Source organism: Homarus americanus, unplaced genomic scaffold (genome assembly GCF_018991925.1).
Source record: "Homarus americanus isolate GMGI-L3 unplaced genomic scaffold, GMGI_Hamer_2.0 scaffold15487, whole genome shotgun sequence".
NCBI classification, from domain to species: Eukaryota; Metazoa; Arthropoda; class Malacostraca; order Decapoda; family Nephropidae; genus Homarus; species Homarus americanus.
Window position 1 is genome coordinate 5,962 of NW_024715902.1, and position 72,089 is coordinate 78,050.

Consider the following 72,089-nt stretch of genomic DNA (forward strand, 5'->3'; position numbering starts at 1 on the left):
AGGGGGAAGAGAGCCAAAAAAACTATCACCCCTAACAAAACTATCTCTTAGTTTAGTCGACGTGAGCCAAGAGTTAAGACATGACTCGTGTGGTTCTTGTGACGCGGTGAGGACCCATATAGAGCAGTGGGTCAGAAATATTCCGTTTGCTCACACAACACTCGGGCTCCGCTGCATTCTTTTTTAATTTGTCTGTAACATATCACGTGTTTTCTTAAAAGACTACTTTTTTTATACTCCTTTTTTCCGTGGTCCATATAAGTAACTTTACAACATCTGCTTTCCAGACTACTCATTTAGTTCGGTATCAAAAGAGTTCGTATTATCATGTCTCTGTTCACGACCCATAATATATGCGACTAAGTTGAGGAAGGTAAAAAATATAAAACAGCTACGGCGTGTTTGGTATAGACGAGTTACATCCAGTGAGGTCGTGAATTATGCAAATGAGCGGCGTGTTAATGTTGTACCATCACACTCGGGCGTCACAACGACCTCCGCCGTGTGTCTGGGTCGTCTTCCTCTCCTGTGTTCACTGGTTCACCCTACCTGCTTGTGCATGGCCAATGTGACCTGAGATTTTAATGTGGTCATGTAACTGAATTGAATTATTATTATTATTATCATTATTATTATTATTATTATTATTATTATTATTATTATTAATCCCCATTGTATTAAGTCATTATATTTTCTCAATTACTATATACTGTAGTGACCATCGACAACATTACCACGTCTTTACCTGCTACAGTAACAAGAGTCCAACATCATCATAATACATAAACTCACAACAGCAGCTGATACACATACCTTATCCCTACCTGGCTTAACACCTTTTGTATACCCCTAAAAAAAAAAGAAGAGAGAAACATTTCGATCAAAGTGAACACATCATAACTCCTTCAACATTCTCCTTCTGAGATATGTAATGAGCCACCTTTCAGCTATCGTCCTAAACTTAAAATGAAGGCAGGAATCTAGCGACGAGCGTAAAGTAATTAAAAGTCTGAATCGACGTCATGAGAAAAAAATGGAAGTGGAGGGAGGCGAGAGTCTAGACACCCTTAGTAGGAGACTAGAAAAACCTGACCTTCGGGGAGACTGGAGGAAAAAGTAAAAAAATATCGCGTCTCGCCCAAAGATTATGACAACTTGGTGTTCAGCAGTGTGTCAAGTGGAAGGAGGGGGCAGCACCAGCAGCAGCAGCACAGTGAGGGGCAGCCAGCAGTGGCAGCCAGCACAGTGAGGGGGGCCAGCACAATGGGGGCAGCCAGCACAGTGAGGGGCAGCCAGCATAGTGAGGGGGCAGCCAGCATAGTGGGCAGCACAATGGGGGCAGCCAGGGCAGCAGCACAGTGCACAGTGAGGGGGGGCCAGCATAGTGAAGGGCAGCAGCACAGTGAGGGAGCCAGCACAGCCAGCCACGAGGGGAGCAGCCAGCACAGTGAGAGGGCAGCCAGCCAGTGAGGGGCAGCCAGCACAGTGGCACAGTGGGGGCAGCCAGAGGGGGGCAGCCAGCACAGCCAGCACAGTGAAGGGGCAGCCAGCACAATGCAGAGAACAGCCAGCACAGTGAAGGGGACAGGCAGTACAGTGAAGGGACAGCCAGCAAAGTGAGGGAAGCCAGCACATGAGGGGGACAGCCTGCACAGTGAAGGCACAGTGGGGGGACAACCAGCACTGACAGAAGACACAGCACAGTGAAGGGGACAGCCCAGCGAGCACAGCTGCACAGTGAAGGGGCAGCCAGCACTGCAATGAGGAACAGCCAGCACAGTGAAGGGGACAGCCTGGGACGGACAGCCTGCACAGTGAAGGACGTGGCGCAATGAAGGGACAGCCAGCACAGTGAGAGGACAGCCTGCACAAGGGGACAGCCAGCACAGTGAGGGGACAGCCAGTGCAGAGAGCCAGAGGAGTGAGGGGACAGACCAGCACAGTGAAGGGACAGCCAGCACAGTGAGAGGGGACAGCCAAGCAATGAAGGGGACAACAGCACAGTGGAGGGACAACCAGGGTGACAGGGGGGACAGCCTGCACAGTGAAGGGACAGCACAGCAGAAGGACAGCCTGCACAGCAGAAGGGACAGCCAGCACAGTGAGGGGACAACCAGCACAGTGAACAGGGACAGCCAGCGCAATGAAGGGACAGCCAGCACAGTGGAGGACAGCCTGCACAGCAGAAGGGGACAGCCTGAAGGGGGGGGGCAGCCAGCACAGTGAAGGGGACAGCCAGCACAGTGCAGAGACACAGCCAAGCAGCCAGCACAGTGAAGGGGACAGCCAGCACAGTGAAGGGGACAGCCAGTGCAGTGCAAGGGACAGGCCTGCACAGTAAGGGAAGACAGGCATCATAACACAATGTGGGGGGAGCAGGTAGCACAATGTGGAGGGGACAGGCAGCACAGTGTGGGGGGGGGGGAGACGCTCGCTAAGTTCCGTGCTGTTTTATCATGTAAGAGACATAAACACATATACCGACACAAAACTCAAGAGACGAGCACAAACAAAGCCAGCAAGATAAACAAGGTGCCTGACAGTCAAGGGAATCAAACAAGTGCGTTCGTGGTGACGGGCAGAGACAAGCAAGCCTGTAAACAGACTACTGAGCAGACAAATACTCGTCAGTCAGCGAGGTAGATAGAAAGATAAATAAACAGAGATGGAGAAATACCACAAGTGATGCGAAAGAGACAGAGAGATATATCTTAATCCTGTAAAGAGCACTCAGTTAGTCATTAGAGCTGCCTTTGTCAACACACACACCACCAACTACCAGGAGACGCTGGACACAAACACCCATAGCGCCATTAACTCCCAAGAAGGTGAAAATTACACCAAGATTAAGAAGAGATAAAACCATAATATCCCAAACACACAAAAATTAAACTTGTCCAACTGTGGCGGTGAGACAGGACTCCACCCACTTACAATAAATACAGGAACGTGCTTTATATGTGTTGACTCTCAGGGTCAAGTGTTTACAGGCAATATGTGCTCACGTCAGCAGGACCAAACACTGAGTTGCGTGCGTCTGGCTTGAAGAGGATGAGGACGACCACCACGGCGGGAGGACTGGACCAACACACACCCCGGACAGACGAGTGTTGTTCAGGGGGCGGGGGAGGGGAGATGTATTCAAGCACATCCGAGTATTGGCTCTGTGAAAATACTTATCAGCACTGAGTTGTGAGTTTCTATAAAGGACAGTGTATAGGAGACGCATGCTGGGGGACTGGGTGGGGGGGGCTTAACTAACTGGCTCCTCAGTACTTAAAGACAGTTTCTAAATAATCTGATCTTGTCCTGATTGATACATATTCATGGAGGCTTAAAAAAGAATTGAAAAAGTAGAAGTTTATATTTCAACACCGTGCTCTCTCTCTCTCTCTCTCTCTCTCTCTCTCTCTCTCTCTCTCAAAACAACAAACATAGTATCCTGGTACTTACTGTGTCCGGCAGCCCCTCTGACCATCTCTCCATCACCACGTACCTGGAGATACAACAAAATATTACTATGTTGACGTAAAATAAAATATCACCATAAAAATTACATAGAAGGAAACATTTTTAAGACTTCCCACAACAGACAATATTTTTAAAACGTTTACATCAAAGATAACATACAGCAAAGTTTACATCAAAGATAACATACAGCAACGTTTACATCAAAGATAACATACAGCAACGTTTACATCAAAGATAACATACAGCAACGTTTACATCAAAGATAACATACAGCAACGTTTACATCAAAGATAACATACAGCAACGTTTACATCAAAGATAACATACAGCAACGTTTACATCAAAGATAACATACAGCAACGTTTACATCAAAGATAACATACAGCAACGTTTACATCAAGATAACATACAGCAACGTTTACATCAAAGATAACATACAGCAACGTTTACATCAGAGATAACATACAGCAACGTTGACATCAAAGATAACATACAGCAACGTTTACATCAAAGATAACATACAGCAACGTTTACATCAAGATAACACACCACAACGTTTACCGAGACATAAACACCAACAGACGATACACCGTCGGTTTTAAGAGCACGACGACGTTTGTATTAAAAGAAAGTATCCCAACGTCTGTGTTAGTGACGACAAGAATTACAGTACTAGACAACCCAGAGTGTCACGCTACCTTACACTTAAGACTGACTACAGGCCTTCAGTCTGGTGTTCTTTGACCCTTAGCCCTCAGCAGTAACTGTGACCTTCCGCAGTAACTGTGACCTTCAGCAGTAACTGTGACCTTTAGCAGTAACTGTGACCTTCAGCAGTAACTGTGACCTTCAGCTGTAACTGTGACCTTCCGCAGTAACTGTGACCTTCAGCATTAACTGTGACCTTCCGCAGTAACTGTGACCTTCAGCATTAACTGTGACCTTCCGCAGTAACTGTGACCTTCAGCATTAACTGTGACCTTCCGCAGTAACTGTGACCTTCAGCAGTAACTTCACCTTCAGCAGTAACTGTGATCTTCAGCAGTAACTGTGACCTTCCGCAGTAACTGTGACCTTTAGCAGTAACTGTGACCTTCAGCAGTAACTGTGACCTTCAGCAGTACCTATGACCTTCAGCAGTAACTGTGACCTTTAGCAGTAACTTCGACCTTTAGCAGTAACTGTGACCTTTAGCAGTAACTGTGACCTTCCGCAGTAACTGTGACCTTTAGCAGTAACTGTGACCTTCAGCAGTAACTGTGACCTTCAGCAGTAACTGTGACCTTCAGCAGTACCTATGACCTTCAGCAGTAACTGTGACCTTTAGCAGTAACTTCGACCTTTAGCAGTAACTTCGACCTTTAGCAGTAACTGTGACCTTTAGCAGTAACTGTCACCTTCAGCAGTAACTGACACCTTCAGCAGTAACTGTCACCTTCAGCAGTCACTGTCACCTTCAGCAGTAACTGTCACCTTCAGCTGAGTCTTTGACCTCCGGCACAGACTTGCACTATATCTGGTAATGATAAAATATTCTTCTCAAGTTTCATCAACACGTCTGTACCGACACAAAAGTTAGGTTCCCCAGACGACGAAAAGTTTATAGACACTCAGAGAGACAGACACTCAGAGAGACAGACACTCAGAGACACACTCAGACAGTCAGAAACACGGACACATACTCAGACACGCAGACATCCAGTAAGACGGCTATACACCCAGACAGATAAAACAGACATCCAGGTTCAGATACCCAGATAAACACAGGCATTCAGACAAAAAACATATCCCCAATAAATCAATTTTCAACGAGTATACATAAGAGTACTGAAAAGTCTACAAAATAACAACACACACACACACACACACACACACACACACACACACACACACACACACACACACACACACACACACACACACACACACACACACACACACACACACACACACACACACACACACACACACACACACACACACACACACACACACACACACACACACACACACACACACACACACACACACACACACACACACACACACACACACACACACACACACACACACACACACACACACACACACACACACACACACACACACACACACACACACACACACACACACACACACACACACACACACACACACACACACACACACACACACACACACACACACACACACACACACACACACACACACACACACACACACACACACACACACACACACACACACACACACACACACACACACACACACACACACACACACACACACACACACACACACACACACACACACACACACACACACACACACACACACACACACACACACACACACACACACACACACACACACACACACACACACACACACACACACACACACACACACACACACACACACACACACACACACACACACACACACACACACACACACAGATCAGACGAGGCACCCGATACCATCCTACAGCACAACCATTTGGCCTTAACCTTAGAAGACGAGGCGCTATTCTGGGCCGTCTCCCCCATGACCGAGGAAAACGCGTCAATTACCGTACAAAGGAAGAGCCTGAAATACGGTGCCCTCCTCCTCCCTCCACGCCATAAGTCATACTCCCTCCCTCCCTCCCCACCCACCCACAATTATCTTCCCCTTGTTGCTATGTCCTGTTTGTAAGATGGCTTGGGGTTGGGAAGATCCTCTTTCAGTCAGAGAGAGAGAGAGAGAGAGAGAGAGAGAGAGAGATTATCCACGTGGAAAAAGAATCACTTGAAGCTTTTAATTAGACGGTGGTAGGATCATCCCCACGCCCTTGACTGTACCAGCACCAGCACCAGCAGCCACCACCAGGAGCACCACCAGCAGGACGGGCTATGGTGTCATTACCATCAGCGTAAAGGTTATAGTCTACCATTAGGCTGACAAATAACACAGAGGTTCTCTCGCCCGTCCCGACCTCCTTCAAGCTGGTGGTCTGCCCATCACTCACCCTCCTCGCTTTCACACGACTTGTCAGTCCTGGCTCCTGTATGCACTTCATAAGTGCTTGTTGACCAGACTGACCTGACCACTTGAGTACTAGAACTGACTGTACACACAAGACACTGAATACTAGTTGTTCATATTCACCTGACAGCTATAACTCGCGTATCGCTCATTAATATGTCAAGGGTTCGATCCTCGGCCAGGACACACGTAAGAAGCGTGGTATCCAGTGTGACCCTACCAAACACTACTTGTTTCTCAGACTCTGGTTTCCTCCTGTACTGACACTGGATAGACCAACCGCCCGAACGGCTAGTAAGCTGATAAGTAGTGAAAAAAAACACTCACTTGAACAATGAGTACAATCTCTTAGTACTCACGTAACACTAAATTAGTGAGTACGAATGTTTACACTCCTTAACGCCTAACAAACACGCGATCGACTTGTGCCTTAACTGATCAAGTGCTTCAAAAGTACAGGGACGAAGCATAACGAAAAGTTTCTTACTTTCACCTCAGGTAATTGTAAGAGGGAAGTAACTAATACGATCTTATTGACTGGTGGTTTAAAACATTGAGAGAGATAGAGAGCATCCACCTTGCTCAGGGACCATACTGGTATCCCTCCGCCTCTCAAGTAACTGCACAATACCTCGTCTTATACACTCTATACAATCTAAGTTAACATCATGGGGCATTGTTGGGCTCGAGACATTCACTCGTCATATTTACAGAGACGAATGTCTTAGGGTAAGTGACTCCCCCGTGGCTACTCCTTCGCCTGGACTACGGCAAGTATAATCGTGTTGGACACATTACGTCAGAAGTGAATACTTATTACTGTATTTCGGAGAGTTTGTTCTTCACGTTATATTCTCACATTTCATTACAATATCTGCACAATTTGTCCTGTATGACGACCTAGACAAGTAATAAAATATAATATGCATAAATAAAAAAAAAATATATCAAAATACACGAACTCTGCCATGGTAATTCTCTTTGGACGATAGTTTGTGATCCGTAAGAGGAATCCACAGACTATTTCACGAGACGCAAAAATATTAGTGTTATGACGAACTACACCACAACAGCAGACATGCCTCACGTACAGCATATCCTCCCTCAACAACCCTCACATCTATCCCCGGAACAGAGTCTATTCTTAGCATATCTTCCTGGCGTCTATCTCAGCGTCTCCAGCCAGCACCGGCCTACCATCCCTCCACCACCATCACCATTCATCAATCAGGTCTTATTAACTAACTAGTAACTCTGACAGCCATCGTCGAGTCCTCCGCCTCCCCCTCCGAGACGTTCCCACACACAGATACCGTCAGTGATAATTCTATCTCTCTCAAATTGTACTTGTGTTAAGGTGAGGAAGAGCGTAAATTACAATCATTAGATCACAAAGTCGTTAATATATTCATATATGAGAGAATAAAATGTGATAAAATGTAGACACAATAAAATTAATCAAAAAGAATAAAAAAATATACGCGTGAGGGCGAACACTGACAGTGCCACACGTACTTTACCGGAGATAAATATTACAGTACGATACAGTCCCAACCAACACAAGAGCACAGTGGACTACATCCAAGGCCTCCACATTACTCCTAACTAGTTAATAAATTCCATACGTGACTAAAAGTACGGGAGACTGCCAAGTTTTCGTCCCTCAACACGATCCCATCTACACAAGAACTCAGTCTCGACTTTCCCACCAGAACTCTCTTTATCTGGCTCACCAACGGCTCCTCCTCCACACTCGGTGTATTACAGACCATCAACTACACACTTTAGTCACCCTCCCCCCCCCCGCCACACAATGCCCTTTCTTCTCCCCGTCAAGATACAACCCACTAACTCCCTCCTCCCTCCCCCATACTACAGCCTACTGCCTCCTTACACTAGAGTCACCACCTCTTACACCAGTCACCACCTCCCAACACCACACTCATCACCTCCTTACACCACAGTCATCACCTCCTTACACCACAGTCATCACCTCCTTACACCACAGTTACCATCTCACACCAATCACCACCTCCTTACACTACTGTCACCACCTCCTTACACCACAGTCATCACCTCCTAGCACCACAGTCATCACCTCCTAGCACCACAGTCATCACCTCCTTACACCACAGTCACCACCTCCTAATACCACAGTCATCATGTCCTTACACCATATTCATCACCTCCTAACACCACAATCATCACCTCCTTACACCACAGTCACCACCTCCTTACTCACAGTCACCACCTCCTTACACTACAGTCATCACCTCCTAGCACCACAGTCATCACCTCCTAGCACCACAGTCATCACCTTCTTACACCACAGTCTTCCACCACAATGCCTCTCGACTCCTCCTCTCCTTATATCAGTACCCCCTCCAGGTCCTCTTCAGTAGTGAGGGCGGTAAAGGGGAGGCAGACGTCTCTTCAACTACAGGTAATTATAGCTATGGGTGCTGAAGCAGGAGTCAACATGGGCGTGGCGCTGGTGAGGACCACTACCACCAGTCAAGTCCTGACACCTGCCCACCGTACTCTGGCCACCCAGCTTGTCGGGGAGTGTGGCAAGGAAGACAGTGGTAGGTGATGTGTGAGTGGCTGGTGGTGAGGGATGTGTGAGGTAGGTGGTGGTGGTAGGTGATGTGTGAGGTAGGTGTTGGTGGTGAGGGATGTGTGAGGTAGGCGGTACGTGTGAGGTGACTGATGGAGGTTAATGAGGGACAAGGAACAACTATGGCTGACTAATGGATCCCCAAACTGAGGTATCCTAACCTCTGTCTCCCCCCCCCCTTTTAAGACAATACGAATAGGAACTGGGCATTATAAAGATGACGAAGAGGAAGAAATGACGAAGAAATTGGGTACGTGAGGAAAGATGAAGAGAATAAGCCACAACGAATGAGGGAAAAACGTTCAATCATAACATTAAACAAACAGGTTAATAAACAAGTAAACCAAGAAATAATACAAAACGAAATTTTGAGAATAAGTAAATTAGTTTATAAAAATGTGTGGAGATGGGGAGAGTAAAATGAAGTTTGAGAATAATTAAATAACTCTTATTGGTGGAGTAAACCTGATAAACAAAATAAGCACCATAAATATATATATATGATCGAAAGAAAATACTTAAGCCAAAAAACTGAGGAATTAAACAAGCCGAGAAGGAAACAACAGAGAGAGAGAGAGAGAGAGAGAGAGAGAGAGAGAGAGAGAGAGAGAACATAAACAGAAACAGCGACGGAAATAAAGAAAGATTTCGAGAGAAAAATTAGAGCATCAGAGTGGCCAGCCTCGTAACTCAGCCTCCACCATGACAGTCTCGTTGATTGGATGGAAGACTCCTGGTTGATGGCCACCCCAGAGAGGTCTCCTGGCCAAACTACAGCCACACATATGAAGATGTTTGGACTAGACCTTCTGTACAAAGTTCAGACCAACAGCGCTTCCTGCCACCCTGGCGGACAGTTCCCTTCGATATCACAATTCCGACGTATCTGCCTAAAAAATTAATTATACAAGGTATTTATCTCCAACACACTGCCAAAGTGAGAGCTCTTGAACACATACACACTCTACAGACTGATGATAATATCACACAGACCATCTACACTGATGGATCTCTTAACACCGCCTGTGGGAGGGCTGGAAGTGCTATTGTTGTGACTCAACCTGACGGTAATATAATTGAGAAAGGAGTTAGAATTAACAATTGGGCATCCACTCTACAAACTGAACTAGTTGCCATACTCACAGCTATTAAATTCATTGAAACCACTGTCAATGACAGTCTCATCATCAGTGACTCTCTATACTCACTACTTGCCCTTAACACCCTCAACTCAAGTTGTCACGCGCTTGTCTCTGAAGCCAGACACAAATATGCGTGCCTTGTTGACCCGGGTGTCAAGGTCAAACTGTTGTTGATCCCCTCTCACATAGGCCTCATAAATCATGACACAGTTGATGCCCTCGCCAAACTCGCGTCTAACAAAGGCACCGTTGAATACAATTTGGGTCTGTCAAAAAGAGCCCTTAGAACTGTAATTAGGAAAGAACTTATTGATGAATTTGACGCAAGTAGACAAGTGCAAACAGGCACTAGTCGATCCATAGTTAACCATGATGAGATGTATCAAGTGAAACATGTATATGGAGCAAGTAACAAGATCACTAGATTACAAGATGTTGTAACCGCTAGATTAAGGTTAGGATATAAGTACCTCTGGCAGTACGTTCCTCAAGCAGATGTGAAGAAGACTAAATGTAAAGTGTGTGGCCAGACATATGGCCACACACTTGAACACTACGTCCTCGACTGTGTGAAGATAGAACCTTTTAGGGACAGGTCCAAGCACACTGTGTGTGAAATGGCACAACACTTCATCTCTAATGGTAAGATAGCCGACATATTAAGATTGTATCCTGACCACGGGGGTTAATTATTGTGACCCGTTGTAAACTCTATTCTGTAATCCTTTTGCGCTACCGCTCACAGGATGAGTATGGGGTGCACAATAAAGTAAACGCTGTAAGCGGCAAAAAAAAAAAAAATCATTGGTTGATGGCCGCCCCAGAGAGGTCTCCTGGATGGTGGCCACCCAAGAGAGGTCTCCTGGTTGATGGCCACTCCAGAGAGGTCTCCTGGTTGATGGCCACCCCAGAGAGGTCTCCTGATAGATGGCTGCCCCAGAGAGATCTCCTGGTAGATGGTTGTCCCAGAGAGGTCTCCTGGGAGATGGCTGTTCCAGAGAGGTCTCCTGGTTGATGGCTGCCCCCGGAGAGGTCTTCTGGTTAATGGCTGCCCCAGAGAGATCTCCTGGTAGATGGCCGCTCCAGAGAGGTCTCCTGGTAGATGGCCGCCCCAGAGAGGTCTCCTGGTAGATGGCTGCCCCAGAGAGGTCTCCTGGTAGATGGCTGCCCCAGAGAGTCTCCTGGTAGATGGCTGCCCCAGAGAGTCTCCTGGTAGATGGCTACCTACCAACCTTCCTCACCCACCGTCTTCATCATCTGTATACAATATCATTTTGGCTCCTGTCTGACGATACTACAGCACTATGTTTAATAGCATGTTTAAACACATACAGATATATTAATGAGAGTGTCTTAAAGTAAAGGTTTTTATTACTAGGTTCATCATATTATGTAGTCAGGTATCTATAGGTGTTTGCAATACCTAGAATGATAAAAATAAGTGAGATTTACCTTAATAACTATTTCCATGTATTTAGATGACATTTATCGCTCTAAATGCACAGCTAGTGGAGTATAAAACACCAGCTACACCCATACCAGTATACACCACGAAATACACTCATACAAGGCTACAACACCAGCTACACCCATACCAGTATACTCGTACAACACCAGCTACACTCATACCAGTATACAACACCAGCTACACCCATACCAGTATACAACACCAGCTACACCCATACCAGTATACAGTTTCCACTCTTGATACAACACAAGTCACACTCTCAGCTGAATGCAGGTGGATGACGTTCCATTATCAAGGACGTCTGGTTACTGACGGCCAATAATGTTCACTGTACTGTACTGCAACACTGAACACTTGGTATATTCCGCCTTGGGTGACGCCAGAGATGTGCTGTAGGTGGAGGGTGAGGCAGGAGGTGACCAGCGGTGGAGGGTGAGACGGGGCGGGTGACCAGTGGTGGAGGGTGAGACGGGGCGGGTGACCAGTGGTGGAGGGTGAGACGGGGCGGGTGACCAGTGGTGGAGGGTGAGACGGGGCGGGTGACCAGTGGTGGAGGGTGAGACGGGGCGGGTGACCAGTGGTGGAGGGGTGAGACAGGAGGTGACCAGTGGTGGGGTGTGAGACGGGCAAGGGACCAGTGGGGAAGGTGAGACGGGGCGGGGACCAGTTGTGGAGGTGAGACAGGGAGGTGACCAGTGGTGGAAGGTGACGGGCGGTGACCGTGGTGGGAAGGGGTGAGACGGGGGTGGTGACCAGTGGAGGGGTGAGATGTAAGGGGTGACCAGTGGTGGAGGGGGTGAGACGGGGCGGTGACCAGTGGTGGAGGGGTGAGACGGGCGGGTGACCAGTGGTGGAGGGGGAGACAGGAGGCACCAGTGGTGCATGTGAGATGCAAGGGTGACCAGTGGTGGAGGGGTGAGACGGGAGGGTGGGACCAGTGGGGAGGGTGAGACGGGCGGGTGACCAGTGGTGGAGGGTGAGACAGGAGGGTGACCAGGTGGTGAAGGTGAGATAAGGGTGACCAGTGGTGGAGGGTGAGACGGGCGGTGACCCGTGGTGGAGGGGGTGAGATTAAGGGGTGACCAGTGGTGAAGATGAGGCAAGGGTGACTAGCAGAAGATGAGGCGGGGCGGGGTGACCTGTGGTGGAGGGGTGAGATGGGGCGGGTAACCAGTGGTGAGGGGTGAGACGGGCAAGGTCCAGGGTGAAGATGAGGCAGTGAAGGAAGAGGAGGTATCCGGCTGGTGGAGGAAGATGAAGCCAGAGGAGTACTGCCAAAAGGAGGAAGATGAGGCCAGAGGAGTACTGCTGGGGTGTTGAGGAAGATGAGGCCAGAGGAGTACTGGGCTGTCAAAAGTGGAGGAAGAGGCCAGAGGAGCAGCTGGGCTGGGGCAAGGAGGAAGACGAGGCCAGAGGAGTACTTCACATTGTTGAGGAAGATGAGGCCAGAGGAGTACTAAGCCAGTGTTGGGAGGAAGACAGAGGCCAGAGAAAATACTGTTAATGTTGGAGGAAGACAGAGGCCAGAGAGCATTGTCAAAAGTGGAGGAAGATGAGGCCAGAGGAGTACTGTTAGTGTTGGAGGAAGATGAGGCCAGAGGAGTACTGTTAGTGTTGGAGGAAGATGAGGCCAGAGGAGTACTGTTAGTGTTGGAGGAAGATGAGGCCAGAGGAGTACTGTTAGTGTTGGAGGAAGATGAGGCCAGAGGAGTACTGTTAGTGTTGGAGGAAGATGAGGCCAGAGGAGTACTGTTAGTGTTGGAGGAAGATGAGGCCAGAGGAGTACTGTTAGTGTTGGAGGAAGATGAGGCCGAGGAGTACTGAGTAGGAAGATGAGGCCAGAGGAGTACTGTAGCCAGAGGAGTGTTGGAGGAAGATGAGGCCAGAGGAGTACTGTTAATGTTGGAGGAAGATGAGGCCAGAGGAGTACTGTCAGTGTTGGAGGAAGATGAGGCCAGAGGAGTACTGTCAGTGTTGGAGGAAGATGAGGCCAGAGGAGTACTGTTAGTGTTGGAGGAAGATGAGGCCAGAGGAGTACTGTTAGTGTTGGAGGAAGATGAGGCCAGAGGAGTACTGTTAGTGTTGGAGGAAGACAATCAGAGGTAAAGGAGTACAGCCAGTGACAGAGGAAGACACCCAGAGGGGAGTAAGACAACCAGTGGTGGGAGAAGAGGAGACTAGGGGTAAAGTGGAGGAAGACAGAAGAGGTGGTGGAGGAAGACAGAAGAGGTGGTGGAGGAAGACAGAAGAGGTGGTGGACCAAGAAAACCAGAGGTGGAAGCAGGACATGGAGGCAGGTATACGTTCAGTAAACAGGAGTGACTCAGCTGAACACCAAGACCCTGGTGTTGTGTGTGTGTGTGTGAGAGAACAAGACCATCCTCTACCACCAAGCACAGGGCGCCTTTACCTATAATTAACCACATTACCTGGCCATAACCATTACTCTTGAGTTGTAATGAATAATAAAACAGTTATCCGTTTATGGAGTGATATTATAAACTAGTGATGGTAACGTATTATTAATATAGCCCGGACTGTCACTATTATTATTTATCATATTAATTCTATTGCTTTAAATTATTAGTCTGATATTCAGTTGTTGAGTTTATTATTTTATATTAGCTTCACTATTAATATTGCTATTATTATTATTATTATTATTATTATAATTATTATTATTATTATTATTATTATTATTGAGCTCGACATTGCCTCACTAAGTTAGGGTATTCCCCATCACTTTAAAAACAGCACCAAACTCTGGGGCCAACTAGGCGTGGGGGGTCAGTATCCATCATGTAAATCAGAGCAACACTATGATTACCCTAGATGACGCAGATAAGATTATGTATCGTAGGATCCCGTGAAATCAAGAGGTTCGTTGTATCAGTGAACAGGATCATGAATCACACAATCAAGAGATACAGTGTTTCATAATACTGCATTCCTTTGAGCACCAAGAACGAATCAGAGGTTTATATTCTTAATAATATTCATGTTCGAAGCAATGAACAAATGCCGGGACTCCTATATTCGTGTTCGTAACAGTTACCAAATCATGAATCATAAAAAAAGGTTTAAGGTGTTCTTCATGCTCGTGAACATATGCAAGAACAGAACCATGAACCATACTCATGTCAGATCATTGATGAACCAAATTGTAAGTCTCTAAACAAGAGAGGTTCGTACTGCATCGAATTTAATTAAAGCTGGTGAAATGAAGCTACGAATCACAGAGTTGAAGGTTCATAGTCTTTTTTTTAAGGTTAAGGTGGGAAAAGGATGGAAGGCATGCTGGGGCTCAAGGCACAGCCAGAAATGAGGGATAGAGAAGTCACAACATATAGTCGTGGGGGGAAAGGTTGGAAAAGAAGTTTAATGAGTTAAACAGAGGGGGACGACACCCCTTGTTTTACATATTACAGAGTTTGTTGGCTAACTAAGCTAACCTAGGATTTAGGATGAGGTTACACAATGGTTACTTTGGTTGGCAATGACTAGTTTGATTTTACAATTTCATGTTTATTAAAATCTTATTACAGTATTACGTTATGGACTCACTAGATTGTGACTTGTTAACTGTGATCTTATATCATCTAAGTTTTAATCGAAGGTGGATCGTTGTGGAGGACATACTGTAGATGGGTCGCGGGTTGGGTTGTTGTAGTGCGGGCAGACTCCGGGGCCACCAGGCGTGGGGTCTCCCTCCGTTGATGTCTTCCCAGCGTAGGTGGTCTGGGCTGTGAGGGTCGTCCAGGAGCTTGTCCCAAACCTTCTTCCCTAGGCCATGGAACCTGACGTTGAGGGCCTCTGTTTTATTTCTCAGATGGATGGTTTCCACTGTCTCCTGGCAGGGTGACACTTGGCCACTGGCTGACCTCAGACACTTGTTTTGGAAGCTCTGTAGTTGTTGTAGTCTGGTCTTCCCGAGTGTGACGAGTAGTATATGTGGGTACTCCAACACAGGCCTCACCAGCGCCTTGCACAAATGGACTTGTATCTTCTCAGGCATCAGTTTAAAACGTTTTAATTTGGCGGCGGCAACTTTGGCTTTCTTTAGTCTGCCCTCCACGCCCGCCCGAGAGATGATGAGGCCTACCAACCTGCCTTGTTTAGAGTACACACTCTCTTCGTCGTCGATCATCAATGGCGCCGGCTTGAATTTGGCTATGGATATGACCTCGAATTTCGTTTTGTTTGATTTTATCTTCCATTTACTTTCATACTCCGAGATATCCTATGTAGCCCGAGCAGTAAGTCGCGCCATCCTCGCGTCTCATATAATACTACGTGAACCAGAGTGTTGCCAAGTCCTCCCCACTCCACTGCCAGCCACACACACGCGCGCGCACGCGCGCACGCACAATCTTTATCTCCAACACACTGTCAAAGTGAGAGCTCTTGACCACATACATAACCTGCAGACTGAAAATAACATCACACAGACCATCTATACTGACGGCTCTTTTAACACTGTCTGTGTAATAGAGAAAGGAGCTACAATTAATGACTGGGCATCCACTCTACAAACAGAACTATTTGCCATGCTCACAGCCCTGAAACTTGTTGAAGACACTGCCACTGACAGTCTCATCAACACTGACTCCTTATCCTCACTACTTGCTCTTGATACCCTAAACTCAGATTGTCACCCGCTTGTCTCTGAAGCCAGACACAATCATATGTGCCATGTTGACGAGGGTATCAGGATCAAGCTGCATTAGTGAACATGATAGAGTTGATGCCTTAGCTAATTCGCGTCCAACAATGACAATGTGGAGTACAATCTGGGACTGTCAAACAGAACCTTTAAAACTGTAATCAGAAAAGAGCTTGTTGCCAGTAGACAAGTGCAACAGCCACGAGTCAATTTATTGTTTACCATGATGAGATGGATCAAGTAAAACATGTATATGGAGCAAGTAACAAGATCACTAGATTACAAGATGTTGTAACAGCTAGACTAAGGATATGCCCCTCAGGCAGATGTGAAAAAAACTAAATGTAAAGTGTTCGGCCAGACTTATGGCCACACATTCCAACACTACGTCTTAGACTGTGAAATAATAGAACCTCATAGGTATGCAATAGCACAGCACTTTATCTCTTATGACAAGATAGCTGATATACTAAGGTTGTATCAACACTTCGCATCTAGTGCCTAATCATAATTCTATGTACTGACTTAAACAATGAACTGGAAATACTCTGTAACACTCGCTGCCATAATATCAAACTCACTGGGGTCTGGTGAACACCTTCTGTGGCCTATACTCTGTAATCCTTTTTGCGCTACCGCTAACAGGATGAGTATGGGGTGCACAATACACTAGCTGTTGTCTGCGGCAAAATTACAAAAATTAAATTAAATTCACACACTTCCCTTGCCAGTAACAGTCACTAAACAGCTTTTTAGCCAGATGACAAGAAGAATTTACTCTGCTCACTGCTTTGTCTGTACAGTACATGATTCTTCTTCTTCTTCTTGAGAGAGAGAGAGAGAGAGAGAGAGAGAGAGAGAGAGAGAGAGAGAGAGCTGAGCTGAAGGAATTTGGACCAGAGGAAAATAATTTGGCGAGATTTTGTTTCTGGAAAAATTATTTGGTTGGATTTTGTCCACTGAGAAATTATCTGGTGAAAATTTTGCTCGGGAATGTCTGTCTGTCTTTAGCTCGTCGGTGAGGTAGGGAGAGGTCTTAGGTCTCTTGAGCGGTTAGGACCCTCCCGTCAAACACAGGGAGTGAGAGGGGCCACTGTCTGCTGCCTCACTCCCCTTATCTCACACACTCCACCTCATTGTTAGCAACCTCTTCTCCTTCAACCTCCCTCCCTCCCTCCCTCCCTCACATCAACGTCCTTGTACCTCCCAAGGAATTTGATTCATTCCTGCGTTCATATTTTTTGCAATAAGCCGCAAAACATCATCCTTGGAAATCGTCGTCGTCATGTCTCCGGTACACATAAACCGTCTTCTCATCCCCCCCCCCCCTGTTCCTCGCTACCTTCCAACCTGAATGTTATGTCCTGGTGAGTAAACTCAGACAGGTACTATACATTATAACAAGTGACTGTGGTCACCACCTCATACAGGTCTACAGGGCAGGTGACTTACTCAAACTCTACCTGTAAAGAGAGTCAACTTTAAAAACCTCTTGACACTCAGAGGTATGCATAAATGGATCTACAGTCCGTCATAATGTAATGTATCGGGGACACTATGTAAACACCGTGGGTTGACCAGCAGACATAGACTCAACAAGGCTACAAGTACAGTAGAGAGTTCCGTGCTCCACGGGAACAGAGAACAAAACATTCATCACAGCATGTTTAGTATTGTCTACCTATTCCCTTCCCAATAACTCTTACTTAGGAGTCCTCAACAGTCTTCCATTATAAATAATGAGCACAACTTGTACTGTATAACTATTATATACCTACCCATCAAAGGGCCCTTCGTCCTTGACCTTTTGTATACTTGTAGTTTTACGTTGACATCCACAGAATGGAATGACATGGGTGACAGTCAACTAGCAGCTGCTCCGTGATAAGACTAAACTAAACGGTGAGAATCCATCAATAGCATATAACCCCCGAGGAGCCACAAACCTCCCAACACCACCAGTATACTGTACCTCGCCTTCAGGTATTCCAAGTCCACGGTCGTGCCTCCAAACCCACTTCCGCATATTTGTCTTTTTTCTGTCGCCACTTGTTCTCCAGCATGTCCTTGAGGGCGGCTCTGTGTGTGTGTGTGAGAGGTGGAGAAAACCCGGGGTTTGTGTGAGCGTGCGTGTGCGACACCCAGCAGGCAAGTGGTCTTTCCAACACTCACCCCCCCCACACACACACACGTACGTACGCATGCATGCACGCAAACACACACAGACACGCACGCGCACCTTCCCACTACCAACTTTCCCTACAACCTTTCGTCTCCTGACTTTCCCCAGTCATCTCCTCTCTCAATATCCTTCTCACCTTCCCCAACCTTCTCTTTCCTCCTCTGTTCCCCCTAGCTTCAGCAACCCCCCTCCGTCCTCTCCCATCATCTATTTCATTCCAATACTAACCTCATTCCTCCACCTCCACATACCTTCCTAGGAGCTAAACCCCCCCCAACCCCCATGCGCTCCTCTCAGCCCCAGGCCTCCATAAAATATCATGGTGTGAAGGTGTGGAACAACTTACCCCCACCCATCAGAGCAAAGACTACGCTCCCTTCCTTTAAATCATCTCTTAAAAAATATCTATTGTCTAAGTATTATTATTTTTATAGCACTTAATTAATACTCCTACTTTTATTGTACCAACAAAACCATTATATCATAATTTGAATGTCATATAGATAGATAGAAATTACCATTGGAATAAATATATTTGCCATCAAGACATGACCCGGACTGTTTCCGTCCCCTTGTTTTACCTTAATACAACCCATGTTGTATTACTTCCCTCCCTTACCAGATCAATGTATAATAATCAACTCCACTGTAAAGTATGTATATGCTTATAATATAATTGTACAAAAAGTAAATAATGAAGTGATAATTGTGGTAACATTCTCTTATGTTCTTACCACCACCATGCTATTATACTATTCCAGATGATACTAAATGTTACATAATACTTCCTTGAGATAAATGTATAGTATATATGAGGTGCCTTCAGGAGAGCTCAGGTTCTCAACTGGCTCAGCCATGTTAATATTGTTATTATTATCCACTCTGTATCTGTGTTTTTCTGGCTAAATAAACTGTTTCAATATCAATATTTCTCACCCAATTCAACCACTCCCTCCCACACCTGTTAACCCCTCCTCCTCCTTCTCCCCACCTGTTAAGCCCTCCTCCTCCCTACCTGTTAACTCCTCCTCCTCCCTACCTGTTAACTCCTCCTCCTCCCCACCTGTTACCCCTCCTCCTCCCCTGTCACCCCCTCCTCCTCCTCCCCACCTGTTACCCCCTCCTCCTCCCCCACCTGTTACCTCCTCCTCCCTCCCACCTGTTAACCTCCTCCCACACCTGTTAACCACTTCTCCCCCCCCCACCACTCACTCCCCCCTGCTACCCCTCTTTCTCCCCACCCTGTTACCCCTTCCTCCCCACCTGTTACCCCCCTCCTCCCCCACACCTGTTACCTCCTCCTCCTCCTCCTCCTCCTCCCCCACGCTAATATTTACTATCAAACAACTGTGAGCGTCCACTACACCTGGCCTTTACCCCACATACCTCTGTGCCTCCACCTTCTCTCTCTCTTGCACTTATTGAATTGTCAGTTATAGAACTATAAAGAAATTGGGACAATACCTGACAATTTTACAGATCATTTGATTACACGGAGGGACGGACGCACGCACGCACACACACACGCACACACACACAATGGTTATGCACATCAACCTCTCCTCCGACATTGTCCCACCTCCTTCCATTACCCTAGGTCCGAACACACCCAGGTTGTAGATTCCACGAAGCTCCTCGCCGTCACCATAGACAACAAACTAATTGGAAACCACACGTCAGTGAAGTTGTCAACCTCCAGTTCCGTCTCCACCTCCTCCGCCGACTCAAGTCCCTCGGGTTCCTGCACCTGAGCTCCTCAGTGTTTACACAACATTCATACCCAAGCTCACCTATGCCTCCCCACCTGGTCTCTCCCTAAATGCCACACAACGTAAACACCTAGAAATAGTAAAGAGGGCATATTATTCTCCTTCCTACTCCACATATCAAGAAGCGCTCAACACACTGACCTTTCGACTCTCACTGACCATCAACACGACCTCATCTGCAAATTGTAAAGCTTTCACACCATCCCCGACACCGGCCCCTACTACCACCTGAGATCCCCTGTCCGAGAATTGCTGTTCGACACCACAACCGCATCCAGCCCATACGTGCAGAACTGATCGCTATAAGAACAGCCCAGTCCCAACCATTAAAATTATCAATAACATGTAATAAATCAGTGTATTCACTCCAGTAAACACTGCTCCCTACACTGTCACTATGTTGAAATGAACTATTTTGAGCTGATCCCCATCTAAGTTACAATATGTCTTATTTGTGTCACTTATGTCATTGTATATTATTTGAATTCGTAACCCATTCCAAATATGTAACTGTATATTTTCAGCCTTTGCCGTCGCTTTCTAATAAACCGTTAATTATTATTATTATATATATATACACACACACACACACACACACAGTGTTCATCATTACAGGTTAGTAAACAGTTAATGTCCTCCCCGTGAATGTAGAGCACGTCTGTGTACAGTACCTAAAGCTACCTGGAGGAGGAGGTGGAGCTGCTCACGACTTCTTTACCTCACCTTGTCCTTGTAACCGTGTGTTGTTGTGTACACCCCAGGTCAAACACCCTTCCAAACTGAAACAGTATTGACCTCAAATGAGATAAAACAGCACACCCGCACCAGACGACAGTCAGGGTAAGTCAGTTCGGAGACTCATTCACGCGTCTCATTTTCACTACAGGGAGCGAACTTTTGTCCATGACTGTACCTTGCTCGTGTCCTTCCCTCCCATCACCTTACCCCTCCACCTTCTTTCCACCAGTTGTCCTTAAACACGAGAAAATAATTCAACAAAGAGAGAGAACTAACAGCATAAAGTCATCAACAGAAGCCCCCCCAACGAATATGACTCCGAACTGATGAAACAAAACTCCGAACTGCTGGAATGAGTCTCTGAACTGTGAAATGTGGCGCCACTGTTTGTTTGTATTAAAACTCGCAGAAAGGGTAGAACTATCTTCGCTATAGTAACCAGACGAAGGATGCTAAATAAGGAGCCCCCATATATATCTGTGAATGACGTATATCCTGCATGGTTATGGTTTTAATATAGTTTACAAAGTAGAACGTCATTGGCTCCTATGTGTTGTCTGGTGGGCTGTGGTGCCACGTCTAACATAACACGTTAGCCACTACCCGTTATAAATGGAGACAACTGAACAAATATTAGTCAGAACAACGTTGTTCATTGTGGCTGCAGCTCTGTTCCCAGGGTTTATTGGTCACAACCTAACCTAACATAACCTAACCAATTATGTCATAACCTAACCTAACCTAAAATAATATAAAGTAACCAAAGCTTGCCCAGCCTAACCTAACTTCTTACATGAAGTTGGTTTGAGAGAGAGAGAGAGAGAGAGAGAGAGAGAGAGAGAGAGAGAGAGAGAGAGAGGTCAATATCTCGCCCTACCAGACCTCCCCTGCAGTTGTATACTTGATCAGGTAATAATACAAGCAGGGCCTCGTGATGGTAGGTGGCTGGCGGCTTCTTCATCTCCAAATGTTATACAACACTGTTGCTGTAACACGCCGGCAGGAGGAGGTTGTCTGGCCTGCATCAACTCGAGCGGCAGTGAGGTGGGTGGAGTGGCTGCTGTGGCAATTTGGAGGTGGTACTCGAGAATACAGTAAGTCCAGTGTTTTGTAATGTAGTAAGTTGGAGGTGGTACTCGACTCTTCCACAGTAACTCTAGCTTTGTAGTACGTTGGAGGAGGAACACAGACACTCCCAACCTTTCTCCAGTATATGTCAGTAATGTGTTAGCTAGTGAGACAGAACTTGAATGGGTAATGATGACAAAACAAGTAAGGTTCACATCGTGTGTGTGTGTGTGTGTGTGTGTAATGAGTTATAGGTTGAAATACCATTTTTTTTATTCCAAGATGATTATTTTTTGTGAATAGATACAGATTTATCAGTATGTCAGATAAAAACAGCTAGGAGAGAGAGAGAGAGAGAGAGAGAGAGAGAGAGAGAGAGAGAGAGAGAGAGAGAGAGAGAGAGAGAGAGAGAGAGGCACACCAGACTACAGTGATGAGTCTGATGAATGTACGTGAACGATCAACCACACTGCTTGCTGCCTTCAACCCTCTCCCAACACACGCACACACACACACACATACACGTAGAACACACGCACACACTCACGCACACACAATCACACAAACGCACACACACTCTCTCCTCCAATAACAGAATCGAAAACTTCACTCTAAAATAAAAAGCACAGATACTGATGCAGGTAGTAGTAGAGTAGAGTAGAGTAGAGTAGAGTAGAGTAGAGTAGAGTAGAGGTTAATTTCTTCTATACGGGGACGTCAGGTGATTTTCTTCAGCAGAGAGAAGACCCCGAACACAAGTGGTTAAAAATCAGGTGATATAGGCGTCCGACTCTTCACATCCACACTTCGAAAGCCTGGATGTAAACACAGAGGGAACCAAACGCACGCCGTGAGGTACGAACCGAAACATAAGAAAACGAAGTCAAAAGATTTAGCCTGACAGGGGTGACTCGCATAATAAGTAGGTGAGTTTATTTATTGGACTGTGTTATATTAGTCGACCGAGTGTTGGACTGCATCTACCATCTGGTTGTGAGGCAGGAGAGGAATCTGAATGAACGGGGCTCTTCACCGTCAGGTCCAGAGGAGTTGCGTGAGGTCAGTTCTCTCTCTCAATAACAGGTTAGTGAGTAAGACACGTCGACGGCAACAATTTGTTTTTTGTATGCTACAATAGTAAAAAAAATCAGGCGAAAGGAGGAGGAGGCAGACGTAGCAATATATAGGACGGTACACTGACCCGCCATCAATGTAGAGAGGTTGTGAAGCAAGTTACACTAGACACCTCCTCTTACACACACTCAACGACCATCCCACTCACCCCATGCACACTCAACGATCATCCCACTACCCTTACACACTTACGACTATCCCACTCACCCTTACATACTTAACGACCATCCCACTCACCCTTACGCACACTCAACGATCATCCCACCACCCTACACACACTCAACGACCATCCCACTCCACCCTTACACACACTCAACGATCTTCCAACCCATCACCTTTATACACACTCAACGACCATCCCACACTCTTACACACACTTAACGACCATCTCACTCACTTTTACACACTTAACGACCATCCTACTCATCCTACACACACTCAACGACCATCCCACTCACCCCTACACATAACGACCATCCCACTCACTTTACACACTCGACGACCTATCTCGCCATTACACTTAACGATCAACACTCACACTTACACACACTCGAAGATCATCCCACTCTCACCCTTATACACTCGACGACCATCCCATTCACCCTTACACACACCTCTAACGTCCATCCCACTCACTGTTACACACACTTAACGACCATCCCACTCACCATTACGCATAACGACCATCCCACTCACCCTTGCACACTTAACGACCATCCCTTTACACACACACCAACGACCATCCCACTTTCTTACACACTTAACGACTATCCCACTCACTCTTACACACTTAACGACTATCCACTCACACTTACACACTTAACGACCATCACTCACCCTTACACATAACGACCATCCCTCACCATTAACGCACTTAACGACCATCACACTCAACGACCATCCCACTCCAACTTTACACATTCAACGACCATCCTCCAACCTTACACACATTCAACGACCATCACTCACCCTTAAACACTTAACGACCATCACTCACTCTTACACACACTCAACGACCATGCCATTCACCCTTACACACTTAACGACCATACTCACCCCTTACACACACTCAACGACCATCTCACTCACCCTTACTCACACTCGACGACCATCCTCACCCTTACACACATAACGGCCATCCCACTTACCCTTACACACACTTAACGACCATCCCACTCACCCTTACACACACTTAACGACCATCCCACTCACCCTTACACACACTCAACGACCATCCCACTCACCCTTACACACACTTAACGACCATCCCACTCACCCTTACACACTTAACGACCATCCCACTCACCCTTACACACACTCAACGACCATCCCACTCACCCTTACACACACTCAATGATCATCCCACTCACCCTTGCACACACTCGACGACCACCCCACTCACCCTTAACACCTTCTCTCCATCATAAATCTAACAGTGCTTTAGCTAAATACTATAAGCTACACATTTCTTAAGCAGTGTGATAAGATCTGTGTACCTGCCATGTGTTGCACCGTCTTGTACGATACAATAATTTACAGATAATGTAACGGTGCTCAAACCTGTCTCACTTGATTGTATATACTATAAAACTATATTAAGTGAATGTTGTGTTATGTACATGTTTTTATAAATCATATTAGTTTATTACTCTTATGAACGATATGAGTTCAGTAGCTGAGGTAGTTGTTGTTTATGATACTTGTTGCAGCTTAACCTGTCATGTGCACGTGTTATGGCTGGTGTATACTGTAATACGGTTTCTTCACTCACCTCAGTCATGGTGATCCCGTGCCTGGTGAGGCCAGCTGAGCCTCACCACTCACTCTTAACTGTGTTCATAGATTCCAGGAATTTTTCTGGCTGGTCCCTGGAACACCCGTTGATGTTAATGTTCTGTCAATAATAATGTTTTCTGTCACGTTTATTTCGACACTGGTGGACAGTTTCTGTCATACAGGTTGACAGTTCAACCACTGTCAACTAACTCATTCCTGGCACTTCCGCGTCTACTAATATGTCAGTGTCATACTTGAGAGCCACAACTTTAAGTGTGTATTCTTGAGTCATCATCGCTGAGGGCCTTCACAAGGATAATTACTACTCCTTAACAGGCTGGTGATCCCCCAACATGTAGTAACACCTAACAGTAATACTCAAGGTTAATTCACCTTTACACTACCGATATAAAAACTCGTCACAATTATCACAATAATAACTGCATCATTTCTCTTGCCTGAGTACAGAGGAAAGGCACTTATGAACATATTCCAGGCCTCCCCAGCTCGCTCCAGCGGTGGTAGTCGATACACTAAGGTGTTTCCCCAGCGTGGGCTGCAGTGCACTCCGGGTCGGCCACTGCACCTTGCCATGCCCCCTCTGGCCACTTCACCTTGCCCGAGTAGACGACTGGGAGAGTTAGATAGCTATCTCGGTCCCATATTTAGCGCACTCCTCTATCTTAGCATGAGAAATTAAGGAAGGCAGGCACGCCACGGGTCTAATTGTAGTGTTGTGCACGGGCGTCGGCAGTACCCCAACGCACAGTTTCATGCTGGTGGTACTGGCAACTGTGGTAAGAACAATGTTGTCAGTGATGGTGTCTGGTAGGGAACCAACGTTGGCAGTGGTGCCTGGCAGGAAGCCTACCATGCCGTTGGCAGGTGTGGTATGAATTTCTGTTGTCAGTGGTGGTGTCTGGCAAGAAGCCAACTGCAACGTTGGCAGCTGGGGTGTCTGGAAAGGAGCCAACCGAACCGTTGTCAGTGGCGGAATCTGGCATGGACCAACCGTACCGTTGCCAGCTGTGGTATGGGCAGCTGTTGTCATTGGTGGAATCCATCAGGTAAACATAGGGGGTTTGGGGAACATGTGTTGGCAATAGAAATACACACGACGCACCGTAATGGTGTCAAGCAGGTGTCAGGGGAGACGAGGTGGGGAAGGAAACCAGACATTGTTGGCAGGACGTGCCCGTGAGGCAGGAACTAACCCAGAATAAGCGCTTAATGACCCCACCTGCAGAAGCACATCAACACCCCCTACTGCACCCCACTCACTGTGACCTGCCCTACTGTGACCTGCCTTACTACACCCCACTCACTGTGACCTGCCCTACTACACCCCACTCACTGTGACCTGCCTTACTGCACCCCACTCAATGTGACCTGCCTACTGCACCCCACTTACTGTGACCTGCCTTACTGCACCCCACTCACTGTGACCCTGCACCTCACCTGCCTGCACCCTGTGACCTGCCTTACTGCACCCCACTCACTGTGACCAGCCTTACTGCACCCCCACTCAATGTGACCTGCCCTATTCCAACCCACTCAATGTGACCTGTCCTATTCCACCCCACTCACTGCGACCTGCTTACTCCACTCCACTCATTGTGACCTGACACTACTCCACCCCACTCACTGTGACCTGCTCCGTCAGCTGTCATGAACACGCTAGTGTCATTACCTAGAGAATGTTAAGCTCAAATATTTTTTTCATTTATGCCTCTGTCTACCCAGCAGTAATTGGGGACCTGGATGTTAATCGATTTACGGATCGTATTCCGGGGTAATGGTTAGACAGTGCAGCTGGCGAGTTGTCCGGTCTTCTCGGACTATTCCTTGACATTGGGTCTTGCAGCCTGTTAACTCAGGGTGTGGTTGTTGTGTTGGCGACAGCTTCTACACCTTAAACAAATTCACGTCTAGGTGGTCCTTGGGCCGGCCATCCTCATTACACGAGGGGCGACCATTGATATTATTATTATTAGTCGTATGTATGTATGTATGTATGTATGTATGTATGTATGTATGTATGTATGTATGTATGTATGTATGTATGTATGTATGTATGTATGTATGTGTATTTATGTGTGTGTGTATGTATGTATGTATTTATGTGTGTATGTATGTAATCTCCCTAACTATTTATTCATATATATAGAGATCTATTTGTACATTAAATAGATCTACCTATCCATCTATATTCATGAATCCACCTACCTATCTGTTTATCTATCTCTCTACTAACTTATACATCTACCTATCTGTCTACCAATTTCTCTATCTGCCCATCTACCTACCATTCTATATATTTACCTATAGGAACACACCTCAAGGTCGCCACCATAACCCGTAACTATTTATCACCAACCATGTTTATCATGACTCATAGCACTGTATTGCCCCAATATACTGCCACGACACTGGAACAGAGAAGTGGAGGGAGGTAAGGGAGGGGGAGGAGGAGGTAATGGAGGGGTAGGGGGGGTAATGGAGGGGTAGGGAGGTGGGAAGGGAGGGGGAGAGAGGGGAGGGAGGGGATGGGAGGGGAGGAGGGGATGATGAGGGGAGGAGGTGGGGGAGAGGTGAGGGGAGGTGAGGAGTAGGGAGATGAGGGGAGAGGTGGGAGGTGGGGGAGTAGGGAGGGAGGGGAGGAAGGAGGGGGTGAGAAGGAGGGAGGGAAGATAAAGGAAGGAAGAGCAGAGAAGTGATGGGGAGGGGAGAGGAGAGAGGTAAGTGATTGGGGTGAAGGAGGAGGTAGAGGAGGGAGGAAGCGGGGAGGGTAAGTGATGGGGAGGGGAGAGGGAGACAGGTGAGGATGAATGGAGATGGGAGGAAGAGGAGAAAGAGAGGGAGAGAGAAAGGGGGAGAGAACGGAGGGGAGAAGGGTGGGGAGAGGGAGACGGGAGGGAGAGGAGGGACGGGTAGGTGGGTGAAGGGAAGGGGAGGGATGGAGGAGAAGTGAGAAGAGAGAGGAAGGGAGGGAGGAGAGGAGAGGAGGAGGGAGAGAGGGAGGGAGATGAGGGATGGTAAATGACGGGAGGGAGGTGATGGATGGGGATGGAGGAGAAAGGAGGAGAGCAAGAGGGAGGAGGAACGGAGGGGAGTGGAAGGGAGGGGGAGGAAGGAGAGGGGGAGGAGGGTGCTGGGGGACTGGGGTAATCTGATAAAGGGATGCAATTGTTAGCACATCACTTCGTCTTTATATTTGTTGATGACAGTAAGGCACTGGACTGAAAAGAGAAGACTAGGATCGCTCGTGATACAAGCGGTTGATTTAATTATAGAATGTTTGTACCACTAGATAACGCAGCAAGACACACACAACACACACCACACCACAGTAACACCACTGACACCACACCACTGACCCTCATCTCTGACCAGTCACCACGACCTCATCTGCAAATTTGGTGAGAAGTTTCTGCACCATCCTCGACACCGGTTCCTACTACCACCCGAGATCCCTCGTCCGCGAATTGCTGTTCGACACCACAACAGCATCCAGCCCATACGAGCACGTACTGATCGCTATAAGAACAGCCCAGCCCCAACCATTGTAAAAATAATCAATAACTTGTAATCAACCAGTGTATTCACTCCCAGCCAACCGTACCATTTTGCACCTTGTTATTATATATCATATTTGTATCACATATGTTACTTGTATATTATTTGTCAATCAAGAGACCCATTCCCCAATTATGTAACTGTATATTTTAGGCCTTCCGGCTGCCATGCTCTTTCAATAAACCGTTGATTATTATTATTATTATTATTATTATTATTATTATTATTATTATTATTATTATTATTATCACACACACACACACTGCAGCTGAGACCTACCCAAAGTATACATCTTAACAAACAGACACGTATCACAACATTAGACATTTAATCTATTGCTGATCTGACTTTCTGCCTCATTTACACACAATTGCAGGATTTCAATTGTTCTTCTTTCTTTGACAACACAACATACATATATTGTTTCTCACTCTTTATGTGTGTAATTGTTTCCATTCTCTATTTATATTTTGTTCAATTTATTTATTTTTCGCCACCCACCTCCCCCTCCCCTCCTGACCTTGATGTGGGTCGGTGAGCTGTGCCTGGGTGGGCTAATTCCCATATTAAAAAAACAGCTATATCGCGCGTATCACTCGCTAATATGTCAAGGGTTCGAGTCCTGCTTGGCCTGTACTGACAGTGGATAGACCAACTGCCCAAAAGGCTAGTAAGGGGAGAAGTAGTGAAGTGATAAATAAAATAGTGTGTGTGTGTGTGTGTGTGTGTGTGTTCCTTATACATTTCCACAGTTTTGTAAATAAGAGATTTAAAATTTGGTAGGGATGTGCGGCTGGCCGGGTAACTCAGTGTCATATATAAACAAATCTTTAAAATTATAAGAAACCCAAACATTACTTCAGGCAAATAATCACACACTTAACACCACAACTAAAGTTATCAATAAACCTCATAACAATTTAAGTGCCTCTAAATTGTATGTCAACAAACGAAGATATATTAAAAACCGCTTATAAATAAATGAAAAATAAAGGCATTTTAAGTAAGCTAAAGTATATATCGGCTATATCAATAAACACCAAAACCAGCGTAGCAATATGTAAATAAATCCAATGGCACTTTCTATAACCCTTTAGTATACATGTCAGCTTAATGAAATATATACATTTGAGGGTGAGTAAGGTGAAGCTGCTGCTGTGACGGGAGGAGATGCACTGGTCATACACACTTACATAATGCAGATAAGCAGAGGCGGCTGAACCATATGAGGGTTGAGTCGCCATCTGATAAAACAACACAGACATAACTCCAGGTGATTCCAGGCCTCGACAACCCGCCCCCACTCCTCCCACCACCACTCACTTCTACTGAGGAGGATGGTGGATTGAAAATAAATATATGAGAGAGAGAGAGAGAGAGAGAGAGAGAGAGAGAGAGAGAGAGAGAGAGAGAGAGAGAGAGAGAGAGAGAGAGAGAGAGAGAGAGAGAGAGAGAGAGAGAGAGAGAGAGAAAGAAAGAAAGAAAAGAGAGAGAGAGAGAGAGAGAGAGAGAGAGAGAGAGAGAGAGTAACACATAATAGTACACAAACAGTACACGTTCCTGAGTTTCCAAGACATGTACTCAACCGGCATCAGATAAGCGGGTTAAGTAGCCTGACCTTCTGGTGGTCGCGTCCTGTATCCCCAAACACAGAATTTATTACACCATTAGGATCACGTGAAAATAAGGCAGTTTAAATTATTGAAGATGATTAAACAGCATAATGCTAACCTAACCTAAACTACCCTAACCTAACCTAACCTAACCTAACCTAACCTAACCTAACCTAACCTAACCAAACCTAACCTAATATCTCCACGTAGAATCAGGTGACATAAGCTGGGGGTGCCTAATCTTCACGTCATCCGGCCATTCAGACAAAATATAATTGCAACAGAATTTACAACGAAAGATTTATCGTTCATGCAAGGTTTATGGGTAGAGAGAGAGACACGCCCTCACACACCCCATACGACGCTGGACACAAACTCAAGTCTACGAGGTCTTGGGGTCAAAGAGAGGAAGTAATGGAGTGAGTATTTGGATGTAAGTGGTGTGTGTGTGTGTGTGTGTGTGTGTGTGTGTTTTGTCCTGACCTGAGATGTCTCGTGAACGTACAGTACATACACATGGAGGTGCTCATTCTACACGTGTTGGTATTCTTACTATTTGTGTTGACTATTTTAATCTTAACTAAGTTCTTTTTAGGACTATTTCTTTTTCTTTTTGCTTCACTTACCTACCAACGTCATCAAAAATTATTAATGTTAACAATACTACTATTACTACTACTACTACTAGTACCAAAATCCCACCTTACCACCACTAACTACCACCATCCGACACCACCACTCACCAACACCATCACTCTTGCACTAGCCACTGATAACACAAGGCTCTCATACACGGCGAATGAACTGTGCATGAATGACTCCTTGACTGTATTATAAATGACCCTACAATTCTTATATAACCATTCTGTACTACATCACTGAGCCAGTTAACTATTAGTCTTAATATATTGTATAAAGTGTTTTGTTAAAGTTAATTTTATCGATGATGTTTTTGGAATTAGTGAGGATCTTATGGTGAAATTTTATTGTGTTTATTGCCTGTTTGAATAAACCAGGAGCTAACACACACTACTACTACTTTGCTATCACTCGGAACTGAGTATGACGATCATCCAGCTATGATAGAAATGAGTTATTAAGGATGTCACCTTCGTTGGTGAACCCTGAGGTGACTAGAGAGGCCGATACGGGACCGGCAGGGTCGTTCACAGATGTTGCACATGTGGAGGACTACATCTAGTGAGGGAGGGGCGGTGGCAGCATATTTCCGGCGTTGGCGCTTGTCTGCCTCGGTTTGCATTCGGGCTAACTCGAAAATATTGACACCTTCTCGTGTGGTGCTCCTCCAAACGTTACGATGTGGAGTAATCGTCTCCCAAGCGAGAGGGTCAGTTTGACACTTTTCAGGTTTGTCTTAAGACTATCCTTATATCTTTTTGGTTGTCAGCCAGCCTTATGTTTACTATTCGTAAGGTGACTGTAAAGTCTACTGTCGTCCTTGAGGGTAACAAGGCCAGTCCAGCGTAGTTGTTCATGGATAATGGTAGCCTCGATGCTCCTACAGTTTGTGTCAGCGAGAATACTGGCATTTGTTCTCTTGTCTTCCCAGCGAACTCGGAGGATGGAACGTAGACTACGTTGGTGAAAGTTTTCAAGTGCCTTGAGGTGCCTGCTGTATGTGACCCATGTCTCGCTGCCATATAGCAGGGTGGGGAGGACCATTGCTCGATATACGTGTAACTTTGTAGTGCGCACTCACGCACGTACGCACCCACCCACTCACTCACTCATTCTTCTCAATAATTCCGGGAGCCCAGTGAAGCAACAACCGGGGGTCAGCTGGAGAGAGCAAAGCATCCCTGTTCATTAATTAGGGAAGACAAGAGGGGAGACCTGGGTAGGGTGGGGACGTGGGGAGGGTGTGGACGAGGGGGAAGGTTTCTGGGAGAGCCAGGGAGGGTGAGAAGGTACTGGGAGAGCCAGGGAGGGTGAGGAAGGTACTGGGAGAGCCAGGGAGGGTCGGGAAGGTACTGGGAGAGCCAGGGCGGGTGGGGAAGGATAAAGAGAGGAGTTGAGTGATTTTCCTGGTGTGGTGTAACATCTTCTGTGTGTGCCGGGGCTGTGTAACCTCCACCAGACCCACTTAGTACACAGTGGCCGGAGTGTAATGTGATACACGAGTTATATATAGTATTGTTGTTATTGACAATTTTATGCATGTTAAATAATTACTGTCATTACTAATGCTATATCGTATATGCAAACCACAAATATATTTCTGAATTATTACTATCTAGCAAAATTATCCAGGTTTGCTCGGGTTAAGTAAACAGTGTATATTCCTGACTGCCACAGTTTGCCCTTCCTGAAGCGGGTAACCACTTCAACCTAACCTAACCTAACCTAACCTAACCTAACCTAACCTGACCTGACCTAACCTTGACCTTCAACAGTTTACCCTCCCTGACACATGTAACCACTCCAGCAATCGCCGTGATGATATCTCAGTCGGGAAAGATTTTAGGTTCTGCTGGGAGCACCCGGAGGTCCGTCGTATATATGTAGAAAGTGTCATATCTCTAACTGCTTCTGTTTTGGAGCTTTGGCTGGAACAGACGACAGACAGACAGACAGACAGACAGACAGACAGACAGACAGACAGACAAACAGACAGACACGTCCTTTTATTATTATGGATGGATATTATACACATAAATCAACAGTATATCTCTGGATTTTCAGTACTTATACATGTAAGCTCTTAATGTATTCATTCTGTCAGCCAGAAGTATTGCACCATGCTGCCAATGACACCCAGTACCATGCATCAACCAGAGACAGACACGCTGACGTTACAGTGATGGTGTGTGTGTGTAGACTTAGGGAACAAGCATGTACAAAAGAGAGGAGGAGAGAGAAAGAGAGAGAGAGAGACTGCACTAACTTGGCAGGTGTAGAGGAGTTTCCAGACAAACGCCCAGGTGAGTCTCCTTATCCAGAAAAAAAAACACACACACACACACACACACACACACACACACACACACACACACACACACACACACACACACACACACACACACACACACACACACACACACACACACACACACACACACACACACACACACACACACACACACACACACACACACACACACACACACACACACACACACACACACACACACACACACACACACACACACACACACACACACACACACACACACACACACACACACACACACACACACACACACACACACACACACACACACACACACACACACACACACACACACACACACACACACACACACACACACACACACACACACACACACACACACACACACACACACACACACACACACACACACACACACACACACACACACACACACACACACACACACAGTCGTACTCAAGCCTCCGACATGAGAACAATAATCGAAAATATAAAGCCACTTGAATTAATTATAAAATAGTTTAACTCATGACAAGAAATCCACTCATGAGAACAACAGAAAATGCTACACAATTTCCCCATAGCATTACCACGAATATCTCCGTCAAAAGAAATATACTTGGTTCATCTATCCAGCCATTACTGCCTGTATCCTCCCTGTACCCACTCGTTACAAAATTACGCGTCCCATGTATCCACCCACTAGTCAGTATCTCCTCGGTACAAAAATAGTTATAAGCAAAATAATTCATTTTTCTCGCGACTCACAATAACGAAAATGTGCTGGAAATTAAAGTTTTGGGCAGTAAAAAGATATTCTTGTTTCTCTGGTGAGTCTGTCCTTGCACTCTCTTCCTTATTCTTTCCCTTACTCTCTCTGTCTCCCGTTTCCTTCCTCCCGCCTCTCTGATCTTCACTATCCCCTGTTTTATTATGCCCTTAATTCCCTTACGCCACTCTTACCCTCCTCGTATTTTCTTTCTTCCTTTTCCTCCCCTCTTCTCTTGGCAGTCAGGGAAGGAGTGATAAACCTGTCTGCTTCCTCCTCCTCCTCCTCCTCCTGCTTGCTCCTCTAGGTTGCCTCTCACTCCCCCCTCCCCAATACTACGACTTCCTCCTCCCTCCTCCTCCCTCCCCCAAGACACCTGCTCCCTTTATCTCCTAAGATCAATTTTCCTCCTCCTACACCACACTCCAGAGTCTCCCTTCACATAATCTCCGTCCGTAACCCCACACTCCACTGCCAACCCTCCTCATGATCCCTCACCCCTAAGACCTAACTCCCTCATTGGGTCCACTCTCCTACACCATATACTCATTAAACACCCCTCATCCATAAACCACCAACTCCCTAACTCCCCACACCCTCCAACATACAAGGGTGATCCCACTGCCGCAGGAGGAACAGCACCACCCTGCACACAGATACACATCAGGTGGATGTGGTGTCGTCCTGTATAGTCTGCCCTCCCCCCCCCTTACCTGGCTCCCTCAATGTACCTCCACACCACTAAACTATAAGGCTCTACACTATCATAAGGCTCCACACTATCTGTGTGTGTGTGTGTGTGTGTGTGTCTGGTCGTGAGACTTGTGTACCATGTTAGCCTCAACACAGACACGGAAAGGTTCTCAGAGGATTTATCTTAATGCCAATACCGGAGACGCGGCGACCTCTTAAGCCTTTATCTTAACATCTACAGCGGGACTAAAGACAAAATCCATTCCTCTGGTCTTACTGCTAATACTTGACACATACAGATACACAGTCGGTTATATTTGGATTTCAAATGTATATTTTTCCACATTAAAAAAATTTATATATATATATATATATATATATATATATATATATATATATATATATATATATATATATATATATATATATATATATATATATATATATATATATACATACATACATATACATATTTTTCTTTCTTTCATTGGGAACATACATGCATATATGTTATTTACATCCTTTCCATACACTGGGTTGTTGGTAGGCTACATATTTGTATATACTTTTTGATGTAGAAATTAAGTGATACAGTAATGTTTGTATATTTTTTCAAATTATAATTTATTGTTATGCTGTACTGTACGTTGTTCTAAAACCTGTGACAACCTCGTCGGCTATCTTTGGTCTATTGCCTTACTGTTTATTGCCGATGTATACCTGCATCGTAGGTAGTGTATACCTGCTCGGTCTATGCACACTGTACAGTATACCTACGTTGTTTACACACATGTTGACCTGTATACTTGCATTGTCTATACATAAGCAACACCAAATGTAAACTTGCATGACGATTTACTGAATACACATTATTATTTACATATCTTTACTCTATTTATGTGTTTTGGTAATTAATTTGTCTGAGACAATAATAATCAATTCGTAATCAAAATTTATTATTCCTTTTATAACATCTCGCCCCAAAAATACATATAAGTGAATTTAGGTTTATTTCCGCTACATTTTGATACTGACTTCATTATGTAAATTACTGTACCTGTACTGGCGGCTTACCTGCACCATACTTACCCTCGTTGAATATTCTCTACTGAATGTATTATGGCTGACTTTATATATATATATATATATATATATATATATATATATATATATATATATATATATATATATATATATATATATATATACACAGAATACATCTATCCTGTGTGACTCATCACTCAAAATATATATATTTTCAATATTCTGGGAATTCTTCACTTGACTGAGCTTTGGCTTATGTTGCGGGCGGTGAGGATAGGTGGTGGTGGGCGGGCGGGCAGAGTGGTGGTGGGCGGGCAGGAGGATGGATAGTGGTGGGCGGAAGGTTAGTGGTGGTGTTGGCGGGCAGATTAAGGGTGGGTGGTGGTGGTGTTGGTAGGTAGATCTAGAATGGTGGGAGTGGGCGGGGTAAGCGTGGGGTGGTGCTGGTGGTGAACGTAGGTGAGTGGATGGGTGGTGATGATGAGCGGGCGGAGGGTGGGTCATGGTGGGCGAGTTAGGTAGATAGTGGGTATGGCGAAAGACGGGAAGAAAGGGTAGTTGTGGGTGAGACTGGTGGTGGTGGGCGGGAGGAAGGGTGAGGGCAGGCGGGCGGTAGTGACAGAGACGGTGTGGGCGGGCGCTGGCCTTAGAAAATGTGTGGGTGAGAGGGTGGAGACAGAAATTACATGGGCGGGAAGACGGTGAGGGGATTTATGTAGACGGGCGAGCTACAGCGAGGGAGGGAGGGAGGGAGGGATTTGGCTACGGTCAAGGGCACCCCTTCATAAAGTCCGTGCCAGCCTAGGAAGAGATTAGTGTTCGTGCCATACTTGATCGCCATGGCAGGCAGAAGGCGAGCGACGGTTAGCTTGCCATTGTCTACATTTACCTATCATTTTAGGGTGCAGGATTCAGAACGCCAAGCGCTGTGAGTGCTCGTACTGGCGCTGTTATGATACAAAACAATTTGCCATTTGAGCTGTGCAAAATTTCTGTCTCGCTTCACAACAAAATCAATAAAGTTACTAAGAAACGAAATTCCTATCATCAAGTCATATAGTTCATTTCACAAACGGGTAGAAAAATATTCCACGTCTACAACCATCAACATGTCTGGTGTACTGACTAAGGATACCACAGTGAGCGCCGGCCGCCATAATATGAACTACCGCCCTTCAGGCACCTTATTTGAATATCATATTTACTGTACAGCCTCTGACCTCTCAACATGACTTAAAGTTCACTATTTATCATCTATTACTATTATTATTATTATCTACCACTCTATTATTATCTTTCACTTGTAAAGTCCAATACATTATTATTAGTATTATTTAGCGGTCAAGTATAAAGTTTCAGTTCTCATTTGTAACAGTAAATTTGATCTTTCATTCGTAAATTTTAAACAATATTAGTTGCACTGAGTTTCTGTGACCTCTCGATTTAACCCCTCGAGTACGATGAATTACTCCTTGGGTGCACTGTCACTCCACCTAATGAAATACCCGAAAGTCATCGTTAAACACATTAAGTTCTCGTACTCAAGTGGGTTAAGTCCTCGTACCCAGTGGGTTAAGTTCTCGTACTCAAGAGGTTAAGTCCTCGTAGTCAAGGAGGTTAAGTCCTCGTACTCAAGGGATTAAGTCATTGTACACCTCGGCCTACAGCAGCAACACCTCGGCCTACCAGCAGCAACACCTCGACCTACAGCAGCAACACCTCGGCCTTCAGTAGCAACACCTCGGCCTCAGTAGCAACACCTCGATCTACCAGCAGTAACACCTCGGCCTACAGCAGCAACACCTCGGCCTACAGTAGCAACACCTCGGCCTACCAGCAGCAACACCTCGGCCTACCAGCAGCAACACCTCGGCCTACCAGCAGCAACACCTCGAAGCCTACCAGCAGCAACACCTCCGGCCTACCAGCAGCAACACCTCGGCCTACCAGCAACACCTCGATCTACAACAGTAACACCTCGATCTACAAGCAGTAACACCTCGGCCTACAGCAGCAACACCTCCGACTACAAGTAGCAACACCGCTCGACCTACAGCAGCAGCAACACCTCGACCTTCAGTAGCAACACCTCGATCTACCAGCAGCAACACCTCGACCTACAACAGCAACACCTCGACCTACAACAGCAACACTTCGACCTACCAGCAACAACACCTCGACCTACAACAGCAACACCTCACGACCTACAATAGCAACACCTCGACCTACAGCAGCAACACCTCGACCTACAGCAGCAACACCTCGACCTACCAGCAGCACCTCGACCTACAGCAGCAACACCTCGACCTACCAGCAACAACACCTCGACCTACAGCAGCAACACCTCGGCCTAGTGCAACACACCTCGGCCTACAGTAGCAACACCTCGGCCTACAGTAGCAACACCTCGGCCTACAGTAGCAACACCCGCCTGCAGCAAACACACACCTCGGCCTACCAGCAGCAACACCTCGGCCTACAGTAGCAACACCACGACCTACAACAGCAACACCTCGATCTACCAGCAGTAACACCGGCCTACAGCAGCAACACTGTCCTCATAGCAGCAACACCTCGGCCTACAGTAGCAACACATCGGCCTACAGTAGCAACACCTCGGCCTACCAGCAGCAACACCACGACCTACAACAGCAACACCTGACCTGCAGTAGCACCACCCGATCTACCAGCAGTAACAACTCGGCCTACAGCAGCAACACCTCGGCATATAGCAACACTCGGCCTACAGGCAAAACACTCGGTCTACCAGCAGCAACACCACGACCTACAACAGCAACACCGACCCACAGTAGCAACACACCTCGGCCTACCAGCAGCAACACCTCGACCTACACCAGCAACACCTCGACCTCCTGTCGCAACACTCGACCTACAGCAGCAACACCGACCACAACACAACACTCGACCTACACCAGCAACACCTCGACCTACAGCAGCAACACTCGACCTACAGCAGCAACACCTCGACCTACCAGCAGCAACACCTCGACCTACCAACAGCAACACCTCGGCCTACCAGCAGCAACACCTCGACCTACTCGCAGCAACACCTCGACCTACAGCAGCAACACCTCGACCTACAGCAGCAACACCTCGGCCTACAGCAGCAACACCACAAGCTACCAGCAGCAACACCTCGGCCTACCAGCAGCAACACCTCGGCTACCAGCAACACCTCGGCCTACCAGCAGCAACACACCTCGGCCTACCAGCAGCAACACCTCGATCTACAAGCAGTAACACCTCGACCTACAAGCAGTAACACCTCGGCCTACAGCAGCAACACCTCTCGGCCTACAGTAGCAACATCGACCTACAGCAGCAACACCTCGGCCTTCAGTAGCAACACCTCGATCTACCAGCAGCAACACCTCGACCTACAACAGCAACACCTCGACCTACAACAGCAACACTTCGACCTACCAGCAGCAACACCTCGACCTACAACAGCAACACCTCGACCTCCAGCAGCAACACCTCGACCTACAGCAACACCTCGACCTCCTGTCGCAACACCTCGACCTACCAGCAGCAACACCTCGACCTACCAGCAACACCTCGGCCTCCAGCAGCAACACCTCGACCTCTCGCAACACCTCGGCCTACAGCAGCAACACCTCGACCTACCAACAGCAACACCTCGGCCTACCAGCAGCAACACCGACCTCCTCTCCCCAACCTCGACCTACAGCAGCAAAACCTCGACCTACAAAACCTCTCGACCTACAGCGCCAACACTTCGATCTACGGCAGCAACACCTTGGCCTACCAGCAGCAACACCTCTTCCTACAGCAGTAACACCACAACCTACAGCAGCAACACCTCAACCTACAGCAGCAACATCTCGACCTGCAGCAGCAACATCTCCACCTACCAGCAGCAACACCTCGACCTACCAGCAGCAACACCTCTTCCCTACAGCAGCAAACACCTCTTCCTACAGCAGCAACACCACAACCTCACAGCAGCAACACCTCCAACCAGCAGCAACATCTCGACCTACGGCAGCAACACCTCCACCTACCAGCAGCAACACACTCGACCTACAGCAGCAACACCTCTTTACCACAGCAGCAACACCTCTTCCTACAGCAGCAACACCTCAACCTACAGCAGCAACACCTCGACCTACCAGCAGCAACACCTCGGCCTACCAGCAACACCTCGACCTACCAGCAGCAACACCTTGACCTACAGCAGCAACACCTCGACACCGCAGCAACACTTCGACCTACCAGCAGCAACACTTCGACCTACAGCAGCAACACCTCGACCTACCAGCAGCAACACCTCTTCTACAGTAGCAACACCTCGACCTACAGCAGCAACACCTCGACCTACCAGCAACACCTCGACCTACCAGCAGCAGCACACTCGACCTACCAGCAGCAACACTTGACCAGAGCACACCTCCCGCAGCAACACCTCGACCTACAGCAGCAACACCTCGACCTACAGCAGCAACACCTCGACCTACCAACAGCAGCACCTCGACCTACCAGCAACACCTCGACCTACAATAGCAAACACCTCGACCTACAGCAGCAACACAATATATTGCTACAACAGCAGGCAATTCTGGGTCATCAGTAGGACTGTGTCGGGGTTCTAACTTTACACAATATCTCATATTAACATAAACACAGACCAAGAAAACTTAAACTGTTACATATACACTTGCATAAGACACTCACACATACACACACAACATGAAGTTTGTAGTGGTTTTACTCAGCTCAGTACCCACCTTCATGACCGGACTAATGAATGGTTGTTTTGTATGAAGGAATCTTTTTTAAGAGTGGTTTAACTTAGCCAAATGTTAATTCTTGGACATCCCTGATATAGAGTCAAGTTTCTGACCAAATGTCCAGGGTCACGTGTCTGCGGCTACACTTGCTTATACTGTTCACATGTTCCTCAGCTGCCTCGTCTGATTGCACCATTTTTAAAGACTTAAGTAATTACTAAGCAATACTTTTACAAACGTCTCCACAAACACGCCCTCATCTCTCCTCTGTCAAGGTTGCTTGGAGGACGGCCCTATCCTGCCACACCCACTGGAGCCCCCCTCACCCCTCCGAAGAAGAGGTTGGCTTGGCACTGGCACTGGGCCAGTTCCCAAGGCACTAACACTGAGTAGTGATCTTCCTGCAAAGTTTTCAGCATCAGCACACAACGACCCCCTGACACAACAAGGTACAACACACGGCCAACCATCTCGGTGTCCAGGACCAGAGTTAACACTTCACACAGTCCACCCGGCCACACACGACTGAATATTCTCGCACTGGTCGTAGTCTTCCATGAGGTGTTTGAGCCTCCCGGCGACTGATTTAAATAATTTACCTTTAGACACAGTCGCTCTCGGTGCCCGTAGACAACACACCTCAGAGGGTTCATTATCTGGCTATCTCTTGTGGGAGTCTCTCTTGTGTTTCTTATCTTGTATGGGATTGCATTGTGATTTTTTTCTACTGCTGGTGTTCGCGGCTCTTGAAACGATAATACTGTGGTTCCATTGCCATCGATTATCACAGCAGAGTACCGTTGTAAATCAATAGTACTTGTACAATATGTCTTCTGTGTGTGTGTGTGTGTGTGTGTGTGTCCATATTGTTTATTTACATCTCATAAGACATAACTTTAGGATGCTGGCACGAGTATTTCTTTCGACTTCACAACATTTTCTCCACTGATAAATGCCCTTCTCTCTCCCTCCCAGGTTTGACACTCCGAGTAATTTTTCCAGTCCACCACAGCCCATCACAGTCCACCAGCCCACCACAGCCCACCACAGCCCACCACACAGCCCACCACAGTCCACCACAGCCCATCACAGTCCACCACAGCCCACCAAAGTCCACAGTCCACCACAGTCCACCACAGTCTATCACTGTCCATCACTGTCCATCACAGCCCACCACAGTCCACCAGGTCTATCACTGTCCATCACTGTCCATCACAGTCCATCATAGTCACCCACAACCCACCACAGTCCACCAGTCCATCCAGTCTATCACTATCCATCACAGTCCCCCACAACCCACACAGCCCACCACAGTCCATCACAGTCCATTGCAGCCCACCACAGCCCACCACAGTCTATCACAGCCCACCACAGCACCACAGTCCATCACAGTCCAGCACAGCCCACCACAGCCCACCACAGCCACAGCCCATCACAGTCCATCACAGTCCACCACAGTCCACCACAGCCCACCACAGCCCACAGTCCACCACAGCCCATCACAGTCCACCACAGCCCACCACAGTCCACACTGTCCATCACTGTCCATCACTGTCCATCACAGCCCACCACAGTCCACCACAGTCTATCACTGTCCATCACTGTCCATCACAGCCCACCACAGTCCACCACAGTCTATCACTGTCCATCACTGTCCATCACAGTCCATCATAGTCACCCACAACCCACCACAGTCCACCGCAGTCCATCACAGTCTCACATCCATCACATCCCCACAACCCACAGCCCACCACAGCCCACCACAGTCCATCACAGTCCATTACAGCCCACCACAGCCCACCACAGTCTATCACAGCCCACCACAGCTTACCACAGTCCATCCACAGTCTATCACAGCCCACCACAGCCCATTACACCCCATCACAGACCACCACAGTCCATCACAGCCAGCCATTATAGCCCATCACAGCACACCACAGCCCACCACAGTATACCACAGCCTACCACAGCACACCACAGCCCACCCCAGTCTATCACAACACACCACAGTCCATCACAGCACACCACAGCCCACCACAGTCTATCAGAGCCCACCACAGTCCATCACAGCCCACCACAGTCTATCACAGCCCACCACAGTCCATCACAGCCCACCACAGTCCATCACAGCCCACCACAGTCTATCACAGTCCATCACGACCTGCACAGTAGTAGGGAGACAGGCTGTCCCTCAGAGAGTGAGATTGCCACCTTCTCGCCCACAATGACACACATGTATTACTGATTCACCACGCTGGCTGGGGTAGTCTAATGTACTTTCCCCTACCCCTCACCACCTGCCATCAACATTCTTAATTTTTCTCAACTCGTGCAAGATTTTCGTGGTGATCCGGTATAAACAGATGAATTTATTAAAATCTCATCAATACGAATAAACAAAAATCTAAGAGGTTTACGGACGCTAAACTATATCTGTTAACATCTTAGAAGCGTGTTATATGATTCACAACAAACTCAAGGCAGCTTTGTGAGTGAAAAAAACAAACAAAAAATCTAATTAAATATAGTAAATTATTCATAAAACTAAAGTCGATCTAACAAGCTTGTGGAGACTGAAAGTAAAATCTTATAATGACAACAACAAAAGTCACACTTGGCAGCTTCCTGGAGGCCGGGAAATATAACCGGAAAAGAAAAATGGATACAAAACTTGACGGACAGCAAAATAAGCTTCAACAGGAGGACCACCACCAATATAAGCTTCAACAGGAGGACCACCACCATTATAAGCTTCAACAGGAGGACCACCACCATTATAAGCTTCAACAGGAGGACAACCACCATTATAATCTTCAACAGGAGGACCACCACCATTATAAGCTTCAACAGAGGACCACCACCATTATAGCTTTCAACAGGAGGACCACCACTATTATAAGAAAGCTTCAACAGAGGGACCACCACACCATTATAAAGCTGTGGGAGGACCTACCATTATAAGCTTCAACAGGAGGATACCACCACCATTATAAGCTTCAACAGGAGGACCACCATCATTAAGCTTCAACAGGAGGACCACCACCATTATAAGCTTCAACGGAGGACAACCACCAGTACAGCTTCCAACAGGAGGACCACCACACCATTATAAGCTTCAACAGGACACCATTATAAGCTTCAACAAGGACCACCACCATTATAAGCTTCAAGAGGAGGCCACCACCATTATAAAAGCTTCAACAGGAGGACACCGTGCTGGCTTCATGGAGGACCACCACCATTATAAGCTTCAACAGGAGGACCACCACCATTATAAGCTTCAACAGGACCCAACCACCATTATAAGCTTCAACAGGAGGCCACCACCATTATAAGCTTCAACAGGAGGACAACCATTATAGCTTCAACTTGGGAGGATACCACCATTATAGCTTCCCAACAGGAGAACCACCACCTTATAAGCTTCAACAGGACCACCACCAATATAAACTTCAACAGGAGGACCACCATTATAGCTTCAACAGGAGGACACACAATTATAAGCTTCAACAGGAGGACCACCACCAATATAAGCTTCAACAGGAGGATACACCAATATAGCTTCAACAGGAGGACCTACCACCATTATAAAAGCTTCAACAGGAGGACCACCACCATTATAAGCTTCAACAGGACCCACCATTATAAAGCACAACAGGAGGACCACCACCATTATAAGCTTCAACAGGAGGACAACCACCATTACAAGCTTCCAACAGGAGGATACCACCATTATAGCTTCAACAGGACACAAATACAGCTTCAACAAAGAGGACCCACCACCATTATAAGCTTCAAGGAGGCCACCACCATTATAGCTTCAACAGGAGGACTTACCATTATAAGCTTCAGCAGAGGCCACCACCATTATAAAAGCTTCAACAGGAGGACCGCCACCATTATAAAGCCAACGGAGGACCACCACCATTATAAGCTTCAATAGGAGGGCCACCACCAATATAACTTCAACAGGACCACCACCATTATAAGCTTCAACAGGAGACCTACCATTATAAGCTTCCTTGGGAGACCGCCACCATTATAGCTTCAACAGGAGGACCACCACCATTATAAGCTTCAATAGGAGGCCACCACCAATATAGCTTCAACAGGAGGACCACCACCATTATAAGCTTCAATAGGAGGCCACCACCAATATAGGCTTCAACAGGAGGACCACCACCAATATAAAGCTAACAGAGACTAACCCCCAATATAGCTTCAACAGGACCCACCACCGTATAAAGCTTCAACAGGAGGACAACCACCGTTACAAGCTTCAACAGGGAGATACTATCATTATAAGGTTCTACAAGAGACCATCATTAAAAAGCTTCAACATTAGGAGGACCACCACCATTATAGCTTCAACAACAGGACCATCATAATAACTTTCGAGGACCATGTGCAAGCTCTTTTAGGACACCACCATTATAAAGCCTTCCAACAACAGGAGGACCACCACCATTATAAAGCTTTCAACAGGAGACTACCACCAATATAACTGACAACAGGAGGACCGCCACCATTATAAAGCTTCAACAGGAGGACCACCACCATTATAAGCTTCAATAGGAGGCCTGCCACAATATAAGCTTCAACAGGAGAGACCACCACCATTATAAGCTTCAATAGGGAGGCTACCACCAGTATAGGCTTCAACAGGAGACCTACCACCAATAAGCTTCAACAGGAGGACAACCCCCCAATATAAAGAAAACTAACAGGAGCCACCACCATTATAAGCTTCAACAGGACAACCACCGTACAAGCTTCAACAGGAGGACCACCATCTCATTATAAGGTTCTACAAGAGGACCATCATTAAAAGCTTCAACATTAGGAGGACCACCACCATTATAAGCTTTAACAACAGGACCATCATAACTCCTTTCAACAGGACCATCATTATAAGCCTCAACACCAGGACCACCACCATTATAAGCTTCAACAACAGGAGGACCACCACCATTATAAGCTTTCATAAGAAGACCCAAAGCTTCAGTAAGTTTGTCCACAATTTTATCATAATTTGAGCTAAGTGTGAGCCTGTCTGGTGCCAAGTATGAGCCACTGAGCTTAGCCACCTTAATGAATGAAGAAGTGTGATCGTGTGTGACGCGTCATTACTTCTTGTGAGTGTTACTTGTTCTGGTTTACATTTATTACTGTCAAATGTTGTGAGGATTTTCGGTTAGCAACTGTTAACACTTTACGTCCCAAGTTAACTTTTGTTGTTGTTTATCAGGCATCTCAGTGGACACTTTTGTTGTCTCTGCATCTGGTGGGATATAATATACACACAGTCATGCGTTACTGGTAAAAAGCTTTTTTTTTTTTTTTTTATTGGGCACTCCCCTATATCCTTGTGTAAGATGAAGCGCAGAAGCGTTTACAGCGCCCAACAGGGAAGCATGCTAAGTTCATGCTTGCCTTTATGTCTCATGAGTTAAGAGTGTCCTGGGTGTATCCTACAACAGTGACCTTGTTGCTGACCTACAGATCCCAAATAGAGGGAACTTCCTCTCCCTACGGGTATATTAGATTATACATTATAAATACATGGGAAATATAAGTAACCATGGAGATAAAAATCTTGACAAAAAACAACAAACAAAACGACAAGTCATATGAGGGATAAAATTAAAAAGTTAATGGAATTACTGTACATGGCCCACTGTAGGAGTGTATCATCAGCTGTACTCCATCTCACGTGCTATTCTAAAATCCTTGAACAGTTCGGTGCCAAGGATTTATATTTATCGCCTGGGAGACTCTGACATACACATAAAAATATAGATCTGGTACGGCGTTCACCCACCTTATCTGGAGGACGGTTGAATAATATCCCTCTTACCCCATTGTAACTGCCGTCCCCAGACTTCCTCTTTGTCATATATCTCATCTTAGAACTTCCCATCTTCACACCTTCAACCCACTACCCTTCTACTCTTTTCCTTCTATCAGCCTCCATTTTGCCACCCACAGCTTCCATTCACCATCCCGTCACTACTTCACCACCTTTACCTCATCTCCCTCATTACCAGTCATCTCCCACCCACAGCTTCCTCACCACCCCTTTATTCCTCCACCCCTACACCAGCCTCCCCTCCACACCCTGGAGTGACCACACCGTCGCCTCCGCGTCACTTCCGGACCATTCATTACTGTAGCGGACGTGTGTGATAGCGGTACTCGCCTTAGAGGGGTGGGGGTCTCTCTTCCTGGTCTCATCTGTTTCGATCATTACACAGAAGCGTAAAGCGGTAGTTGGCGTATGGTTGACGCTATGGTGCATATAAAGAGGTGGAGGGTGGAGTGAAGTGTGGCTCGGTGTGAGGATGGATGGTGTGTGAAATGTTTGGTTCTAGAAGGTGCTCACATGAAGGACTTGACTTACACATGTCCTCGTGTGTAGGATCTGACTTACACATGTCCTCGTATGTAGGATCTGACTTACACATGTCCTCGTATGTAGGATCTGACTTACACAAGGTCTCGTATCTAGGACCTGACTTAAATAGAAACCTCTTTTGAAGGACCAAGCTGAACAGACAGACTTCGAATGAAGGACTTTGTTCACAGAGAGGCTCGTATGAAGGGCCCCCTGGCTTACAGAGGGCCTCGTGTCTATATGGTGAGCTTATCGTATTTAGGAGGTTTGGTAAGTGGAGTGGATGTGAGTTGTGGATGTGCTGGGTAATAAAGATAGGCAAATGTGGGTGTGTGGTGGTGTGTGGCGGAAGCTGGACGAGTGGTGAGGAGCTACTGCTGGTTGGGGTTCTGGGGTCCACATTCTGTAAGATCCGCACGTCAATTTTTCTTCTCCAATTGTGATTTTGAGAATACATCCTGAAGTTAATCTAACCCGTAAATTGTGATTGATAAGAGAACGCAAATATTTACACTTCAAGGTGGAAAGCTCTCCAGGACTCTTGACATTAAACTTCTCTCTAACTGATGATATTTATGAGGACGCATCTGTTTTCATTTCAAGTCCAGTTTCTAGTTCATAAGTGAAGAGGAATCAAAGGAACTCGTACATAAAACCTTGCTTATAACTACAACAAGCTGTAAGACCACTATTCACTCACTCACAGACAAAACAAACATACATACATACATACATACATACATACATACATACATACATACATACAATACATACATACATTACATACATACATATATAATATTGAGGTCATAGGACAAAGCGACAGGGGGGAACATTGATGGTGGTGAGGGATAATTGGGGATGAAGAAGAGGGGGAGGGGGAGAGAAAGAGGGAAGCTTGGGGAGGGGAGAAGGTAATGAAGGAGCGAAGAGAAAAAGGGAGGAAGGAAAGAGGGAAGAGGGGAGGGAGGAGGAGGGAGGTAGACAATATATAGGAGAGGAAAAGAAAGGAAAGGGTAGGGTAGGGGAGAGAGAGGAGCTAAGGGAGAGGGGAGGTAAAGAAAACAAGTAGAAGAAAGGAAAGGTAAGAAGTCTAGGAGAAGAGAGAATGGGAGAGTACGTAAGGGAGAGGAGAGGGAGGATAGTGAGAGGAGGTAGGTGAGAGGTAAGGGATGGAGAACAGGTAAGCGAGAGGGAAGAGAGTGCAGGTAGGGGAGAGGGGAGGATAAGGAGAGGAGGTAGGGGAGAGGAAGGGATGGAGAATAGGTAAGGGAGAGGGAAGGATGGAGAACAGGTAAGGAGAGGGAAGAGAGGCAGCAGGTAGGGGAGAGGGAAGGGATGGAGAATAGGTAAGGGGAGAGGGAAGAGAGTGCAGTTAGGGGGAGGGGAGGATAGTGAGAGGAGGTAGGGGAGAGGGAAGGGATGGAGAATAGGTAAGGGAGAGGGAAGAGAGTGCAAAGTTAGGGGAGAGGGGAGGATAGTGAGAGGAGGTAGGGGAGAGGAAGAGAGTGCAGGTAGGGGAGAGGGAAGGATGGAAGTTAGGTAAGGGAGAGGGAAGAGTGCAAGGTAGGGGGGAGAGGGAAGGATGGAGAATAGGTAAGGGAGAGGGAAGAGAGTGTGTAGTAGGGGAGAGGGAGGATAGTGAGAGGAGGTAGGGGAGAGGAGGGAAGGGATGGAGAATATGTAAGGGAGAGGGAAGAGAGTGCAGGTAGGGGAGAGGGAAGGGATGGAGAATAGGTAAGGGAGAAGGAAGAGAGTGCAGGTAGGGGTGGAGAATAGGTAAGGGAGAGGGAAGAGAGTGCAGGTAGGGGAGAGGGAAGGGTGTCACCAGGTATGAGTGAGTGAGTGGGCAGGATTATCTCTGTGTCACTTTTAATAATCGCAGAGATAAAGGAGCGGACGTGATTCGCATATTCTGACCTACAGCTATTTACTGTACAAGCCGTCACACACACACACACACACGCATACAGTCCGTCACAAAACCATAACTCCGTCAGTCATATAACCGTAATACCATCAGTCACAGAACCGTAATACAGCCGTCACATAGAGTAACACTGTCCATCACATAAAAGGTAACACAGACCGTCACAGTAAGACGTAAAACAAGTAGAAACTGGAAGTTCAAGGACGTTCCTGACAGAGTGCGCTTCTACTGTCTGCCAGAACCTGCAAGTTATCAGCAACAACACTCCAGCTATAAGCTTTAAAGTGCCAGGTGTCAGCTAGAGCGTGCCAGCCGCCAGTCAGGGACGAAAGCCGTCATTCGCGGCCGCTTAGGGTGCGTCCTCTGTCAGCAAATCCACGCCTGCCGTCAGTTAAAAGGGGGCTATTTCGCGCCAGCCGTCAGCCGGAACGTGCCAGCCGTCAGTCAGGGACGCCCAAAGTGTGCGCTTGCCGTCAGCAGCATAAATTAATCGGTGCTAAAAAAGGCAGAATATTAATCACGGAGATGTCAGCACGAGCACCTGTGTGACGACCCCCTTGTGCGTAACGACCCCATGTGTGACGATCCCATGTGTGCGTAACGACCCCATGTGTGACGATCCCATGTGTGCGTAACGACCCCATGTGTGACGATCCCATGTGTAACGACACGTTTGTAACGATTCCCCTGTGTAAAGACGACCCCCTGTGTAAGTACACTCACCAAGACGACCCCTTGTGCTTAACGACCCCATGTGTGAGACGATCCCCTATAAAGTGTAACGACCCCATGTGTGACGATCCCATGTGCGAAACGACCCCATGTGTGACGACTTCATGGTAACGACCCGTTTGTAACGACCCTGTGTGACGACCCCCTGTGTGTGACGTTTCCTGTGTGCATAAATATCTCTGTGTGTGACGACCCACTGTATGTGACGACCACCTGTGTGTGACGACCGACTCTTAGACGACCTTGTGTCTGTGGACGACCCCTTTGTAAGTTACGACCACTGTGACGACCCCTTGTGCATAACGACCTCTTGTGTGACGATCCCATGTGTGCGTAACGTGACCCTGTCTGTGACGATCACGTGTGCGTATTAACCCTGTTTGTGACGACCCCTGTGTGTGATGACCCAATTTTTGTGACGACCCTTGTGTGTGACGACCTGTGGTAAGTAGACGACTCTTTATGTATGTGTGTGACGACCCCTGTGTGGACGACCCTCTATGAAGACGACCCTTTGTGTGCGTGATAACCCCTCTAGTGTGACGACACCGTGAGTGTGACGACCCCGTGTGTAATGACCCAGTGTGTGTGTAACGACCCCGTATTTGCGGACGACCCCTTGTGTGTGACGACCTTCAGGTAAGGACGACTCGTGACGACCCCCTGTGTGTGACGACCCCCTGTGTGTGACGAACCCCCGTGTGTGACAGACAATAGAGCGTCCTGTACCTCACTCACCACGTGACTGGAAACATTTCTACAATATTGGGGGGATGAGACGGTCAAGTGGATACCTCACTCACCGCCTGTCATAAGATTCGCTGGTTCGTGCCCGGGACACCGCAAATGCTTCAGCTGTGAACGGGTACCTTTTTTTTTTCTTTTCTTTTTTAAGGGGATTAGCCCACCCTGGCACAGGTCACTGACCCACATTGGGGCCTGGGGGGCGAAAATGTAATTAATAATAATAATAATAATAATAATAATAATAATAATAATAATAATAATAATAATAATAATAATAAAGATAATTCATAGTAAATAAAAATTATACAGTAATAAAAATACAAAAATACAAATACAAATAAAGAGTGAGAAACGATATATGTACGTTGTGTTGTCAAAGTAAGAGAAACAATTTAGGTCAGATCAGCAACCTGGGACTTGGTCACAATTTTTGTGATGTCATATGGCAGCAGAGTCTACCATAGACAACACATTATGCTTCCAATTTCTTCCCAGGCGGTAGTACCTCCCTGTATGACAGCTGTCTACTACTACCTACCTACTGTAACTTTACGATTGGGGACTGAAAGCGGTTGAGGGGTGACACTGCTTCCATGTATAGCGAGGTTGTTAAGTATTCATTGAGTTGTGTCAGTACCGTCTCTAACAGACCGTCATGACAGTAAGACCAGTACCCTCATCCACCCACTCTTAATACAGTACCATACACTGAGCCTCGCACCCATGAGACAACACCTCTGGCTACCACCGAGAAGACAGTAGGACCAGTACCCTCATCCACCCACTCTTAATACAGTACCATACACTGAGCCTCGCACCCATGAGACAACACCTCTGGCTACCACCGAGAAGACAGTAGGACCAGTACCCTCATCCACCCACTCTTAATACAGTACCATACACTGAGCCTCGCACTGCATGAGACAACACCTCTGGCTACCACCGAGAAGAGTGTCCTGCCAACATTGACTTACCAAAGAAAAAAAAAACATACCTCTTACACCAACTATTTACATATTTGAAGTTGCTAAACTCTGATGACAAGTATACTTACTGCTTGTGCCTCATTTGTTCTGAAATCTGTTGTGATATATCCATTCTTATTCTAATTTATGGGTAAATTTACTGATCTTCAAATAAACACAATTTCTTTTCCACCCTTCAACTTCATCTATTCTCGAGTTAATGAAGCAGACCAGGTGCACCCCTCACAACACTGATAATGAGGGAAAAACCTGGCACTAAGAATACATTAATCACTGTTTATGCTGTTTAGCTGGACTTGGGAGAGAGAGAGAGAGAGAGAGAGAGAGAGAGAGAGAGAGAGAGAGAGAGAGAGAGAGAGAGAGAGAGAGAGAGACCAAACTCCCAACAATGTCTACCTATTTTGGTCAGTTTCCCCTAAGTAATGGCCAGGACAATAAATATCATACAAGCGACTGAAAGAATTAGACAAGGAAGTCATCCATCAGTCAGGTCACGAAAGGTGTAAATAACTTCAGATCGCCATGACGCATTAACAGTTCAATATTGCTACTAAAAAATTTACTGTATGTATATTTGGATCAAGAAAGTAAGTTCGTTTTATAAATAAGTCACATGATTTTTTTTATTCCAAATATCAATAAAATTGAAACAGTTTTTATAGTCGATTTAAAAATAAAGTTTGAATTTTTATTAGATCACTTAAAAAAGTTTGTAATATTAATAGATCAGTTAAAGAAGTCTGCAGTGTTGGGTCTTATTTTAGTTGTTCTTTTCTTTCCTTCTGCATTAATCTTTTGCAATAAAATTCGTCCCGAGCGGCGCCATAAACCTGAGCTTAAATCTCTTCCTAATTACACGGACGACGACCTGCGAGATATTGTACCAGAGTGACTAGGGATTTATTGAAAGCCAGGCTAAGTACCCCAGACGACCAGAGAATTACTGAACGCCAGACTGAGTTCCCCCCAGACGACCAGAGAATTACTGAACGCCAGACTGAGTTCCCCCCAGACGACCGGAGAATTATTGAACTCCAGACTGAGTTCCTCCAGACGACCAGAGAATTACTGAACGCCAGACTGAGTTCCCCCAGACGACCAGAGAATTACTGAACGCCAGACTGAGTTCCCCCAGACGACCGGAGAATTACTGAACGCCAGACTAAGCAGATCTCGGCCTGTTATTGTACACAAAGTTCGTTCAAGTTTTCTCTAATATTCGTGTGTTAATTTCCCTCATCTAACATTGAACCAGTTATAGAGTCAGAATACAACAACAACAACAACAACAACAACAACAACAACAACAACAACAACAACAACAACAACAACAACAACAACAACAACAACAATAACAACAACAAAAACAACAATAACAACAACAAAAACAACAACAACAACATCAATAACAACAACAACAAAACACCAACAACAATATAAACAGAGTTGAGTGTTTAGAGTACATCACCTCTCATAAAGGCACCTGATAAATACTGTCCATTTATATAAAGAAAATTAGTAAATAACATTACACTATCATCTACACTTGCAAGGGGATCAGACAAGCATATTTTAATAATCTACGTACAGGTATATAACGCTGGGATTATCTGGAGATTAAACACCCAGCTTAGTTCACCTGATGGCTTTAATACCAGGTAACCTAATCTGACCTAACCTAACCATGACCTAAACTATCCTACCTAACCTAACCTAACCTAACCAGTCCAGTGATGAGTAAAAGCCAGTCACGACAGGTATAAGGTACTACAGAGGCATTTTTTGATACTGTGTTAGTGAATTACAGGAAGAACGGACTGACGGGCGGGCTAACGGATAGATGGATGGACGGACGGACGGATAGATGAACAGATACGCCAACGAACGGACAGACTGATAGATGCGCAGTAGCAAAATAGTCATAAGCTCATCTACGTCACAGTAGGGGTACAGAAATACCCTTACACACCAATACGGTCATCCAATCACAGCAGCCGTGTCCCTCCAAGGCTCAGGATATCATGCACCGAGAGAGAGAGAGAGAGAGAGAGAGAGAGAGCTGTATTGGGTTCGGGGCGTGGCGACACAGGGGGCGCCACCATCCTGCCGTGTAAGGGGTAAACCAGCCCGTTTTTACCCCTCCTCTTGAACATGAGGTATGATTGTGTCGGTTGGTGTGCGTGTGGCGGCCATAATGAAGTGCAGGGGTGGCTGTTGCAGGGTGAGAGATGAGGGTGATGGGTGAGGGAAGGAGGGTGAGGGGGGAGGGAGGAAGGGTGAGGGGAGGAAGAGGGTAGGGGAGGGAAGGAGGGGTGAGGGGGGAGGGAGGAAGGGTGAGGGAGGGGTGAGGAAGAGATAGGGGACGTAAGGGAAAGACAGGGGGAGGTAAGGGAGTGAAGAGTGAGGGGGGGGAGGGGTGGCGAGGATGAACAGCAACAAATATTACTTCAGTGCCTGCTCTCGCACCGGCCAGCTTTTAAATTTTCAGGTCAGCAACAGAGGGGAAGGGGGCGGGGAGTTATATTCTAATTTTTTTTATACCACTTCTTGAAACCCCCTTGTAACCCTGGCGACCTTGCGTGAGGGAGTGGGGCCGGTGCTGCAGGGTGTTCACTACGGGAACACCCAGTCAAATATTGTCGCCAATCCCCAACGATAACTTACGTCTGGCCCGTCGACACAACTCTTGTTTAGCGCGGTGTTGACTTTAGAGAAACTTTACATCATATTCCGCAACTCCGATATTACGTCCGTCTCCTCACGTTGAAAAAAATCGAGATGTTAGCTGGAATATACCTAAACCTAGCCGCGCTGTCTCTTCCATCCCCAGAACATCAGTGAGGAAGACCATGTTTGATGCCTCGAAGGTCAGACTTTACCACATTCTTTCCCAGCTCTTGATTTTTTTTCCTCTTTACAACAGTTCAACATACAACAAGTCACCGGTAATATAAGACCCACACTCAGGTAACATTCCCTGTACATTCCTTACCTCAGAAAATCTCCATTACGACGAGCCACCAACACGTTATTCCACACTTAGCTCGCTGATGTTCCCTGATACTAGTCATTGTTGTGAGTTCTCGTAAATTTTGCCCAGTCCCCCTCCCCTTCACCCCGACTCCTGGGTTTTGATGTTTTTTTTTTTTTTCAATAAATTTTAATCATCTTTACAAAAAAATCCTATTGATCAGTAGACATGTGAACCTGATATGAAATGAAAACCCAGGCGATGTAAAATTCTTAGTGACACACCTGCACAGTCTGGCACGTGAGATATGATGATGATGATGACTGTGACTGATTAAGTTATACTGGTGCACCTGAGTCCTTTGTTACCAGTACTTTTCCAACCCTTACCTGTTCACACACCACCCACGCCCGCTACCTACCGCCCACAATAACTGCAACCACACACCATATATGTTGACCATCGCCGCCCATGCTAACCATCCATCCACTACTACCCCCCACGCCTGCCGCCACCTACCACCTATAATAACTTTAACCACATACATCTATGTTGATCACCCTACCCCCACCGCCCATGGTGCTAACCACTCCCCACCTACCACCCATCGCCTGCTGACCACGCCAACTGCCGTCATCGCCCATGCTCACTGCACCTGACCGCAACCGCACGTCCGTGGCCGCCACCCATTCCAGCACCATTTGGGGTACTACAGAAAATCCATACTACAGCAAAGGTGAGACAAGACAATCCTTTGGGGAGGAGGAGAGGCAGGGGAGGAGGGAGGAGGTGGCGCAGGGGAGGGAGGAGGTGGCAGGAGGGGGAGGGAGGAGGGGTGCAGGAGGGGGAGGAGGAGGGCAGAGGGGGGGGGAGGAGGGCGCAGGGGATGAGGGAGGCAGCGGCGCAGGGGAGGGGGGGAGGAGGTGGCGCAGGGGAGGAGGAGGAAGTGGTGCAGGGGGGAGGGAGGAGGTGGCGCAGGGGTGAGGGAGGAGGTGGTGCGCAGGGGGAGGAGGAGGAAAATTAAGAAACATAGTGAATAAAGATAAAACAAAACAAAAATGCAATCAACGTGAGAAAAATCTTAGTGAAAAAATACGAAAAAGAGGAAAAAAGTAAATTAGAAAGCAAAGAACGAGAGAGAGAGAGAGAGAGAGAGAGAGAGAGAGAGAGAGAGAGACCACCCTAGCAGTCATCAGTTCCGCTTCACCATAACATCATCTTGTCATTCCATTCACCCGCCAGCCTGCATGACTGATGGCTCTGACGGAGTGTTCAGGTGTACCCGGAGGACCTGGAGGGCTCTTGTCTTGACCTGGACGGCTTTGTCTTGACCTGGAGGCTCTTGTGCTGATCTGGAGACTCTTGTCTCGACTTGGAGGTTCTTGTTTTGACCTAGAGGTTCTTGTCTTGACCTAGAGGGTACTTTTCTTGACCTGGAGAGCTCTGTCTTGACCTGGAGGGCTTTGTCTTGACCTGGAGGGCTGTCTTGACGTGGAGGATTCTGTCTTGACCTGGAGGGCTCTGTCTTGACCTGGAGGGTTTTGTCTTGACCTGGAGGGCTGTCTTGACGTGGAGGATTCTGTCTTGACCTGGAGGGCTCTTGTCTTAGCTTAGAGGATTTTGTCTTGACCTGTAGGTGCAGGTCTTGACCTGTAGGTGCCTGTCTTTACCTGGAAGGCAAACCTGAAATCTTGAGTGAACTTAGAGGAATCAGCAAGGACCTGAATTACTCTGTGTGAACCTTAACTACCGTGTGGACCTTAGACCCCGCGGCAACACCCTCGTCCACCCTAAGTATATTCAGGAGTGCTGTCAAACTGATGGACTTACAAAAGACTTCATCATCTTCAAGAGAAATTTTGGCGCCGCAAACTTTTTACTGGAAGCTGTTCAAAAATATTCTTCAAAACGTATTTATTTTATATTACTGTGATATAACTTACTTGTATCCTTAAGTATGCAATTTGGTGACATTCATACAGGGTTATTAAAAATGAGTGCCCAGATTTTAAATGGTTACACAGGATGGGGCGAGAAAAAACTGACACGCATGAACAGAAAGTTGGGTCTCTTAAGCCTTGTGAATGTGTCAGTTTTTATTTTACCCACCGTGTATGTATGTGTGAGTATTTATTATTTTTCCATGAACCTGTATGTAAATCTCAAGGGAAAATATGTACATTCAATACATATATAATGATAAGGAGCCATCATCATACGCTGGAATGATCACGATCTACTCGGTAAACACCACCAAGAGGCCCAACCCTGGCAGTGACCTTGATGGCACATAAATCACCGCCTTTAGCCAATTTCTTCGTCTATCATTGGAAACGAGGCGTCGATCTGCCACTTCCGGCCGTAAATGAGACTAACATTACTCACAGCAGTCGAGGGGGAAACGCTAGGCAGGGGAGGAAGAGGAAAAGGAGGAGGACAGTGAGCTTTGAAGTAGAGAAAGATGAAAAGTGGAGAGAACTATAGTAGAAGGAGAGGGGATGCAGAGGGCAGGGCAATCAGAGGAAACGGGTAATTTTTTTTTTTAGTTTAACACCTTTATTGGCAAATCTTGGAGTGCAGTTTGCCTATTCTGAGTAATTCAGTCAGGACTTGACATTGAGGGTGGTATCACTTCTGATCTGCAGGTAGAGTGAGGTTCGAGGGCTGAGGGAGTAGAGGGGAGAAGAAGGTAAGTGAGGAGGAAGGAAGGAGCAGAAGGAGAAAGGGGGAAGGAGACGGGAGGGATCCAAGGATTAAGGTGACGAATGTTTGATGACTTCCCGGGTTGTGTTTCACCTCCCCCGAGACGTCAGGTAGGTGGCAAGAGGGAGGAGAGGGGCTGGGACTAAGAAGAGAGGGGGCTGAGAGTAGGAGCGAGGGGGGCTGGGACTAGGAGGAGGAACTAGGAAGAGAGGAGTGCTGGGACTAGGAAGAGAGGAGGGCTGGGACTAGGAAGAGGGGGGAGCTGGGAGGCGTAAAATAAGGGGGCTGGGAGTTGGAATAGAGGAGATAATTATTCTCAATCAAGTGATTGACAGATTTAAAAACGAATAGTGCACAGCAGAAAGGCTAATATCCTCGAATTTTAACATTTTCAGTTTAGCAAATTGTTCGTTAGTGTGATCAGTTTTTTCAAGTAGGTCATTGTCCGCACAACTCTCTTCTGTGTAGTGACCAAGGATTGTGTTTTAGTGGAGCCAAAGGCCCCTATAGTGTGTGACAGTGTATCAAATGTTGGTAAACAAGATCATAATAGATTTTTTTCATTGCTGCAAAAATGAGTGACTGACGAGTGTGATACAGAATACCGCACTGTTTATTGACTTTGTTGTGAATGGCTTGTATGTGGTTTCTCCAGTTTAGTTTGTCATCGACAACAACCCCAAGGAATTTAGTGTTTGTTCACGTTTGAAGACTGTATTATCAGGCCACAGTGGGTTCAGATCTGGGGGTAAGTTTTTCCTTCTGTAAAATATTGTGTAGTGTTGTTGTTTTTTCGAGGTTTAAGATCAGTTTATTACATATTACCCAGGTCCTGACTTTAGTCAATTCAGTGTTCATAGTTCTCATCAAGGAAAGGAGATCTGAATGGCTGGCATAGAGATTAATATCGTCTGCAATTAAGTTGTATTTTACGAGTGTGCTGGAATGGACTATACCATTTATGTACAATAAGAACATTACAGGATCTAGAATGGAACCTTGAGGAACGCCATATAAAATTGGTGAGGAGTCAGATGGATGATTATTATAGCAGATATACTGCTTCCTATTAGACAGATACGAGGTAAACCAATTGTGGGAAAAACCCCTAACGCCGTAATGTTCAAGCTTTGACAGGAGGATTGTCTGGTCGACAGTATCAAAGGCTTTAGAGAGGTCCGGGAATATTCCGACTGTGAACTGACTGTCAGTAAAGGAGTTTAAGATGTCATTAGTAAAGGATAGTAGAACACTCTCAGTCGACCTTCTAGCTCTATATCCAAACAGAATCTGGAAAGATGTTATTGACTGCAGAAAGAGTTTAGTCTACTACATGCTAGCTTCTCCAGTGTCTTATATAAGGCTGGGAGGACTGATATGGGGCGGTAGTTCTTGAAAAGACTTTTATCCCCAGATTTTTTTTATATGCTGGGTAAACTTTAGCAATTTTCAGTTTATCAGGAAAGACACCACTAGTGAAGGAGGAGTTACAAATGTGGAGGAGATCAGGCAGTAATAAGTGGGCTACTTTCTTCATGATGCTCAATGGTATATTGTCTTCGCCTTCTGCTGCATCTTTGGACATTTTTATGATGGTCAATACTTCATCTGCCGTGACAGGGGACAAGAACAGCTCAATTTGTTGTCTGTTTTGCAGGTAGGCTCTAATTTTTCATGGTGATCAGGGATGCTCTCTGCAAGATTTCTGTCAACATTGATAAAATAATCATTGAACTGGTTGGTAATGGCGTAGGGTTCCGTTACAACTGTATCATTTAACCTAAAAGCTGATTGAGGTTGAGTGTTCCTGTTCCGAATAGAATTGATGATACTCCAGGTTTTCTTACTATTGCGTGATGCTGACTGTAGTTTACTTGTATAATAGCTACGTCTGGCATTTCTAACTGCTTAAGTTACTCTATTCCGGATACAGTACTTCGGTAACCATCACCGAAAGTTATGTCTTTTTGCAAATTTTCTTTGGAGTTTGTATTTTCCTTTTATCATTGCCTTGATTTCACTTGTGATATAGGGCTTGGGGATAGATATTCTTTTTACTAACTTAGTCTTGAGGGGGAAACATTTATAAAAGTAAGCACAGAAGATGCAAAAGAAGTTGCAGAAAATCACGTTAGGTACTAGGAAGAGAGGAGGGCTGGGAGTTGGGAGGTGTGGTATACAATAATTACGATGTGGAGTTGTGTCCAGGAGAAAAATATTACCGCCAAAAGCTTGATAAGTTTCTCGCTACGTCACAGTCAAGTGGCCAAGACCATAACTCTGATCTGTGACGCCAAAATAGGTCGATTTTCTCACTCGTCCGAGATCTAACTATTGTGATATATCCATTTAAAAAGTCTAGTTAACGATCTTTCGCTGTTTGTCATCTGGGAAGGGGCGTGACCATCCGTGAAAGGGAGCGTAGCGTATCCATCTATGAAGGAGGCGAGGCGATTAGTAAAGGGGAGTGGTGATATGTATGAAGCTATCACGACAATGCAAGACGTTACCCCACAGCCTCTTACCTGGGCCTAATGAGACATTGAACCCCTAACCTGAGTGTGTGTCTGTTCGTCTACCAGTCCGTCGCCTCCGGCAAGTAACAACAAAAAATATGAGTTGCCAAATAAAAAATTCATGAGTCATTTTACGGCTTTCAGTGGTAGGTGCCACACGAAGCTTGAGTGATCCATCTGTGTTATTTGGCCACCCTTCTGCCCTCCCTCGGGTCACCTCCTTGTATGGGTCTGGATTCCTGAAGGTTCGTACGTTGAAGTTGTCTCGTAGTTGGAGGTGTGAGAACGCATATAAACAGCTCACTTAACATACCAAAACTCTAATCAAAAAGGGTTTCGTTCCTTAAATTTTCTTCGTAAATAGAGATGTAAGAAAGCCTATAGCTTACTTAAATTAAGGTTAAAAGAAATTAACGTCCAAAAATGTCATAAGTTAAATTGTTCTCGTCAATCGGGATTAAAAAGCATCTACTTCGCTCATTACAACACAAAAATATTGGTCGAAAATGACATCAGTGTTACATCGAGACCTTGGTTCTTCCTGTGTCCTTTCTGTCCGCTTCTACCTTCATTTTGTCCAGCTCTCGACTCGTTTTATTCAAATCTACTTTCGTATTGTTCGGCTCTTACCTTACCCAGGACACTCCCTCCCTTTCTATCCATCCCCCATCTCTCACTCTCTCCATTCACTCCCCCCCCCCTACCTCCCGTGGGGCCCTGAGCTAGCTATAGGCAAGCCTATAACCTTAGCTTAGTCAGGTTTATGACCTCGTAGGAGCGACAGCTTCGTCTGGTCACTGCAGTGGCTGCGGGCTTAAATACGGCTTACCTTCCTGTACTGGATGCTGGTAAAATATTCTTGTGTTTTGTTTTGTTTTTATTTCACAGTATTTGAGTGCAGTCATATGAGTATCTCGTCAGTAGCAGCAGCACCAGAACTACCTCTCACCACCCAGCACCCACTGCCTGGCATCAGCCAGAACTTTGCACCGCCTTAGCATTTACCACCACTCAACTCCTAGCATCCAACATCACCCATGCAGGTTCTAAGGCCTAGCATCCAGCCAGCACCTAACATCCAGAACCCCCGTGGCGGGCGTCCCTCCAAGCACCATACATAGTCAAAGTGGCCCACACCTGACACCCCTACCTCAGGTATTAATGGTTCTACCCTACAGCACAGACCCTGCACATCCACGCTGGTCTGTGTGAGGTCCAGCGCTACCTCAACCTGTACTCGGAGACGCTACTTATCCGGCAAGATAATATTTAATAGTGAACAGGCGCGTTTCATTACAACTAACCTCACGGTAGTCCAACTTATAAAAAGAAAGAACATTTACTGTATCTACATCATGCCCAATTTGGACAAACACTGGGCAGATCAACAGTAATCCTCAAGTAAGAAATCCACGAGGAACAAACTTTGAGCTTTGCTTTGAGTGAATAAAAAAAAGGCATACTTGTTTAATATGTTAGAAAAGGCGAAACTGCTGGAACGAGTCTCTGAACTGCTGGAACGAGTCTCTGAACTGTTGGAACGAGTCTCTGAACTGTTGGAACGAGTCTCTGAACTGCTGGAACGAGTCTCTGAACTACTGGAACGAGTCTCTGAACTGTTGGAACGAGTCTCTGAACTGTTGGAACGAGTCTCTGAACTGCTGGAACGAGTCTCTGAACTGCTGGAACGAGTCTCTCTAACTGTTGGAACGAGTCTTGAACTGCTGGAACGAGAGTCTCTGAACTGTTGGAACGTGAGTCTCTTGAACTGTTGGAACGAGTCTTCTGAACTGTTGGAACGAGTCTCTGACCGCTGGAACGAGTCTCTGGAACTGTTGGAACGAGTCTCTGAACTGCTGGAACGAGTCTCTGAACTGCTGGAACGAGTCTCTGAACTGTTGGAACGAGTCTCTGAACTGCTGGAACGAGTCTCTGAACTGCTGGAACGAGTCTCTGAACTGCTGGAACGAGTCTCTGAACTGTAGTATCTCCTTTGGGTGTGGTACAGTCTTGAGCAGGAAGGTACAGGAGCTATTGTTGGTGACTTTACACTGGTCGTAGTTTACCTTGTGGCCTTCATTGTGAAGGTCGGGTGAGTGGGCCTGTACTCCTAAATGGGTGTATCTTTAGTGGGAGGCTTACTGGTGTACTTATTAACATATGGTGATAGTGCTTCTTACACACACACACACACACACACTAAAATAAAGTATCCCCAATAAACACTATTTTGCCATCAACCTTCCTCAACACACTGACGAAACATCCTAAAACACCTTCAGAAACTCACTTCAACTCGCCAGAAGGCAAAAAAAAAAAAAAATACCTTCGAATATTTCTTCAAGCGACACAAGACTCGAAATAGTATACATCACCGTTACCTTGGGAGTGGTAAAAAGAGCCGAGATGAGACCCCCCCCTCCCCCCCCCCACCTCCTCTACACCCTACTTCCGTTTTCTTCGTCGTCAACTCCTCGTGTAGGTTCCCAGGGGGGCTGAGTAGGAGGGACGGGGGAGAGACGCAGTGATAAAGTTGACAGAACAAACAATTTATGAACCAAAATACTACCGCCTCTACCCAAGGCACGTGCACGAGGTCTATCTGTTTCTCGATGTTTTTCTTTATTTTCTTTCTCTCGTTGCCGTTCTCTCTCTCTCTCTCTCTTACTTTCCCCCTATTTCTCTCTTCTCTCTTGTTTCTTTCTATTTTTCTGCTTTACCTCCTTTTCTCTCCGTTTTCTCTGTCACTCTCTTCTCTCCTTCTCTCAGTTTGTTTACATTATCCGTCCTATATAGAGACAATGAAGACATGTCTCGCCTCCTGTTTACCCGTCCAACCTACCCCAGACCTCCATGGCTGATGTAGTGTACGTGAGCCGCTCTCCTAGGACGCTTTATGGCTGCTCTTTGTGTCCTGTCTGAAGGTTTTGTCTGTCACTCTTGGAAGGATATTTTGACCCACAAGAATTATGGTTATTCTCTTCGTCTGGCTGAACGTTTATCTCGATTTAAGATGATTGAAGACGTTTTAATAATGTCTTATTTTGTAGACACTAAAATGATGTTTTATTTTGTAGGCAGTGAAATGATGTCTTTTTCGTAGACACAAAAATATTGTCTTATTTTGAAGACAGTAGAGCTATGTTTTATGCTTATTTTGTAGATACTAAAATTGTCTTGTTGAAATAAATTTTAAGATGTTTTAAGACACAAAAATTGTTCGTATTTTGTAGACACTAAAGTTAATTCAAAAGCTACACAAGTGATAATAAATCGGTGTAAACATGAACGATCTCGTATGAACAAAAGGGGGTACAGCAGTCTCCATTTTTATGTGTGAACGTTTTTCCGTCGATCCTACCCCCAAAATCTCCCCGGGGGCCAAATATCACCACTAAATATACAGTTACGTCCACACAATACCTGTACACTACTCACAACACCTTCACCAAGCTCGAGTCACCCACCTGGAACAGAAGAAAACAATACATTTATTAAGGTCAGGTATATTACAATACAGTTATTTAACATCCTAGTTCAAGGAGAGATGTGTATCGAGTCATAAGATTATACAAATAACACAATGATAACGAAGCTGCTCTCTCGTAAATAAAAAAAAATCACAAAAAAGAAAATATTCACACTAGTAGAATACATCCAAGTTGAAAGAAGAGAATCAACCAATAAACGTTGAGAGTAAAAGAGGAGGAGGCAACTAAGGTCAAAATTTATAGAGGGAAGGAAAGGGGGAAGACAAACGTGCAGTTAATGACAGGAATGAAAGTAAGCAAACACAGACTGGCTGATATGTGGAGGCAGAGCGACCGACAGACAGCCAAACAACTGCTATATACACAAATAAATTGGCGGGGCGTCACCACCCGTCGTTGCGGAGGTGAAAGACAGGCGGCCGGGCGGGCGCGCGCGCACACACACACACTCACAGAGAGAGAGAGAGAGAGAGAGAGAGAGAGAGGGAGAGAGAGAGAGAGAGAGAATACAGTATATCAAGATACAATCATAAAAGATTCTCTATTGTAAAGTTAACAATACACAGACACACTAAAAAAAATTATATATATCCAAACACGTTGACAATCTAATGCCGTATTCCAGGGATGCACATAAAGACCTTGGCAATATCTTACTGATCTGCCCTGGAAACTTTTGCCGCAATCCTGCTGACAATCTCGGCTGGGACGGAGGTATGAATAAACTGACAAACAATATCATTATACTCCCCAGTATATATAGTTAGGAGGAACAGAAATACATTAACAAAAGAAATCAGTGGCTAAACTCAGGTGGCATTGTCCTCAATATAGCGTGTGACGTTCAGTGTTTTGTGAAGGGAAACGTTTATATATGGAGTTTCATTCAAAATTCTTCAGTTAATAAGAAATTATTGACTGGACACGAAATACGGACAAAGTTGTGACTGTATGTTACCCACCCCGCGTTCTGCGAGCATTTATAACTAATAGCCGGGTTTGCCACATCTAATGTAGAGAAAATAACTCACCCTGGAGAACGTCGTCCATACAGACTAAAAGACCAGCAGCAGCAACAGCAGCTCCCAGTAAAACGAATGCAGGAAAAAAGTAACCGGGGGAAAGAGTAACGGAAAAATGATAACAGAAAAAAGAATAATGAAAAAAGAAACGGCTAAAAAAGCAACAGGAAATGAAGTAACAGGAAGTAAAGTATCAGTAAAAAGATGGTTTCGTTCCAAACTACCTAATTACCTCTGTGCGGCAACGTATGGTGTAAACAAAGCTAGGCGCTGTTGGTATCTGGTAGCTATCAAACAGGGAGGTACTACCGCCTGGGAAGATATTGGAAACATAATGTATTGTCTAATGGTAGACCCTGCTGCCATATGGCATCACGAAATTTGTGACCAAGTACCATTTTGCTGATCCGATTTTCTGCCTCATTTACACACAATTGCAGGGTCTCAATTGTTTCTCTTACATTGAAAATGCAACATACATATATCGTTTCTCACTCTTGATTTTTTTTTATTCTTTATGGTTCTTTAATATTATTATTGTTATTATTAATATTAATATTATTATTATTATTTTTATTACAATATTATTATTATTATTATTATTATTATTATTATTATTATTATTATTTATTATTATTATTATTATTATTATATTTATTACAATATTATTATTATTATTATTATTATTATTTATTATTATTATTACATTTTCGCCCCCCAGGCCTAGATGTGGGTCAGTGACCTGTGCCCGGGTGGGATAATCCCCGTAAAAAAAAAATAATAATTTAACAGTTAACCAGACACGTCACATTCAGCTGCCATGGAAAAGATATGCTTCCAGGGACGGCTCCATGACAAAACCCCAACGGGGTTGTCATTTGTCAACACTCACCTAACCTAACCTAAACATTAAAGTGTTTTATTTTATATTTTATATATGAGACTGGGGTTTTGTCCGTTGGGGTTTTATCCGGTCACCTCCAGGGACACGTGTACAATGAAAGACAAAAGTCGTGTCGTGAAATTTGGTGATTTTTTAGGTGTTGGCCACAATATTCACCTGAGGCGACTATTGGAATAATGTAATAATGTGTATTTTATCAATAAAGTGCTTGTATATATGTGTTTATTCATATTTTATTTCATGCATATGCTGTTACTTTTTTTCCAGTAAGTTGATACTACCACTGATATTTTTTTCCTGACACTTTCTCCTAGCATTTTTTTTCCTTTACTTGTTTCTTGTTACTTCTTTTCCGATCACCCAGTAAAAACACCCCCCCCCCCCTACTTCTACCACCGCCACTGTCACCACGTCCATCACAACAATAAGTGGGGCAAAAATAAGTCACCTTGGAAGACACCGCCCACACAAAGTAATACGTCAAAGGCAAGATTCACCATTCAAACTGTCATTACTCCAATCATCACCACTACCACCCAACACCACAACCATTTCTATCACAACCACCATACAAAAACTATTACCACCAGCACAGTGAAACCTGGGAGGCAACAATAAATCACCTTTGAGAACGCCACACACACACACAGACTAACAACAAAAACACTAAAAGTAGCAACATTACCACTCAACAACAACAACTACTACTACCCCCACCACTAAAACAACAACTACCACCACAACCAAGACAACAACTACCACCACAACCAAGACAACAACTACCACCACAACCAAGACAACAACAACAACAACTACCTCCACCACTAAAACAACAACTAACAACAAAAACACTAAAAGTAGCAACATTACCACTCAACAACAACAACTACTACTACCCCCACCACTAAAACAACAACTACCACCACAACCAAGACAACAACTACCACCACAACCAAGACAACAACAGCAACAATTACCTCCAAAACAACAACTACCTCCACCACTAAAACAACAACTACCACCACAATCAAAACAACATCTACTACCACTACCAATAAAACAACAACGACCACCACACCCAAAACAACAACAACAACTACTACCACCACAAACAAAACAACAACAACTACCACCACCAACACAACAACTACAACCAATTCCACCACCAAAAACAATAACTACCACCACAACCAAGACAAATAACTACCACCACAACCAAGACAACAACAGCAACAACCAATTCCAAAACAACAACCAATTCCACCACCAAAACAACAACCACCACCACAATCAAAAAATAAATAAATAATAACTACTACCACTACAAACAAAAACAACAATAACTACTACCACCAACACAACAACTACCACCACCAAAAACAATAACTACTACCACTAAATAAAATGATCAATCACTACCACTAATAAAATAAATAACTACTACCAATAAACAAATAACTACTACCACAACCAAAAAACAATAATCTACTACCAATTAATTTCAATAAACAACAACAACAATAACCACTACTACCACAAACAAAACAATAACAACTACCACCACCAACATAACAACGACTACCATCAAAAACAATAACTATCACTACCAAATAAACATCAACTACTACCACTAATAAAACAATAACCACTCCACCACCAAACAACAACTACCACCACAAACCAAAAAACAATAACTACTACCACCACCAACAAAAACAACAACAAATAACTACCTTCACCAATTAAAACAACTACCACCACAATCAAAACAACAACAACAATCCACTACCACCTACAACAAAAACAACAATAACTACCACCACCAACACAACAACTACCACCAGCAAAACAACAACTACTACCACCAACAACAATACATCAACTACCACCACCAATAAAACAACAACTACCACCAAATAAAACAACAACTACCATCACCAAAACAACAGCTACCCCACCACTAAAACAACAACTACCACCACAACCAAAACAACAACTACTACCACCACCAATAAAACAACAACTACCACCACCACTAAAACATCACCAAAACAAACCCTACTACCATCACCAAAACAACAACAACCACTACCAACAAAACAACAACAACTACCCCCACAGAACCAAAACACGTAGGGGCCAGTAAGTCGCCAGGGAGGACTTGCCCCACGCGGATTAAGGATTAAGCCATCAACAACAACTAATGTTAATATTACCACCACTACATCGACGCACGTGAGGCAGCAGTAAATCACCTCTAAGAACAGACACACACACACACACAGACACACACACACACACACACACACACACACACACACACAGTCAACATGGATATTAGGAGCCACTAGTATCGCCAAAACAACAACTACTTCTACCAAAAGAACGACTACTACTACCCACTAAAACAAATACTGTCACCTAAAACGACCACTAAAACAATAACAATAACTACAACTACCAAAAACAACTAGGACCACAAAAACTTCAACAACCATCACCAAAACAACTACTACCACTATCAACAAAAACAATAAACTATTACTACTACCACCACCACCAACAACTACAACCACTGTCAACAAAACAACAACAACTACTACTACCAACAACAAGAAGCTCAAACACGTGGGGTGATGGGGGATGGGGGGTAGTGTGGGGGCAAGGTCAAGTCACCCAGGAGGACCCCACCCAAACGGACTTAAGACATCAACAATAACAAAACTGGGAGTAGCCATAACCGTCCATACTACCCATATGCGGATAGCGGGTTGATCCGATTACAGCGACCCTTTACATCCATCATTCCTACACCCTGAGTTATGAAGGAGCTCCAGAATGAAAAAGGGATAAGTCTTCCTTACTGGCAAGGATGACCGAGGGGATTTAAGGGCGAGGAAGGGGAGAGGGAAAGGGAGAGGAGAGGGAAGGGGAGAGTTATACAGCTGGATGGTAAGTAAATAGTACACAGATGAAGAAAAAAAAAATAGCAGGGTTTGGTGAATTAGTTCCCCTTGTCTTGCAGCCTGTGTGTGTGTGTGTGTGTGTGTGTGTGTGTGTGTGTGTGTGTGTGTGTGTGTGTGTGTGTGTGTGTGTGTGTAGTGTGTGGAGAGAGTGTGTGTGTGTGTGTGTGTGTGTGTGTGTGTGTAGTGTGTGTGTGTATATGTGTGTGGTCCTGTATCGCCTCTTTAGTCACCTCAAAACTCACCAACCTAGGTGACATCCCTAATAACTCATATCATTGTATCATAGCTGAATGATCGTCATACTCGATTCGAGTGACAGCAAAGTAAGTAGTAGTAGTAGTAGTAGTAGTAGTATTAGTAGTAGTAGTAGTAGTAGTAGTAGTAATAGTAGTATTAGTAGTAGTAAGTAGTAGTAGTAGTAGTAGTATTAGTGTTATTATTATTGTGTGTGTGTGTGTGTGTGTGTGTGTCCCTTAACCCTCACTCTGCAGGAAAACGCCACAAAAAAAATTATATCTATGATACTAAAACACTGATGCCGCCATAACTCTTTGATGCTTATTCTACTCTCAAGTCACCGTCGCCTCGGGGCAACACTTCAAACACTATTTCTTGTGATCTTCTTGAATTCAAAGTTTATTCCGAAATATCACAACAGATGTAAGTTCGAATATCTCTCTCTCTCTCTCTCTCTATATATATATATATATACTGTATATATATATATATACTGTATATATATATATATATATATATATATATATATATATATATATATATATATATATATATATATATATATATATATATATATATATATATATATATATATATATATATTAGTGTAAGTACAGCACTTTCCTTGTTGTGACAATAACATGTCATGTCCCCCAAAAAATCGTAAAGTTCATATTGACTAATCTGGACACTACAGGCTGGGATATAAAGTACACCGTACATCCTGCTGATGCCTTCACCTAGCTCTGCTGTGAGGAAAATCAGGCCATAAAATCACCAATAAAAGCAACATAACCTTGATAACGTCCTAAGTTACGGCGGACGCTGAAGCAGATCACAGTGAGGCGGTCCAGCGTATCTCTTAATTGAATCTGAAGTCAGATTGCTACCAGCGGTCGTGACGGACAGCGGCGGAGTGGAGATTTACGGGCAGACTGTGGGCGTGGGCGTGACATAACTCATGGGTATGTTTACGGGCGTGCAGGAGTGGGTGGCGTCCCAGGGTGAACAGTGGAGGGGGTGGAGTGGGTAAATGCAGGATGGCGTCAGGGGTCGGGTGGATGGCTGGTGGGTTGACCTGACCTCTGTGTACCCTGGACTGGGCCGCAACACACTGTCAACAACAAGGCGGGTTGACGCGGTGCCGCCGAGGGTCTGGTCTAAGTGTAGCGTGTTTATGGGCGTCTCTCTCTCTCTGTCGTCTATGCGTAACTGTCCAGCTGATATTCCCTGTGTGTGTGTGTGTGTGTGTGTGTGTGTGTGTGTGTGTGTGCATAAAAATAATAATAATAATAATTAACGGTTTATTGAAAAAGTTATGCTCCCGAAGGCTGAAAATATACATTGGACATAAATGACTTATTACATACATTGGTGGTTTAACAAAAGCCTTCATTAGAGAAAGGTAAAGGAACATACAGTGAGCATACAGATTAATGTAGGTGTTGAACAGCAAACACGTAGTGTAGTAATTCCCTCCCAGATGGTGTTAGGAGGGACCTCACGTGGTGTAGTAACTCCCTCACAGATGGTGTTATGAGGGACCTCACGTGGTGTAGTATTTCCCTCACAGATGGTGTTATGAGGGGCCTGATGTGGTGTAGTAATTCCCTCACAGATGGTGTTATGAGGGGCCTCAGATGGTGTATAACTCCCTTACAGATGGTGTTATGAGGGGAATCACGTGGTGTACTGGTGTTATGAGGGACCTCACGTGGTGTAGTAATTCCCTTACAGATGGTGTTATGAGGGACCTGACGTGGTGTAGTAATTCCCTCACAGATGGTATTATATGAGTGAGGTGTGGTCCCAGGCCTTCCTATCGTAAACGAATTAACACATCACTGGTTGTTGTTGGGTCTCACTGGCAGTTATCACTGGGTACCCGGGACCTCACTGTGTGAAGGTTAACTTGGGTGCGACTGTTACTGTTGAGTTGTTCTCACTGACTTAAGCACTGTTCACCACTTGTTGATATTCCGGTGGGGAGGAGGGTTCAGGGGAGGGAGTTGGTATGGGCCAACCTAACAGTTGACCAGGCTGCTGGCAGAAGAGCGCCAGGTACGTCTTGACCCTTCGGTGGTCAAGGATGTGTGTGTGTGTGTGTGCGTGTGTGTGTGTGTGTGTGTGTGTGTGTGTGTGTTAAATTTTCAGGCCAGATGTAGGGAGAATTCCAATAAAGTCCCAGATTTCAGAAGAGCAAACTTTGATAGTTTAAAGAGGTAGCTGAGAGAAGGGGTGTTGCGCTTGGGTGTGAACCTGACAGATGACACCGACCTGATAACGAGATCTGAGATTGCCGAGCTCCACGACAATTTTAAATAATGAGTTACTTAATGCACAAAGGCAGAACATACCATACAAAAAACTCAAATCAGACAACAATGACCCTAAATGGATAAATAATTATTTAAAGAACATTATTGGCCAAAGGAAGGCTATAGGTAGAAGGATAAATCGTAACGAAATTTACCTCCGGGAGTATTATAAGGTATTGGCCGGTAGGGTTAAGACCGAGATAAGAAAAGCAAAGAGGAATTATGAACTGAAGACAGCAGGGGAGACGAAGACAAACCCCATGGGATTCTACCAAATGTAGCAAACTAAAACTCGAGATAAGATTGGACCAATATGTTCAGATACCAGCGAGCTAACTGATAACGACGGAGAAATGAACAATAATCTGAATACATATTTTTCAACAGCTTTCACCACCAAAAATTTAAACATGATACCCGAGGCACCTACTCTATTCAGAGATAGTGAAGAAAACAAATAAGGCGAGATAGTAGTGACTCGTAACGATGTTAATAAGCAAATAGACAAACTGAAGCCTAATAAGTCACCAGGTCCCGTTGAGATATTTGCCAGAGTAATAAAGGACTGTCAGGAAGAGCTTTGTATGCCCTTAGCAAAGTTGTTTAACATGTCATTAAAAACAGGTTTAGTACCAGAATCCTGGAGGATAGCGAATGTAATACCGATTTTCAAGAAGGGGGATAGATCACTATCCTCTAACTACCGCCCAATCAGTCTAACATCAATAGTAGGCAAATTACTAGAATCAATCATTTCAAACTCTATTCGAAAACACCTGGAGAAGCACAAGTTGATCAATGATTCCCAACATGGCTTCACAAGCGGGTGTTCATGTCTAATTAATCTATTAACATTCTTTTCATCAGTTTTCGAATCGGTGGACGAGGGGCACAATTATGATGTGGTATATCTCGACTTTAGCAAAGCCTTCGACAGAGTCCCCCACGAAAGACTAATTAGAAAGGTAGAAGCGCATGGCATCAAAGGTAATATCCTTAAATGGATTAAGGCGTGGTTACGGGACAGGAAACAGCGAGTGAGCATAAACGGCACTAAATCGCATTGTTGCAACGTCACTAGTGGAGTTCCCCAAGGCTCAGTACTTGGACCATTATTATTTATTATATACATAAACGACAGAGATATCGGCATAGACAGCAACATAAGTAAATTTGCTGATGACACTAAAATAGGACATGTAATTAAATGTGACGAGGGCTCTGCAAAACTACAGGAAGATCTAAACAAATTTTTTGAATGGTCGTAAAAATGGCAGATGAAATTCAATGTGGACAAATGTAAAGTACTCAGTATAGGAGATGTAACCAGGGAAACCAGTTACCAGATGAACAACGATGCCATTGTGGAATGCGACTGCGAGAGAGATTTAGGAGTAATGATAAGTAAGAATCTTAAGCCGAGTAAACAATGTGTTTTGCTCGTAACAAGGCTAATAAAGTACTTGAGTTCATACAAAGGAGTGTTAGTTACAAGACTAGCGACGTCATCTTAAAATTATATCTAGCGCTTGTGAGACCTCACCTGGATTACGCAGGGCAGTTCTGGTCACCGTATTACAGAATGGATATAGAATCCTTGGAAAGAATCCAGAGGAGAATGACAAGACTAATCCCGGGCATTAGGAACCTTGAGTACAGACAGGTTAAAGCATCCCTGTTTACATCTCCTATACTGAGTACTTTACATTTGTCCACAT

General features: G+C 45.5%; 1 protein-coding gene across 1 annotated transcript; it reads left to right on the plus strand.

The window, feature by feature from the left end:
* The first annotated feature begins 8,953 nt into the window (after window positions 1–8,953).
* On the plus strand, window positions 8,954–40,297 carry LOC121857972 (flocculation protein FLO11-like). The gene is made up of 5 exons (XM_042354211.1): window positions 8,954–9,083; window positions 37,350–37,652; window positions 38,189–38,767; window positions 39,069–39,498; window positions 39,670–40,297. Exons 1-5 carry the CDS (start codon window positions 8,954–8,956, stop codon window positions 40,295–40,297), a joined length of 2,070 nt encoding a protein of 689 aa, XP_042210145.1.
* The last annotated feature ends 31,792 nt before the right edge of the window (window positions 40,298–72,089 follow it).

Bases quoted from the DNA above. Each gene is read 5' to 3' on its own strand.
- LOC121857972 (XM_042354211.1), top strand. From the start codon at position 8,954: ATGGGTGCTGAAGCAGGAGTCAACATGGGCGTGGCGCTGGTGAGGACC. The intron at 9,084-37,349 runs GTAGGTGATGTG...CTCGGCCTACAG, and splicing joins GTGTGGCAAGGAAGACAGTG to CAGCAACACCTCGGCCTACC. The intron at 38,768-39,068 runs GCAACACCTCGA...ATCTACCAGCAG, and splicing joins CAACACCTCGACCTACAGCA to CAACACCTCGACCTACAACA.